This window comes from Salminus brasiliensis, chromosome 9 (genome assembly GCF_030463535.1).
Source record: "Salminus brasiliensis chromosome 9, fSalBra1.hap2, whole genome shotgun sequence".
Lineage (NCBI taxonomy): Eukaryota > Metazoa > Chordata > Actinopteri > Characiformes > Bryconidae > Salminus > Salminus brasiliensis.
Window position 1 is genome coordinate 40,338,813 of NC_132886.1, and position 71,586 is coordinate 40,410,398.

General features: G+C 45.2%; 2 protein-coding genes across 6 annotated transcripts in view; one reads left to right on the forward strand and one right to left on the reverse strand.

Annotated features, from left to right (window-relative positions):
* The first annotated feature begins 2,677 nt into the window (after positions 1-2,677).
* Positions 2,678-56,137, forward strand: arhgap21b (Rho GTPase activating protein 21b). 4 transcript variants are annotated; one of them, XM_072688446.1, is made up of 26 exons: positions 2,678-2,861; positions 5,837-6,017; positions 19,393-19,566; positions 20,903-20,924; positions 27,347-27,439; positions 27,539-27,617; positions 28,793-28,847; positions 34,287-35,895; positions 42,303-42,449; positions 42,707-42,806; positions 42,891-42,927; positions 43,375-43,500; positions 43,619-43,918; positions 45,055-45,116; positions 45,425-45,564; positions 45,683-45,825; positions 46,084-46,242; positions 46,537-46,615; positions 46,827-46,900; positions 47,003-47,092; positions 47,188-47,313; positions 47,675-47,716; positions 48,281-48,386; positions 49,573-49,596; positions 52,223-52,254; positions 52,943-53,000. In XM_072688446.1, exons 2-24 carry the CDS (start codon positions 5,943-5,945, stop codon positions 49,590-49,592), a joined length of 3,858 nt encoding a protein of 1,285 aa, XP_072544547.1. In that variant the 5' UTR covers positions 2,678-2,861; positions 5,837-5,942; the 3' UTR covers positions 49,593-49,596; positions 52,223-52,254; positions 52,943-53,000. The 4 variants fall into 4 exon arrangements, with proteins under 4 accessions (XP_072544547.1, XP_072544544.1, XP_072544546.1 ...); XM_072688443.1 differs by lacking the exon at positions 49,573-49,596 and having other exon boundaries at positions 52,943-56,137; XM_072688445.1 differs by lacking the exons at positions 2,678-2,861; positions 5,837-6,017; positions 19,393-19,566; ... (3 more) ...; positions 28,793-28,847; positions 49,573-49,596 and adding an exon at positions 32,255-32,860 and having other exon boundaries at positions 52,943-56,137.
* Positions 56,138-62,098: 5,961 nt separating this feature from the next.
* dpp6b (dipeptidyl-peptidase 6b) overlaps positions 62,099-71,586 on the reverse strand; it is a 148,252-nt gene continuing 138,764 nt past the window's right edge. For both annotated transcript variants that reach the window (XM_072688447.1, XM_072688448.1), the window contains exon 26: positions 62,099-63,570. In XM_072688447.1, coding sequence (XP_072544548.1) covers positions 63,421-63,570 — 150 coding nt within the window. In that variant the 3' untranslated portion in view covers positions 62,099-63,420. The remainder of the gene's footprint in view (positions 63,571-71,586) is intronic.

A 71,586-nucleotide genomic window follows, 5' to 3' on the forward strand; every position in this document is an offset into this window, starting at 1 on the left:
GGAGGTGGAGTGTTTTCCTCTGGAGAACCTGATTCTAGTCTTCTAGATGTGCTACAGTGTCCTCACCTCATTAGTACGCTCCACATTAGGGTTCTTCATGGGTTCTTTAGTAAAGCCAGAGTTCTTTGGAGAACCTTGAACGCAAATATCGATGCGGGTGTTCAGACGGTTCTTAGGCTGGTTCTGTGCTTTCTTGTAACCTCGTTCTTTACTGAATTTTTTTATTATGGCTCCAAAAATGGCTTCCCATATTGTTCTCAGTCAAAGAACCCTACATAGAACCCTTTTTGAGAACTTTAGGAAGGTGTACAGAACAAAATGAGAAATTGTAGAAGTGTCAATTATGGAATTATCAACAGATTCAGACAGTCTTACAAAGGGTTCTCCAATAGTTCTTTAGTAACATCAATAGTTCTATGTATGGTAGAACCTTACAAACAAAGAACCCCTCTTGTAAAAGTGGGTGTAGATAGGGGTTCTGTATAGCACCAGAAAGAAAAAATGTTAAAACCTGCTATTTTAAAGAGTGGAGTTGTATATTTGAAAAGTGTTCTTTGACTTATATGAACAGTGCAATAGTGGAACCTTTTTAGTGCTACATAGAACCTCTTTGCAGAAGGTTCTTTAATGAAACCATTTACTTAAACAAGACTTTTTTTCTTTCTATTCGTAGAGCGATTTAATCAGGCTAAGAATTATTCATATGGTTTTTATGCAGGACCAAACAGGGGTTCCTTTATTGTTTTGTAGTACCATATAGAACCCTTTTTTGCTAGGAATGTCAAAGACTACAAAATGACTGAGTACACTGAGTACACTCTTAGGAAAAGCGGTTCTACATGGTTACAAAAAGTGTTATTATACAATTGTAACATCAATAATAATAACAATAATAATAATTAACAATAAGAAAACATTTATTAAATATTCTTTTCTTATAAACATACAATTGTGCACATTTGTATACTGAAAAAAATTATAAATTATATTAAAATTTAATCATATAAATCAAGCTAAATTATTTTCAATATTAGTTCATATTAAAATATACAAAATATAATAAAATATATAAAGATAAATATATATTGTTTTATTATACAATGTTTAAAAACATGAATTCACATTGCTTATTAAGGAACATGAACTAAATTAAATGAAATAAAATAGAAGCAATATATTTTAGTTGTTACATGCAAATAATATGACATGCATGTATATTCAATTCAAAAAGTAATTAATTTAATATTTTAACATTAAATAAATAGATAAATAAATAAAATAGGGTCAAGGTTCAGTCAACCCCAATGAAAGGAAAAACATTTAAATCAAGAGAAATAATGTCTGTCTGGGAGACACCTTCTGATTGGCTAAAATTCAAACCGCAAGCATGAAGCGAAATCTTATTGGATGAAGACGAGAGGGCGGGGCGATTCCAGGCATTCCGAAAGTCCCGCCCCCTCCCTCCCTCGAGCACGTTTGTAGCAATGGGAAGTTCGTGTATCTTGTTCCAATGAGTCGATTCTTTCGAACAGAAGGTTTCCACTACTAGAAGATCCGGTTCAAAGAGTCATATTCGTCCTCAGTTCTTATGTTCAACAAGTGAACTGAAGTGAACTGAAGCTTTTCTCTGAAAGTTGTGTTTCATTATTTTAGGGGATTAAACTGTAAGAGGCTTCTGATTCATTTGTACTTCTATAAAAGAAGCTCAGCACGTAACTGTGTGATGAAATGACAGGTTTAAATAAAATGAAATTTTAATGAAAAATGTGTTCAGATTTAATAGTGAAGTCTATGGGTGAAACGTGGACAGAAACCATGTGACAAAGTAAAAAAATGATCCGAAAAAAATAATAAATACATTTTAGTCATTTTAGTTTCATACATAATTTCATAATTTTATTTTTGGGATCTGTCACCTGCAACTCAGACACGACATTAAGTAGATATTGCAACAACAAAAAAATATTTCTTTTTTGATATTTAGTTGTTTTCTTTTGGTTATACTACATACTACAATTAGTAGAACATAGATATAATAGATAGAAACGATTGATTTGTGAGGTTTAATAAACATGCAAGAAGTTTGTTTCATATATATTTTTTACTGTGATATAAACATTGAAGAGATGTTGCAACAATTATAAAATTCTGAGTTTGTTTTTATTTGTGCTTGTGAGACGCAATTATTGTAGATGGAAATAAAATATAATATAATCTAAGTAATGTTGCAAGAAAATAAATAATGACTCAGATAATTCAGTACAGACTAAGGTTAGGTAAATCATTTGATATATTACGATAAGAAACATTGTGTAGATGTTACCACAGTAAAAAATACATAGCTAACAAATAACTAATATATATATGCATGGATATAAACATCTAGTAAATATTGCATAAAAGATTCATGATTCACTTCAGAAAGTTCGTTATGTTATATTTTTCAATCACTAGAACGAAGATTATACTGTTATTTGTGTTTATTTGTTAGTTTATAAGTGACATAAACAAAACAACTAGCCACAACTCCGCTAGACTCAGGTGAATCGGTTTTCTACCGATTCACTGAAAAGAGCCGAACTCTGAGACATGATTCGTTCAGAGCTCGGACAACTCCAGCACAATTCCAGCATTGTTAAGCGCGAGCGTGTGATTCGACTCCCTGCGCGAGAGGGCAAAACCGACCAGGCGAAAACTTTCGGACCGCTTCTCCTAAAGTTGCTAAACCGCAGGGAAACGGAGACATGGCGCCGCCGCGGCTCGGAAAACGGACTTTTCTATCCCCTCCGGTCCAGTCGGGAAGGTTTATTTAATTCCCAATGGGCGTTCACGACGTTCCCTCGGCGCTGCGCTGCCAACAGGTAAAAGCTCAACTCACAACACAATAGCGGCTAGCGACTATGCTAAGCTAACGGCTAGCCGCGGGTTTTATTGCCCTCTTTTCATTCAGATTGATCGCGGAGCTGCGTAAAGTGTGTGGCGGCGTGCTTTTACACCCCGTGTACGCCCGACAGACCGCTTTAGGTGCTTTGTGTGTGGGGAAGAGTCAGGATAAGCGGGCTGGAGGCAGTCCTGGAAAGTTTTCCGAGGCTCGGGAGCTAGCTGAGTGTTAGCTCGCTGTGTGTGAGGTGGATTTGGGCTCGAGACGAAAACACCACAAATGCAGCAGCAGCAGCAGCAGCAGCAGCAGCAGCAGCAGCAGCAGCAGCAGCAGCCCGGCGCTGCAGCCTTCCCACCAACTCCCAGCCTTTACTGAGCCGCTCGTTACCTTTAGCCCCTCTGAGGGGAGGTTAAACTCAGGCTCCCTTTACTGAAGCTGCAGGGTTTTAGTATTTCGGACACTCTGAGCCGGACCCCCCAGCTGTGAGAACCTCCTGGTGCAGAGCCTGGTTCTTCATGGTGGACAACACCACAGTCGCCACACTCGGGGTTTCTCTCTGGACTAAACCAGCATGTGTTTATAAACGCTTGTGTGTGTAAATGCATGTGGGGCAACTTTGTTTATGGTGGTAATTGCTGGAGCAGCAGCACCCCCCCCCCCTAAAAAAAACAGCAGGGGGTCCCACTACCTAAAGCCATGTGGCACAGACTCCAGGATTCTGCTGTTATAAGCGATTTGCATTGGGGCTGATCTGGGACTCCACGGGTGTCCACCTTACACAGCACTATGTCATTTATTAATTATGTGTAATTAATCTGTAGTGTAAAACGAGACATTGCTTATAGTCTTCTATTGAAAGTTGAGGCTTTTTCTTCTGAAAGGATAGATAGATATATATATATATATATATATATATATATATATATATATATATATACACATATATACATATATAAAATGTGTGTGTATATGTATGTATCTATGTGTGTATATATATATATATATATATATATATATATATATATATATATATATATATATCTCTCTCTCTTGTATCGCGATAAATTCTATTGTGGGGCACAGTATCGCCAGTGCTTAATAAATATTGATCAGGTGTTAGTACAAACATTGTAATTAGACTGGTGTAATTAGAGGACGTTCAGCAGATATTAAATAAGATTAAATAAAAATCATGCTTTTTAAGAATGTCACTACTGATGGATGTAGTCTAATTACATGCATCAAATAAATATTGTGCATCACGAATAATTTAGTAATTTTCACCATATTGCCCAGACTTTATATAATTCCATTATTATTGTTGTTGTATGAGTATATATTGTGTGTGTGTGTGTGTGTATATATGTGTGTGTATATATATATATATATATATATATATATATATATATATATATATATATATATACATACATACATACATAAAAAATGAGACGTTGAAGTCTTCTATAGAACGATAACTTTTTTTTTTTCTCCTGTGAAGTTGCAGTTTTGCATTTACTTATATTATATATAATAAAAAAAGTGTGTGAATATGAAAATGTATGTATTGGTGTATCCAAAATAGTACTTTTACAGGAGAAGAGAAGATAAAAACCTTAACTTTCAGTGGAAGTCAGTGTTGAAGGATACTACGTTTCGTTGCTTTGTACGTGTACATGTGTAATGACAGTATAGTTATAATTTAATCTAATATGCATTATATACTGTTATATTACACACTATGTTTTTCTTAGTGTATCGTGGAGATCACCAGAGCTTAAAGAAAACTCACCAACATTTCAATACAGGGAGAGTAATCAGTGCTGTTTAATTAGATGAAGTGCCGCAGATATCTCACTGAATATTAATCACTGTGTTTGAGTATCAGTGTTGAAGAATCTGTCGCCACCAATGCATGTTGTGGTATAATATTTAGCTGTGTGCTGTATCGCCCAGCCCTAATTAAGAAGTCATTTTGAGATGTTTCTGTTGGTCCATTCATCATGAAATTGGGAAAATGTTGGTGTTGAGCGTATCTTTAGAGCAATTAAAAAAAATATATAGATATAAGGTCTCCATTCGTTGCCAAAATGGTATTAACATTTGTTTATGGTTATATTTAACATGACGTTGCTGCCGTGCAAATACCTAGTATCTATTTTTTTATTTTTGATACAGTTGTTATTTATATTGTCAATGATGTTTGGTCATGTGTCACGTTTATGATGAATGAGCCAATAGAAATGCTCCAACATGATTTGGAATAAACTGCGCCACATCAGCTTCACTTATACATCTAAACGTCTGTCAGATGTCAATAGTTTTTAACCATTGTTGTCTGACAGATATGGACAAAAGTATTGGGACATTTATTGTTTCTTCTGAAATCAAAGATATTTAAAAAGAGTTGAACCTGCTTCTGTTGGAGTAACTGTCCCTACTGTCCAGGAAAGATGGCTTTCTACTAGATTCTGGAGAAGGTTTGCTGTGTGGATTTGATTGCATTCAGTGACGAGAGCGTTAGTGAGGTCAGGATGTTGGATGATGATCACCACCCCACCTCATCCCAATAGTACTGGATAGAGCTCCACCACCATCATTCCAGAGGACACAGTTCTTCCACTGCTCCACAGCTTCTCAATGCTGGGGGGCGCTATACCCCTCTAGCCCACACTTGGCTTTAGGCAGCATGGTGCCAATAGGTTAATGTGTATCTGCTCTAGAGAGTCCTATTCTTTTGGCAGTACTTCTCTACAGGGACTGGACAGGCTTTTTGCATCTGTGTCAGCAGTGGGTGCATCTTAAATTAGAAGCGGTGTCCAGAAACATGTGGACATGTAACGAATCTTATCCTTCATATGTAGAGTTTGTGTATATATCTGTTCTGGGGCCGCTGCATGTGGTCTAGGGCTGTTCTGAGCATTAATTCGGCATGTCTCCCGTCTTCTTTCCCAGACCTTTTCCGCAGGACGGATGTTTACTTCGTAACCATGGTTTGGATTACCTGGACGTTCACCTAGATGTCGGCTGCAGTGGGTGATCGCTTTGTACGTGCAGCGAAATGATGGCGACGACTAGGAGGAACCTGGACGACGAGGATGAGGCGAATTATTCCTCTAAAGCTCTTCTTGGCGAGGTGAGGCGACCTTTCCTCTCTATGCCTTGCCCTGTTCTGTTAGCCCAAACTGTGACCCAGTAGCAGCTGATAAGGAAGGGTTGGGGTAGAAGTTTCAACACAGCTTTCAGAGCAGAAGAGGGGAATGTTTGACCGGCGGGCAGCGGAGAGGCCAGCCTAGAGGCTACAGTGTACATATTGATCCATATCGGGAAAGTAAACTTTTGGTTTGTGTTTGGAGCTTTAGAGTTTATTCAAGCGGGGCGTGGGGAAGGTTTGTCATTCTGTGGAGAAGCAGTCGAATATGGGGTTAGACACCACATACAAGTCTGTGTATATAGTGAATTCCTATCTTCATGTCAGTTTGGCAGACGTTCTAGTGTAAAAAGCAGTTTCTCAGCTCGGGTAAAGTCGCGCCTGTGCAGTTTTTGGTGAAACTGGCATTTTGATGGCTTCAGATGACGTTCAGGGGATCTTTCTTTTCTTTCTCCAGAGCGAGCAAGTGTGTGGTGTCATTTTATGAAACCATCCGTCAGTAGAACTGTCTACATATGCAGAGTTGAGCTGGTTTTCAGCTGCTGCCTTTAGCTGTACACCTGAAGTCTCCAGAACGAGCTTGTTAGGTTCTGTGGCTGTTTTACACCTCCTCACACAGCACTGACTCAAACTGCCTCTCAAAAACACTGCAGCGTCTCAGGCCCTCCAGGCAGTGGTGACCAGGCCGTGATGCTTTAATTGGATAATCATTTGGATGATCAAATAGAACCACCTGCAGAACGTATTCCATCAGTCTTTTTAGCCCCAAAATCGGCTCCACCATCGGTATCCAGCAGAGACCCCTTTTTTTCAGTACTGCAGAGTCCTTTTTGCTTACCATTTGAATAACCATTTGAATGCCTGAGTGTTTCTGTGTCTGTACAAATGGTTCTTCAAAAACAAAGAAAATTTCTTGCAGGTGGTTTTAAGTAGAAACTTTAAGAAAAAGGTTTTAATGTAGCACCAAAAAGGTTCCACTGGGGGTTTAGAGTGGGTTAATGGTCTAATGCGCTTCCATTATGGCCGCGAGTTCGGATTTTCTCACCAATTTGAATGGCCGATTACCCAACATATATATGTATATGGCATCTCCTCTCCCAGGAGAACAGTTAGTGATTTCACAGCCTAGAGTTCATGGGTTTCTCATCCTTTGTTGAGGGAAGCCGAAGCAAAACGAAATCAAATTCTTTGTCCGCAGCAAAAGAAATGAAATTCTTTGGAAGCTCTTGAAGGAAATTCCCTGGCACGCTCGCTTGTGGACTTTTGGCACGCAGCACCGCCGGCTCGTGTTCTCGCCACCACAGTGAGACCAGCCACAACAGCCTTAATATAGACGAGGTCGGAAATGACATTTAGTTTTATGGTCGATTCTACCCCAAATAGTGTCTCTCAGAAATTATTTTATGAATGAAGAGACTTTGCACTTCCGTGGACTTTTTTGTCTTCTCACTTTGGCACACTTATTTGTCTCAGCTAGTCAGCAGCCCTCAGGCCCTGAGCCTGTTTTCTCTCTCACCTTTGTATAATAAGGATTAGACTGCATTTTGCTGACTGTGCTCGAATAGCTCCTCCAGGCTTTGTTGGTGTTTTGGTAATTGGTTTAGTCGGAGTCTGATTTTTGGTAGTGATGGAGGTTTTCGGTGCTTGGTGAAAAGGGTGAGCAGAATTCAAACATCACAACAAGTAGTAAGTAATATGACAATTTATTACACTACTAATAAAACTTTGTTCGCATGGTAAACTTTTAGCTATCATCAGTGCTTTAAGAGTACATCTGTCCTGTCCGGCCAGTAGGAGGCTTTTTTCTGCTTTCGACATCACCCTCGCGACCAGTGGACGCATCCTAATTCATAAGTTGCAAAAAAGGGAAAAACTGTCTTCCAACATCGATTCAGGTGGAGTTACGGATGCATTTTTCATCCACTTAGGGGCGTACTAGTCAGGTTTGGTAGAGCAAAAGTGTCGTTTATTATTATTTGTGGTCATTTCTGTTTAATGAGCGAGTTTAGTAAGCACATTGATGTTAATGGTGGTAAGGAGATCATCAGTGTTGGTCTTTCTTTTTCAGTCAGGGCTTCTAGAGCGGAGCGTCCCTGTTCTCCACGCAGCTCCTGACTGGCAGTGTGAATACAGACCTTTGTGCAGACCCCTGCCTGTCTTCGTGATGGGTTGAAGGTCATCTATTTATAGTGTCTGCAGGTTTCTCCACACATCACTCCCTCGCCTTTAATCTAATATGCAGCTCTGCCTGTGTTTTTTTTCTTTTTTCTTTTTTTCTCTTTCGGGTGAGTTTGCCGTGCCACCAGCAGCTCTCTATCTCGATCGCCCTAGCTTTCAGATCGAGCGATTAAGAAAGGAAAGCGTGTTTCCGACACACTAGTTTAAACTGATCTGAAGATTTAACGGACGAACGGGAAGGAGATGGAAATCAGTGGGATTTGTAGCGGTTTGTTTCCAGATGGTTGTTTGTCTTGGTGTTTGTTTACTTCTTTACTGAGTTAGATGGTCCGTGACGGTGAGCGAACGGCAAATAAACAATCCCTGCACTGTTCGGCGGCTGGGTTGAATTGTTGCCATACCGGAGGTATAATCTGGACTTTCCCGACCAGACCTTATACTGTGGTGTGATCCAGGGCTGTCACTGTTGATTACTTTAGTAGATTTGTAATTGACTGGTTATTTTAACTGATCGTTTTGGTTGTGGAGTATTAGACTGCAATTGAGTTTGACCGTGTTGTCAAGTTGCTCAGCGGTCAGATGTGCCAATGCCTTGCTTTCTTCTCTGGAAAAGAGACTGGAGTAGTACTAAAATGTGGAGTCTTCCGCTTAATGATAGACAGAATCTCTAAGCTGCATTTTTACCTTTTCTTGACTAGGTTAGTCCTCTAATTCATGAACAACGTCTCACTGCTCATTATTTCTTAGTAAGAACTAGAGATTGGCAATATGCCGATATTTTATCGTATCGTGATATATAAACACTGATCAGCTGCAGGTTTCATTACAAACAGTGTAATTAGACTGGTTTAAAAATATATAAAAATCTCTTTATTTAGTACGGGAGAGTATCCGAATACTAGTTTATAAGAACGTGTTTAGTCTGTGATCACATGTATTGTGATGGATATCAGATATCGCGTCTTGAAATATCGTGATATAGCATGTTTACCATATCGCCTAGCCCTAGTATGAACCCTTAGAAGCCCCATCTGTGTGGGGGCAGGCCTGTAGACTCCAGTTTGCTGTTGGTTATTGACGGTTGTGGACGATGCAGCTTTGAATGACTCGGTCAATCTCAAGACAGTTAAGCTATTGTTCAGAAATTCTAGTTAAAACTGGGATGACCCACACAGGTTCCTTCCTGATGTTTCTTTTTTCATTTGGCATGTTCTAAACAGCAGTCCTGTGCTATCAGTGTATACATGTGCTATATGTCCATAAATATTATAGATAGACTTTCAGACACTGAAAAATGTGGGATATTGGATCAGGTGACTCCCGTGTGGGATCAGGGTTCTGAAACCCCTGTTACAGACGATGCTCCTGACAATCAGTACGTCAGTGCGGCCAATACCAGAATACCGGTATTGACGACACGTCGCCCAGTGCTGGGCCACTGTGTCATGGGGCTAGTATTGAGTCTCAGTCCGTGCCGTCGTGTCCTCATTGACCCAGTGAAATGTTTAGGATGCCTGAGCAGCTCGTTGTTCAGAGAGCATGATGGAAACATTGTTCTGGACACTCCTGTTACAGCGTGACCCTGCAGATATTTACCATTTACTGTTTGTGAGGCTTCTTTCTTTCTTTCTTTCTTTCTTTCTGTTTTGCAAGATTTTCCCCCCATGTCTACAACATATGGCTGCCGTATGATTTGGGCCTTCAGCTTCCCGTGGATTCCTAAAGTCTTATAAAATCTTAACCACGGTCAGTGATCAGAACTGGGCCTCTGGGTGTTTCCTGTCTGTCTTCATATTGTTTTTGTAGATCAGATGCTCTGTTTTATTAGGGTGCTGTTTTAGACAGTGACATGATGCATCATAGTCTTTTTGTTTTTAAATAAAATTAAGGGTTTGGAGCGGAATAATTAGGGGATCAATTTTTTTAATCGTATTGAATGTTCTGCTCATAGTTGTGGATCATGACACTTCTAACAGTCTTGGTTTAGCTGCTGTAACACTGCATATCGTAGCTGATGTTTTCTTCCAAGTTGCTCTTCCCTCAATCGTGTTACGGCTCCAGCATTCCCGACTCTCAGCTCCTGGTCCTCATTACGAGACTTCTCCGCTCACATTTCTGTGTGCCTTGTTACCAGTCGTCATATGATTAACTCCTTTGTCTGGAAGGAAAAATGCATCCTCAATTCAATAGAGGGAACCAAATGGGCTCTAGTGAGGCCAGATGCCGAAGGCCGGCGGGCAGATGGGAGTTTCAAGGGAAATTTGCGTTATTTAAAAACAAAAAATGAACAGGTTCATGTATGTGATTGTATGCAAATACTAGCTTGAACACACAATCTTTATTCATATCGCTGCTGTCCAATGAAAAACATGTATCTTTTTTTTGTTTGTTTTGTTTTCTCCATGGTTTGAACCCTGTAGCTGCTTCTGTGCACTGCGTGAATAGTTTTGGATGAATAAACCCACCAAAATGCTGTAAATTATGTGGTATAAACTGTAAAATCACCATTTTGAAAATGCATGTTCTTAATTAGACAGCAACGATATACAGTTCACAGCTTGGAATAACATGCAGTATGGACATGCAGTGTTTCCTCTTTAACTTTTTGATAACGTCCCTCACTGCTGCAGGCTGGGAATAATGTCCGTTACTGACACCTAGAGGACACCAGTCTGTGCTCTTCTAGAACACAGCGGTAAAAACAAAGGATTGTAGCTGGATCTGGCTTATAATGGCTGCTACCCTTTTTGTTTTGAAATAAAATTAGTATTTTGAGCCAAAATAAATCATTATGAATCATTAGAGGATTAAATTGAATGTTCTTTAGTTGATCCTGAAAGCTATGCATTGTTACGGCCCTAACCGTTTCGTAGCTGATGGTTTCCTTCAAAGTTGCTCTTCGCTCAATCTGGAGGATAAGCGACTCAAACACTTCCTTGGTTATCCTGAGCTCAGACGTGACGGCGATTTATTTATTAATTACGCTAAATGAGGAAAAACGCCACTTTGCATGCTCTCCTCGGGCGCAGTTGGTTATGTCACTTGGAGCTAGGGTTTCCAGTGCTGGGGTCCTGCTTATAGTCAAGCCTGTTTTTTGGGCACCAGCTTATGCAACTCGCTAGCTCAAAGCAGTGGTGATGAGGCGCACCGTTACGTAAGATTTCAGCGGGAGCGGCGTGGGGAGCTCTCAATCTCCTTAACCCTCATCAAAATTCCTTCCTCCGAGGCATACGGAGGGCCTAGAGGACACGAAGGAGCTCATCTTCTGCTCTTGGCCGTGTCTCATGGAAACCTTCCAGGGGATTGGTGTAAACCCTCCCGACGTCCAGATGCGTCAGGGCTGCTTTAATGAATTATTAATAGGCTAGCAGTGTAGCCTTAACGCTTGGGTTTGGGATGGGCGGTATGTTGTTTATATGGGAGGACTGGTGTTGGTGTTGCACAACTGTAGTGATTTTTAGTTGTAGCCATATTTAACATGCTGGGATATTACTGGATAATTATTGTGAGTGGTTTTATTATGGCGATTATAGTCATGATTATTTAAAACGATGACTGATCCACTTTAGATAAGGGATGCATTTATTAATCTTTTAAATGGTGAATTTTTTTTTTATCTTAATTATAATTAACCTAAGAACAAGGAATGTAACTGTTAAAAAAAATCCACAATAATAAAATGAATAGAGTTAATAATAGGAAGGTGCAGAAGCACACCGCTGTGAAGGAGCGAGGCCCTCTGGATTTATAACACAAGCCAAGTGTGTGTATGTATATATGTATGTATGTAATTTGTTTTTTTAATGCATGATTGTTCCATCACTTTTTTCCATTTTTAGACTTTGCCGTTTACTTAAGTTACTGAAAATATTGAAGTATAAATGATGACACTCAAAATTATAAGCATTTTAAAATACACATACATGCAAATGGATGTCTAGGAAGAGCTTTAATGTTTCAATGTTTTTAGGGAAATATTTTTTGCAGTCGTTCCTCTTATGGTGTATTTAATCTTTTCCAATTTTAAAAAGTGTCTGAATATTCTTAATAATGAAATGTTCAGAGGCGTATGGGAACATTTTTATGCTATTTTATTATCAATATGTCAGTGGCATGACACAGAATGGTCTTAGAATTATTTATAAACAATATATTGTCCAACAAAAGTTGACTGGCCTAATTCTGTCTGTTATTAATTTGGATTTATTATATTTATTATATTATACTTATTATATCATGCTTATTACTGTGTGTTTGAGACAACTAAGCTTTGATTTGAAATTAGCTTGAGAAGCACTGTCTGGCTCAAAGGATCAGATCAGCAGTTAATCTGCTGAGCTTATCTGTTATTGTCATTTTTAGTTCCTTAAAATTAATATTTGGTTGTGAGACTGTGTTCACTTCCCTTTGGTGTAGTTTAACGAGAAGCACAACAAAACAGTCCAGTCTGATCAAAGCCAGCTAGATCAGGTAAGTAAGATGTTCTTTCAGCACTGGTGTGTGAATTTGTGTGAGCGTGAGTTCATTCACCTTATTAGCACTAAGTAAAATACCTGACTTTAGGGGAACTAGCGGTGATGAAATGTGATCTATTGAGATGTAGAAGTTTGGCGGTACTGCCTGGCACCAGTTCGAAGCTCCTTGCCTGGATGAAGGGGGGTCTGGTATGCTGAGTGGGGCCTCGCAGGTACTTGCCGAATGCCAGCTGAATTGTCTCAGGCCTGTGCAGAATGTGACGCTGGCTGTAGAGCAGCTGGAAGCGGCTCATGACGCACCTCGCTTCATATGGAGTCGCAAAAGGATGGGTTCCAAAGTTTCAAGAGGTTTTACCTCAAGTTCAGATTTAGTTGGTGAGACTGCTGTCCGTGTCCTACTGTTTTCTTGTGTTTGTAAAATTGTAGAACAGCAACGCTCCAACCTGCACGTTCATCCGAAACACACACACACACACACACACACACACACTGTGTCTTTCCAGATTGAATTGGTTGATGAAATAGAGAATAAACTTTCAACATTACTGTAAAACCTGCTGGAGGACAAACGGTAGAGCCCAGGAAGGAGGAAACACAGGAAGTTTACATGTTTAACTGTGGAGAACCGTCAAAGGGAGAACAGAACCGAAATGTTTTTACCTGTTTACCTGTAAGGAATGGAGTTGCAAAGGGGTGAATTTTTCAGGTATTTTCAGTAAATTACCAGTTAGCTTGGGAACTTGGTACTTGAATATTCAAAAATGTAAACTTTCCATAGAAGTTTTGGGAACTTTGGGAATTTATTGGAATTAATAAGCAATATTGGATCATTTAAGGGAGCTAAAGGTTTCTAGAAATCATCTGGACATATGCTGTTCATGTGATGATGGAATGAACAGTGAATGCAGGGGGTGTGGTCTCAATAGCCCTTCAGTGTGTAATGGGCGTGGGGTTGAGGAGCAGCTTCGTTATTCTATGACTGTTTTGGTATCATATCTCATTATTTTAGCCAAGATTATGCTTCAGTATATTTTTACCAACTCTATGCAAGATTTTCACCTTTAGCTTTGAATATTCCCAGTTTTTTTCCCCTTAATTACTCATAAATTCCCATGATAAATTTCCAAAGCAACCTTAGTAATGAAGAACACTAGCAAAGGAAACGAGCAGAGATTCACACTGGATGCTTTTTCTTCTCAGTGTGTTTGAATTGTCCTGTTTGAGAGCGCTCTTGTCTTTTGAGTGCAATCACATCCTCACAGCAGTGCAAACCCAAAATCTGCTAGGAACAATAAATGCGCAGCTGTCCCAATACTTATGTCCATATAGTGCATGTACTTTGAAAGCAGTCCAAGTTGTCAAACTCTCTTGCTTTACAGCCCTGTTAAACTTTACAGGGAGTTTAGAGGAGTCAGTGATGTGTAATGAGGTTTGATTGACCATCGGGGTTCTTGTGCTCTTGTATCCGGACAAGGAACAGGTCAGGGAATGTTTTGGGGGAAAAGTGTGGCTGTTCTTTGTATGGATGCCAGGTCTCTAAATATGCTTCAGCTTGGACGAAAATGCCAGTCTTTGGTTTCTTCTCCTCGTCTGCCTTTCTTGTTTTCCCTTCATGTGGAATACGTCCTGACCTTTACCCTTCTCAAGGAGCTCATACACAGTGTGTGAGGCTTGAAAACAGTGCTGATCCGTGTTGGTAGATTATGTAAGATCAGTGTGTTTGCTGATATGTAGGTTGGTCTGACCTTTTTTTTTGTTGTTGTTGTTGTTTTTTTTACACTCCTGCTGAAAACACTGCTTCTCCTGTGAGTTGGCGTATGAACGAATGTTTGGGAAAGTATTTGCATTTCTTAGGAATTTTCCCGGAAGTTTGTGGTGTTTTTTGAATGATGTGATCCATGCAGTGTTGAGCTGTTACTTGGTTGCTCTTTTGTCCTCAGTTATAATTTAATCTGGGTCAGAAATAACCAGGGTTAAAGTGAACTCTAGTGAAACTCTTAACGCCTTAAAGGCAACATGTTGCATTTTCAAAGGCTGTGAGTTTAAAGTTGCTGTGTTGCTGATCTTTGCTAGATGCTGACCGCTCTAGCTGATAATGTTGACTAGACGTTGACAATCTGACTGATTGTTAGCTAGATGTTAGCCACTCTAGCTGATTGTGGCTAGATGGTCACTGCTCTAGCCGACCAAGTTGGATAGATGATGTTGGCTCCTCTTGCTGGTCGTTAGCTAAATGCCAGCCGCTCTAGGTGATGTTGGCTAGATGGTGACCGCTCTGGCCGCTAATGCTGACTATGCGTTAACCCATCTGGCTGATTGCTAGCTAGATGTTAGCCACTCTAGCTGATGGTGGCTAGATGGTCACTGCTCTAGCTGACAATGTTGAATAAAGGGTCACTGCTCTAGCTGACCGTGTTGGATAGACGCATTTGGCTCCTTTTGCTGGTCGTTAGCTAAATGCCAGCCACTCTAGGTGATGTTGGCTAGATGGTGACCGCTCTAGCTGCTAATGCTGACTATGCGTTAACCCATCTGGCTGATTGCTAGCTAGATGGTAACCACTCTAGCCTACAGTGCTAGCTAGATGGTAATCACTCTGGCTGACCATGTTGGCTAGATGGGGACTGCTCTAGCTGACCATGTTGGCTAGATGCCGACCTCCATAGCTAATGTTGGCTCCTCTTGCTGATGGTTAGCTGGATGTTAGCCACTGCTCTAGCTGACAACGTTGGCTTGATGCTAAACGCTATAGCTGACCGTGTTGGCCAGACGATGTTGGCTTCTCTAGCTGATGTTGGCTAGATGTCATCCGCTCGAGCTGGCGTTGACGGCTACGTGATGAGCATCAGAACAAGACAGACTCAGCCTTTATAGCAGCTTGTTGGAATAAGACTTTGTAAATGTTTATGTAGATTAAAAGGTAGGATTTCCTACCCAGTTTAATGTCAATCTGGATTAGAAGCTACAGCGAGAGCTTCGCCGGACTGCTGCCTGAACCCTGTTCAGAATCATGGAATCTATTAGTGTGGATAAGTGTGTAATACGGAAACCACACATTCCTTGCCATTTCAGTGTTGCTGAGCGTACCTGTTTGTTTTGTGTGTGTGTGTGTGTGTGTGTGTGTGTGTGTGTGTGTGTGTGTGTGTGTGTGTGTGTGTGTTGTAGGGGGCAGGGGACTGTCTGCTTTGCATGAGGGCTGTGTTGTCGTTTGTTGTGTAAACAGGGTGACGTGTAGGAGCACTCACAGAGGAAGCAAATCACACACAAACACACCTACACAAACAGAGCCGCTGGAATTCCTGCCGCCAGCTGATTGCTTGTCTTGCACTTCCACTGCGGCCTTTCTTGGGAACTTTTGACTGACTTTACTGATCTGAGAATTTCTGAGGTTTCACAACAGATGTCAATCTCCTGGCTGTCTGCAGATAATTGCTGTAAAAATTGATTTTTTAGATCAGACAGATGTTTATAGGGATGCACTGATGATGTGTGGACGTTTGGCCGTTGGATTTCCAGTGCAAAAACATGCTGGATATTTCAGGTGTTAAATGCTCTAGCTGATAGTTTGCCAAGTTTTAACCACTCTAGAGGATGTTGGCCAAATGCTATTCACTCTAGCTGATGATGTTGGCTAGATGTTAACCACCCTACCTGATGATGTTGGCCAAATGTTATTCACTATAGCTAATGGCATTGGCTAGCGTTAACTGCTCTAGCTGATTTTGACCAGGCGTTAAATGACCTGGCTGATGATGTTGGCTAGAAGTTAACCGCTCTAGCTGATGATGTTGGCTAGACGTTACCCGCTCTAGCTGATGATGTTGGCTAGACGTTACCCGCTCTAGCTGATATTTAAACCGCTCTACTCCATGAATCAGTCTGACTCCAGTAGTTTTAAGCAGTTTTTAACTGTGATCTGATGAACAAATGTGAACTGGGATCATATTCAGTGTTGAAGGTGCTGTGAGGAGGATAAGGTTTTCTGTAGGAAGGCTGTTCATTCAACCCTGCCTGTGTGAATGTTGTATGTATATCAGTCAAATGAAACCATAAACATTCGATCCTGGTTTAAAATGTGGGCCGACTGCATTCAAAGCCTGTCCTTCCAGTTTAATTTGTGGAGCACCTTTAGTAGCTACCTCCTAAGTGAGCCACTTCTAATGATTTATTGATCATGACGTGAGTGTGAAAGGCCGGTTAGACGACACAAACCTGCGAAATGACCTCTCGCAGCCTTTCAGCTCCGTACAGCACAAGCGTAACCTGTATTAAAGGCCCAAAACCTTATCATTACCTTTTCACAAGCGTGGTCTAACCCCTCTTTACCTGGTGCTGCGAGGGGAAACCTGTGTGTTGGGTTAAACAGTCTGAGTGAAGTTTATGCTTCATAGCACGTAACAGCAGATAGAGCCTGGGGTGCGCTTTTCCTGCCAATAGTGACCTCATCAATAAGTCATGAAAGGGCTTGCAGCCTTCCTTCGCCAACTTTCATGACAGATGCTCCGCCTCAGTGCAGGGATACAGTTGAACTCTTAGTGCTGGGTTGGAAATTAATGTTGAGGCCAGGCAGGTGTTTTTTTTTTTTATGAGCGTTTTGGTGCACCTGGCCCATTTGAATTAACCCTGAAAAGTCTGATTGGCTTAAAGTGATGATACTAAGGTGATAGAAATGTACAGTTTCAAATAAAAATAAAAAGGAATTGCTTAAAGGCATAAGTTGGTGAATTGTCCTTGCAAAGCAGCCCCAAACCATGATCCTGCCACCCCAATGCTTAACAGTTGATTTGAATGCAGTACCTGGAAACTGAGTTTCAAATGGACCGCAATGTCCTCTTTGCTATCCTGCCATGCATACAATCCTTGATCACTATTTGCTTGGTGGTGGACTCATGAACCTTGCCGTTACTAATGCATTAGAGGCCTGTAGGTCTTTAGATGCTACTCTGAGGTCTTTCCTTTGTTCTTCCTGTAATATTTTTAACTGCAATTTCTGCTGGACGACCGTGTAACTGTGATTCTGAATCTCCTCCATTTTTAGATCATCTCCCTCACAGTGAATTGATGGAGGCCTCTTTAGACTCTTTAGGAATGCATTTCAGCCTGGTGAGCTCTGAGCGCTCTTTCTGAGGTCCTCAGGAATCCCCTTTGATGTAGGGTAAAAATACTGTATCACAATATTCAGACATTTTCATGATGCCCACTATTTATCTCGACACGTGTAAGCACAGACTAAATACATCAGTAGGGACAGATTCTTAAAAACTACTAATCAGAAACTCTCCTGTACCGAATACATTGATTTTTATTCAACATCTGCTGCTCTTCATCTAATCAAACCAGTCTTATTACACTATTTGTAGGGAAACTTGCTGCTGATCAGTGTTCTTTAAGCATATATCATATATAATAATATCCTCGATATGCTTAGAAAAGCATATTGTCTGTCACAATAAGAAAATTTATCACGATATCTGTATTACAATATGTAAATTAGCTAGAAGATCAAAGAGTTGCATACATTTTAAAGACTTTGATGCAGATCCAGTCACATTTCAGCTCGGATAAAGATAGGAGTTCACACACTTTCTAGCGGCATTGTACAGGACATTAGTATGGTCATCTCAATATTCAGATATAATTAACTTAAGTGTTAAACTAAGTGTAGTTCATTAAAGATGCAAAACTATACAAATAGGAAGTATCCATCAGGTCCTGTTTGTTAGTCTAATTTGTGTTCTCATGCAAATCACTAACCATTGGCGGTAAATTGATTTATTTTCAACCCCCCGTTTGCTCGCAGTGTTGTGACGGCCCTGCTATCAACAGATGAAAAAAGGAAGTTTGAGAGGTGGGGGGTGTTTCATGTGGAGATCAGCTCTGCTCTGAAGGGAGGGGTTCTCACAGGAGGGGTATGGTGGTGATCTGGCCGTAAAGGGAAGGGCGTGAATACTGTGGAGGTGTGAGGCTATAAATACTCTGTAAATAGAGCGGCGTGGCTGTAGCTGAATGACCGCTCCTGAGTCACCCTGGAAATTTGGTATCAGACGTCCAGTAAGAGGCTGAAGACTCGTGCTTCTGCATAAACCGGGTTAGTGTTGAGGTCATGTTGAGGTTGGGCAGTCCGGTGATGTTACTGTTTTATTGTGGTAAATTACATCATGATGGGTGAAGGATGAGTAAGGAAGGAAAAAGAAAGCGTTTCAGCTAATTATACTGGAAAGAACGAGGCAGGGCTATTTGTTAATATGACTAATTAAGCACTTATTTATTTAAACATACATGTATATAATTAGTGACATACCTTTATAAATTAGTGTATCCTTTATAGTAGATACAGAAATATTTTATAATGGATTTCAGACTCCTGTATGAACCATTGAATCGTATTGTGGACACAATCATTTGTAGTAGATACTGAATCACGTAGTAAAAAACAATCATTTATAGCAGCTGCTTAATGACTTGTGGTAGATACAGACTCCTTTATAATTGTTACTGAATCCTGAGCGGCAGTTACTGAGCCCTGATGGCAGCTACTGAATCCTGAGCGGTAGGTGGCAGCTACCGAGTCCCTGACGGCAGCTACCGGGTCCCTGGCGGCAGGTGGCAGCTACCGGGTCCCTGGCGGCAGGTGGCAGCTACCGGGTCCCTGGCGGCAGTCCGGCAGGTGGTAGTAGAAGGCTCAATAATGGTTTCTCTTCTTGTAGGACGTGGCGGAGCAGAACATATCTTCAGCTGCGCTGTTCCAGCTGGAGGATGAGCCTTTCTCCTGGCCTGGGCCGAAAACGCTGCGTCTGCGCAGGACCTCCATGGGGTTCGGTTTCACCCTGCGCCACTTCATCGTCTACCCTCCAGAGTCTGCAGTACATTCAACTATTAAGGTAGGTCTGCTCTAGATGCTGTGGCCTGAAAGTGCAAACTCCAAGCTTGATGCCAATACCAAACCCGGGACAGCCAGCAGAGGTTTATTTATATGTTTAAGAGCTTAGCACTCTTAGATGTTCCTAAAGAAAAACACACAACATGTTTACGATGTTTTTCCAACCCTGGTGCGGGACCTCCTGCCCAGCCAATCTTGGTGCAGGTTTCTTGCTCGATCACATCACCTTCAGCTCAGGAAGAGCTTGTTAAGGAGCCGATAAGCTGGTTCAGGGGTGTTGGGATCAGGGTAAACACAAAAACGTGCAGAGCAGAGGGACTTTTTAGTGCACTGTAACAATCCCTGTGGTGTATCGTAATATATAGTGTACAAACGATGTACCCTAACGGACATGAAATTCCCATAATCCATCACATTGTTTAATTTGAGAATTTCGGACGCAGCTTCTCTCAGGATTAGTTTCTTCTCTCAGGAGTTTGTGACTCCTTTTTATGCGTGCGTTGAGCCGCAATGAAAGGACACAATTTACACGTGCATTTCTGGACAAGCTGAGAAGTTCAGAAGCAGCATCTGAAGATGTAATCAGCCTCAAAAACACTGATCGGTCCTTCTCTATTTTTAATTATTTTGTAGTGTTTCATATTTATGATCTAATTTTAATTAAATGAATTGATTCCTAGTTATTTTAAATGCCGCAGTGCATAATGGAGTACAGCCCAAACCAGAGCTAATGTGAAAATTATTATTATTTTTATTATTTTTTATGATTATCAAGTTTTACCCTGATTTCTCCAATTAACCCACCCGTCCATAGCTCCCCCTAGCACTAGGAGCCGAACCACTTAACACACGTCTAAAACATGTGAAGCCAGGCAACCGCCGCAGATGTGGCAGCACCCGGCAGCCGCCACGCTAACAGGCGGCTGTACCTGCCAACATTAGCTCTCAGACTCCGGCTACTGTCAGCATGGCTCTGATTCGAACTCTCGACCCGTGGGCCATAGTGGCAGCACAGTAGACCGCTGAAGCACACAGTTTACACCCACTCATGATGGCGCTCTCAGTTGAGAAGACGAGGTTCCTCCATTGGAAAATGTCGTAACCTGTTGCGTTCTTCCTCAGGAACGTCGAAGAAGCGTCTAGACTGTAGTGTGGCATGACTAATCCGCTACAGCATAGCCAGCTTAACCGTGTGTCATTTTTACAGCTGATCTGAAGAGCTTTGCTGCGTCTCAACAGTCTCATAGTATTTAGACGTCATAAAGTTTCGGGAATGGGTTACAGTCCGAATCGATGGGCGGTGATTAACGAATTCTTTTTTTTTCTTCTCGTTCTAGGATGAAGACCATGATCACAGAGGTAAGCTTTTAACTTTCAGTTTCTGTATCTTAAATGAGTATTTTAGACCAGAAAAGGCACTGGATGCTGGAGAGAGATGGGAAACATTTGGTGCTCTGAATCATTCTTATCTCTCCAACTGTCAGACCTGCTCAGGTCAATATAATAGTAATAATAGTGGTGGGTCAACTGGTGAAATCCTTATGTTGGTGCTGGGCAAACTGGTGAAATCCTTGTATTATATTTATTGTGATGTGTTGACATATTTTATTTGTCTCGCTCGGCCCCCTCCACTTCTCCTCCTGTCTCGCTCTCACGCTCGTCTTTGGAAGTGATTTGTTTGTCCAGGGCTTCACACATGACGCTACAGTGCCCTCTACTGGTCAGTGTGAACTGTAACTCAGGTGCTTTGTTGCTCACTCAGACGTGGACTAATACCTGATTCAGGAAGCTGGACCTCCTTTTGATGTGGATTCTATCTGAATCCCCAGGATTATCTAAAACCAGCTAAACACACCCAAACCCTGCACCACCTGCTTCTGGACACAAGAGGGCGCACCCGGCCACTGTAGGAGTGCTGATTTTCTACCTCTGCTTGTTGGGTCTTGGACGGAGAACACCTTTTGTGTGTTGTTTTATGTAAACAAGCTTTTGCTTAATCCTGTAATTAGCCCTAATGGCTTTGTCTGTTTGCTCGGCTTGTGTTCCCGTGTTTAGACACCGCCTATGTTTTTGTTCTGGTTCCTCTCCACTTTGACGTGATTAATGCTCCAGGATCTGGGCTTTTTGACCCACATCCTACGAAAGCACAGTTGCTCGTTCTTAAACTGGATTCTGAATATTATAGGGCGAGATGTATATGATGTGTATGTTGTATGTATTGTGGAGTGGGCTGATGTGACCGTACGATGAGGGGAAAATGTAATCACAGTGCTAAAATCAATAACGTTGGGTAAGTTGGAACCGACAGACTGATTAGTAGTAGTGCTACGTTTTAAAAATGCTTTTTTCAAAAACCTGTGCACTTATTTTAGTTTTCCGTTCAGCCATTTTTGCCAATTTTGAAAATGAACACATCAATTAGCACTTAAATAAAACTGAGAAAATTCTGAATAGTCTCAATGCCCTTAAAGTAATTTCTCCTTTTTTATAATAAATTTTTATTTATTTATTTATTGCAAAATTTGCGAATGCACACAGACTGAATGAAAAACATAAATTTGATCAAACTTCTGCAAAATCTCTGCAAATGTTTTACCCAAATTTACCATCTATTATTATTATTATTATAATATATACTTTTTTGGTAAATTAAAAAATTTTGCTTAAATAAAACCAAATTCAAAAATGTGTACTTTTGAAGAAGTATGTCTCTAATCTCTTAATGTTGCTAATTATTGGCGTAATTCAGCTGCTATTGTTTATTTTTTTTTTTTATCCCAAAAATTGTCCAAAAGTAGGGCTGCAACAAATGACGTGTCATAGTAATCTATCGATTATTGAAACCAATAAGGGATAACTGGATTATTTGGATTACGAATCATGACTCTTATGTAGCGATTAGCTTTAGCTCGAGGTTGTTTTATGCATTTGCTAACAATGAAGACAAAAGAGATCAAATTCTTGGTTGAAAATTCACTGTTTTAAAGAACTTTAAACTTTAAAAAACTTTGTTTAGTGTTTAATGAGCCGTGTAGTGACCTCACCACCTAATCGACTGTTAAATTAGTTTTAGTCGACTAAGTCGATTAGTTAACATCAAATATCATGTCCAGGGACGCTGGAGCCCTGCCTGACGGACCTGTCTGTATACTGTATTTTAGTGCAGTGTTCCCAAATCAGTATAATTGCTGGGAGAGGCAGCTTTCCAGGCCTGCTATTTTATTATGTTAGGATCACAGACAGTCTGTCCGTCTGCTGAAGCAGTGGAGCTAACCAGTTTCTACTGTTTGAGCACTTTTTTGAGGTGTACCATCTCTCTGCGGAGAGTGAGACGTTTGTCTTCTGCCCCCTCTCACTGTACGACGTGTGTTGTGCTGCTGCTAGGAGATGGGAGGCAGGAACTGAATCAGCAAACAGGTTTATTATTGTCAGGCTTCTCTTTCTTCTCTGTAGAAACTCCTGCCTCTCGGGCTCTTTCTGCCTCGTCCCAGGCCCAATTAATTATACTGCAGCCTTGCTGTAGTTACGTCACACTTAGCTGTTAGGAGTGGGAATCACTCCAGGCTTCAGGGCACACTGCTTTGTTGCTATTTAAAAAAACTCACTAATCAATGTCTCTCAGCTGTAAGAGTTTTTTTTTTTTACTGTAGAAGCTCCAGATCCAATGAGAACAAATGCAGGTGAACATAAATCCAGTAAAACCTTGACCCAAGACCTAACCCAGCCTCGTCCTGACCCTAATCCTGACCTTAACCTCCACCCAAAACCTAACCCAGCCTCGTCCTGACCATAATCCTGACCTTAACCTCGACCCAAAACTTAACCCAGCCTCGTCCTGACCCTAATCCTGACCTTAACCTTCACCCAAGACCTAACCCAGCCTCGTCCTGACCATAATCCTGACCTTAACCTCGACCCAAAACTTAACCCAGCCTCATCCTGACCGTAATCCTGACCTTAACCTCCACCCAAGACCTAACCCAGCCTCGTCCTGACCCTAATCCTGACCTTAACCTCCACCCAAAACCTAACCCAGCCTCGTCCTGACCCTAATCCTGACCTTAACCTCGACCCAAAACTTAACCCAGCCTCGTCCTGACCCTAATCCTGACCTTAACCTTCACCCAAGACCTAACCCAGCCTCGTCCTGACCCTAATACTGACCTTAACCTCGACCCAAAACTTAACCCAGCCTCATCCTGACCGTAATCCTGACCTTAACCTCGACCCAAAACTTAACCCAGCCTCATCCTGACCTTAACCTTCACCTAAGACCTAACCCAGCCTCGCCCCGACCCTAATCCTGACCTTAACCTCCACCCAAAACCTAACCCAGCCTCGTCCTGACCCTAATCCTGACCTTAACCTTCACCCAAGACCTAACCCAGCCTTGTCCTGACCATAATCCTGACCTTAACCTTCACCCAAGACCTAACCCAGCCTCGTCCTGACCCTAATCCTGACCTTAACCTCCACCCAAAACCTAACCCAGCCTCGTCCTGACCATAATCCTGACCTTAACCTCCACCCAAAACTTAACCCAGCCTCGTCCTGACCCTAATCCTGACCTTAACCTTCACCCAAGACCTAACCCAGCCTCGTCCTGACCATAATCCTGACCTTAACCTCGACCCAAAACTTAACCCAGCCTCGTCCTGACCCTAATCCTGACCTTAACCTTCACCCAAGACCTAACCCAGCCTCGTCCTGACCATAATCCTGACCTTAACCTCGACCCAAAACTTAACCCAGCCTCATCCTGACCGTAATCCTGACCTTAACCTCCACCCAAGACCTAACCCAGCCTCGTCCTGACCCTAATCCTGACCTTAACCTCCACCCAAAACCTAACCCAGCCTCGTCCTGACCCTAATCCTGACCTTAACCTCGACCCAAAACTTAACCCAGCCTCGTCCTGACCCTAATCCTGACCTTAACCTTCACCCAAGACCTAACCCAGCCTCGTCCTGACCCTAATACTGACCTTAACCTCGACCCAAAACTTAACCCAGCCTCATCCTGACCGTAATCCTGACCTTAACCTCGACCCAAAACTTAACCCAGCCTCATCCTGACCGTAATCCTGACCTTAACCTTCACCTAAGACCTAACCCAGCCTTGCCCCGACCCTAATCCTGACCTTAACCTCCACCCAAAACCTAACCCAGCCTCGTCCTGACCCTAATCCTGACCTTAACCTTCACCCAAGACCTAACCCAGCCTTGTCCTGACCATAATCCTGACCTTAACCTTCACCCAAGACCTAACCCAGCCTCGTCCTGACCCTAATCCTGACCTTAACCTCCACCCAAAACCTAACCCAGCCTCGTCCTGACCATAATCCTGACCTTAACCTCCACCCAAAACCTAACCCAGCCTCGTCCTGACCATAATCCTGACCTTAACCTCCACCCAAAACTTAACCCAGCCTCGTCCTGACCCTAATCCTGACCTTAACCTTCACCCAAGACCTAACCCAGCCTCGTCCTGACCATAATCCTGACCTTAACCTCGACCCAAAACTTAACCCAGCCTCATCCTGACCGTAATCCTGACCTTAACCTCCACCCAAGACCTAACCCAGCCTCGTCCTGACCCTAATCCTGACCTTAACCTCCACCCAAAACCTAACCCAGCCTCGTCCTGACCATAATCCTGACCTTAACCTCGACCCAAAACTTAACCCAGCCTCGTCCTGACCCTAATCCTGACCTTAACCTTCACCCAAGACCTAACCCAGCCTCGTCCTGACCATAATCCTGACCTTAACCTCGACCCAAAACTTAACCCAGCCTCGTCCTGACCGTAATCCTGACCTTAACCTCGACCCAAAACTTAACCCAGCCTCATCCTGACCGTAATCCTGACCTTAACCTTCACCTAAGACCTAACCCAGCCTCGCCCCGACCCTAATCCTGACCTTAACCTCCACCCAAAACCTAACCCAGCCTCGTCCTGACCCTAATCCTGACCTTAACCTTCACCCAAGACCTAACCCAGCCTTGTCCTGACCATAATCCTGACCTTAACCTTCACCCAAGACCTAACCCAGCCTCGTCCTGACCCTAATCCTGACCTTAACCTCCACCCAAGACCTAACCCAGCCTCGCCCCGACCCTAATCCTGACCTTAACCTCCACCCAAAACCTAACCCAGCCTCGTCCTGACCCTAATCCTGACCTTAACCTTCACCCAAGACCTAACCCAGCCTTGTCCTGACCATAATCCTGACCTTAACCTTCACCCAAGACCTAACCCAGCCTCGTCCTGACCCTAATCCTGACCTTAACCTCCACCCAAGACCTAACCCAGCCTCGCCCCGACCCTAATCCTGACCTTAACCTCCATCCAAGACCTAACCCAGCCTCGCCCCGACCCTAATCCTGACCTTAACCTCCACCCAAGACCTAACCCAGCCTCGCCCCGACCCTAATCCTGACCTTAACCTCCACCCAAGACCTAACCCAGCCTCGCCCCGACCCTAATCCTAATCTGCTAAAATGTGCAGGGCAGGGTAGCTTCAGGGCCAGGGTTGGGAAACACTATGTTAAGGTGTTCAGCATCAGAAAGAAGAAGCTCCATCTGGTGGACTGAAAAACCCATTCAGCACGATTAGAATGGGCTTACGTTATGAATTATTAAAGAAATATTAAGTAACTGTCCTTACTGGGTCTCTGTATACTGAAACCATGTTACATCGATTTGTTTTTGCTTTTTAAGATCAAGCAAGCTGTTCTGTTTGTTTTCACTGTAAACGATCTCCCCCATGAGCTCGGTCTTCCCTCCCCAGGGTCCGTAAAAAAAAAAAACAGTGGCAGGACCTAAATGGCCTCTCTTGTCTCGGCGCTGCCTCCAATTCTGCTCACGTTTAAGCACTTGGAGGGTACGAGGTGTTAAGTGGTGGAGGTGTCTGAATGTGTTGCTGTTAGTCAGTGTAAAGAGCAGCAGGGCTGCGGTGGTGTTGGAGCGGCAGGCAGACGTTCCACTGTTGGTGCGGCTGGACGTCTGATAAACACGCGATCAATCCAGGGCTCCATAAATCACTACAGCCTAGACAAATCCACTGTGCATTTGGCTCAGTGCCCTCACGCCGCTGGTCTTTCTGTCTGATCTGCAGTCTCGGAGCTGGATAATTGATTTGACTGACGGGGAGGGTGAATTTCCCCGGTGAGGAGAGGAAGCTAAAGCTGCTAATCTGACGTTGAATTAGACCTGTATGTAGTTTCGGTCTGTATTCATATCGGTCTACCAATCATTCAGTGCCAAATGTGTTTCTAGCAGCTGCTGTTTGGGAGCAGTCCAGTACGAAGCGGTACAGCTGTAACTGTAGCAGACTGAAGAGGGCGCTGTAGCTTAACAGTCACTAAACGGTCTGGTAGCTCCATACGAGCACTGTTAATTCAGTACAGTTCCACACTGTTTGAAGCAGACCAGCCTTTTAACCTATACACAGCTGAATGGCTGCGTCCAAATACTTATGACCAGTGAAGAGACTGCTGTCAAACACAGTGCATTTATTTGGATATACTATTTATAGTGCGCTCCAGATCCATCGACACGTCCACACTATGCTCCTGACCCACCATCGCATCCACAAAACGCTCCTGTACCAAATGAAAGACCCCAAACACAACTCGGCTGATCATGGTTGGGTTAAGGGTTGGAGCGTTGTCCAAGTCGGACCATTTAGGTCAGTGCTGTGTGTGCGCGCTGCCCTTCTTTCACAGCTGAGGTAATTGAGATCCAGGCTGTTGGTGACACTTCACTTTTTTTGTTGCCAGGGCGACCGCGAAACAGGCTGGAGCCCATGGACACGATCTTTGTGAAGCAGGTGAAGGAGGGAGGTCCTGCCCATGGAGCTGGACTCTGCACAGGTGACCGGTTTACTTTAACCACAAGACCTGCAAGACACGAGGTCTACTGACACTCTGAAAATACCTGAAACCTTTCATGTCCCTCTGGTCCGTTTGCAGGTGACCGTATAGTGAAGGTGAACGGGGAGAGCATCATTGGGAAGACCTATTCCCAGGTCATAGCTCTGATCCAGAACAGGTGAGGAATGAAGGATAAACCCTGGGTGAAGAGTATGTGTAGCGATGTGAGTCTCTAGGCTCTTCGCTGTTCATTTGTTTATCATCACAAGTAGAAGATTCACTCTGGTGGATCTGAATGAGGTGTATCCTCTAAATGTGGTAAATTGAAAGCAGGGGGGGCAGCAAGCCTGGTCCTGGTGATCTACCACCCTGGAGAGTTCAGATCCAACACATCAGGTGTGTTACGTTGGGGTTGGCCCTCAACTCAGCAGGGTGGTGGATCACCAGGCTTGCTTTTAGACAGTAACAGTAAAATAGGAGGTTATAAACAGAAAGTTTCTGTAGCCCCCCCTCCCCCAATCCAGTGCTAGGGTTTGGAGTTGTGTTTATATATTATATGGCAGATATTAGTATTGATTACTAGAATTGATAGCCTCTTAAAACCAGTATTGGCCACAAAGAGTCTTTTTTTTTTACTAATCAGGTTTAAGCTTAAAAAAACTACCAACTAAACTACATTTGTAGTTGGTTGTGGTGTTTATTGGGTGCTGTATCCCGAGCGTTGGTGGTTTTGAATGTATCCTCTAAACGCCACACTTGGTCAGTCGATAGCAGGGATGCCCAATCCACCTTGAAGTGACTGTATGCTCAGGTGCTCCCGAAGGCCTTAATTCATTAGCTAGATCAGGACTATTACAGTCGCACTATTTTGTACTATTGAAGTATACAAACCAAAACTTAATTTATAGGCTACTGCTGCTGCTGTCAGTTTTATTATTTATTATTATTTGTTTTATTGGTTATCAGAATTTCTGCCCACAAAAATCAGAATTGACCACGGAATATTCATATTGTTCTGCTCCTCTACAGGCTCCTCTACAGGCCAGAGTGATGGTCTTACCATCTTATTAGGTTTAAACTAAATAAACTACAAATTTGTACCATTTTGTATTTTGATTGTTGCTCTTTACAAGTCTTTTTTGTTATAATCTTACTGCTTATTGTTCTTAAGAAATATAGGGTACTTTTGATTGACAGCTGGCACACTGACGCCTGACTATGATGACTATGACTATGATTAATGCGGGATGTCCTGTCAGAGTGTTGTGATGCATTTGAAAAATATGGTTCTTCCCAAAACACAACATGAGCAAATTTGGTTGGTCATTTGATTCCTTTGTGTTTTTCTTCTAGTGAAACCTTTCTGGAGCTGTGTGTGATGCCAAAAGACGAGGATATCCTTCAGCTGGTAAGTTTAATACGTCCCCACCTTCCTGAACAAAGATACAAACAAAAATGTTTGGTTTAAACAGTTGCAGAAGTGTCTGTAACTCTTGGAAGTTAAAGTGACCAACATAAACATAATAGTGCGTGCTGTGCTAATACCTACGTATTAACTAATGTTTTTCCATGCAGTCAAACCAATGTATTCCAACATTCGTTCATTTGATGGATGACCAGGGGTGGGGAGTAACACACATGACTCAGATTTACTTGGCTGTGTTGTGCCTCCATATCGAAGCAGGAATTCGGTTCAGATTGCTAAACGATCATGAAAGAAGTGCACAACTTGAATTGAGTTTAGCAGTCAGTCTAGAGAGATAAGCTGGTTAGCTTAGCTTAGTTAGCTAACTAGATAACATGGTAACAGTCTGTTTACCACAGAACACGCTCAGGTCTGGCAAAACCCCAATTCTTAACGCCCAGATGTTAATAAATCAAAAAATCTGACCAGTTAGACCGAGGAAATTAAAGGATTTCCCTTGCTGTTGGACCTGTAGCCACTTCGCTAAGCTATCATTAGCTTTGCTAGTTTGGCTCGGGATTTACTAGGGAGTACCGTAGAATGCTTTGATGATGATGATGATGATTATTATTATTATTATTATTATTATTATTATTAATGAGATGTTTATTAAACAAAAGCAGGAGAATGAGCAGGTGTCCCATTACTTTTGTCTATTAATGTACTTAATGATGATTCAAGGTTAAAGTGGTGTTAGCCCAAGTATGTGGTGGTATAGGCCTGCTTTTTGTCGTTTAGTTAATTCAGACAGTAGTAAAGAGCTGTAGTAAAGACTTCCCAGTGCAGTAAGGCTGCATATACCAGAATATCATTTTTAAAAATACAGTGAATAAATAAATAAGCATCCTACAGATATCGACCTGCTGTCTGATGGAGAAATACACACACTGCCAACCAAAGGCCTGTCCGGTTTGTGCTCCCTGGTAACGGAGAAGCTGACCTCCTTCAGAAAGGGAGTTATGTGCTCTTCCCTCCCTCGCCTCGCTTCTCTATTTGGGGCTGCTAACCAGGCCACTGCAGCCTGTTCTGCTGCTGGAGCTCCCAACTGCTGCGCCATCGCAGCTGCCCTGAATAGCTCTGAGAACCGCCTTCTTTTCCTTACTCGTTCACTTTTATTGCGACCAAAAGTTTGGGAACAGTAGAGCTAAGGCTTCTTAGCTAAAGAGCGTCTATTTCAGATGTTGCTGCTGGGCTTCATGCCCTTAAAGCCTCTCAATCAGATTTGGAGTCTGTGCTGTGTTTTTAGGTCTATTTTGGCCGTTGCTCACAGTGCTCTCGATGCGTTTGACATCAAACTTTGAGATGTATTGGCACCCCCTACTTGGCCGGCATGCTCATGTTCTCATTTAGGGTCGTTTTTGCGTTCGCATGTGGCCGGACAGGTTGTCCAGTGTTTGTGGTCAATGGTTTAGAAATTGCATCCTCTTAGAACAGCGCACTCTACCGTGATCTCTCACTGGCGATAGAGGATCTATCCCTGATGCTAGCCTGAAGGGCCGTGACGCCCCCCTGAAACCCTGAAAGTAGGACTTTGCTGTTCTAATTAACTCAGCCTGTCTTCATTAGCAAAGGCTACGCTGAAGCATCGGCCGGCTAGAGCAGCGTAACCTCTCAGATCAGTGCTCTGGAACCCGTAACCCCATAGTCGATCTGCTGGCTTTGGGTTAGGCTCTATCCTTTCTATATTCTCTCTGTATCAGTTAGTTTTATAAGGTGTTCGACCCCTTTATTGCTTTCGACCCCTTTATTAACCTTTTTTTTATTATTATTTATTTATTTATTTATTTTTTATAGTTTTCTAGATATGCTGACAAACAGCGTCCTTGTTTGAACTATTCTAAGTTTACCATCGGTACCTTGTGCACAGCTTGGGCACCAACCATTAACTTTTAATGCATGCCATCTACTAGTGAAGCACTTTATCACTCTGCAGCTTCTGCACTGCTACTACTGTTCACTTGGTTTGTGTGCATGAACTCAGACTTCTTTCTATTCATGCTTAGGAGTCTCTCCTCTGTCCATAAAGCCCATATATAGATACTAAATGTGCCAAAATGTGCCTGTTTTGAGTGGGTTTGAGTCAATTTAATAATTTACATTTCATCTGATATAAACTAATGTGTGTGCATGCGTGCATATTTATGCACAACATGTTATATTCATTTTATTTATAAATATATATATACAAATCCATTTTAATTAAATGCCTTGTAGCACTCGCCGGAGTCGTTGTTCCCCTCTGGCTCTAGAATATCCCATAACGTTAGCTGTTTCCAAGATGTTACCACCCTTCGCCTAGTACCCTATTATCATGCCTTTTTGGACATCAGTCAGGCCACGTCCTTTGCCTGTGACGATGGTTTTGCACTCTGCTACGACTGACTGGTGTGCTCGCTTATTTATACGAGCAGCAAAACCTGTTACTCTTGGCTATACATAAGATATATTTGTTATTGCCTTATAAATGGTTTCTGTCTTATCAGAAACACTCAATGTATGTATAGCTGTATCGCTGCAGTCCAATGAAAAACATGTATCTCCATGGTTTGAACCCTGTAGCTGTTCTGTACCCTGTGTAAATAATTTTCTACTAAACTATATATAAATATTTTCCATACTTCCATTTAAAGCTTAGCATTTATTTTTACCTTCTCATGTAAAGTCACTATTTTGGAGATGCATGTTTTTCACATGATGCTACCAGGCTGAAAACTAGCACAATCTGCCTCTCAGACTCAAACTGCTGCTACGCAACACTACAGGAACTCTGCATGCTTGGACGGGAACGCTAACCGCTAACTGTTAATTCTGTTCATTCTAAAGGCTACCATCACCTACACTCAGCGAAGGAAGGGGGGGGGGAGAGGGAGGGCCATCCAATTATGATCTCTTGGACGCCTGGTTGTGAATGACTATGGCTGACTATCACTGGGGGCTTAGAAGCTTTAAAGCTTGGGGGGGATGGGGATGATGATGGTGGAGGGTGGCATTTGGCCATGTAATAATAAGGCAATGATGTGGCTTGTCCAGGCAGGGTTGTCAGCTGTGCAGGAGGATTAAACCGGTGAGCCTCTTGAGGGTGATATTAGAGGGGTAGAGTCGAAAACCCAGTCATACACAAACGCCGTAGGAGGGAGGAAAGCGATGGCTCTCAGCTGGGCGGGAGGGGGTGGGAGGCACACGGAAGAATAGAGCGGATCAGCTGATCAGCTCTCGTGTTGTGGACAGGTTTGTATTTGTGTGTGACTGAGGCAGGCAGGCAGCAGCGGGCGAGAGTAAGAGAGAGCGTGCACGAGAGAGAGAGAGAGAGGGGGGGGGGGGAGGCTGGATGGGAGGGGGGAGCTGGGCCATCTCAACAGAATGTATAATCAAGCAGCTGCCTCCGTCATGTGAATGGTTGCAGCTCCAGAGAGGGGGAACGAGTGAGCGGGAGCAGAAGAGACAGGCTGCTGTGGGTGTGGGTGGGTGTGTGTGTGTGTGTGAGTGTGTGCGCGCGCGTGTGTGCTGGTAATAATCTGGCTGCAGATGGAGAGTGATGGGGAGGAAACCGTTAGCGCTGCTGCTGCTGCCGCTGCCGCCGCCGCCACCGCTGGAGGCTGGCTGCGGCCACCTCTGGCCCTCTCTGGAAAAGAAACGACGGACACAAGCAGGTGGCATCGCTGAAGTGACGGCGACAGTCTTCCCACAGCTTCACCTCCGCCTTCCCACGGTCCTTCCTCACGCACGGCGGTGCCGCCGCTCCCGCTGCCGGCGCTCGGGTGTATTTTTAGCGCCTCGCTCAGAATTATTCAATGAGAGAGACTGGCTCCACTCGGACTAACTCCTTCTGGGCTTAGATGTCTTTTAATGTGTGTCTTCTTCTCCTTCCTTCCTTCTCTCTCTCTTCTCTCTCGTTTTCCCTCCAATGCCACTCTGTGATGTAATGGCTGCAGTTTTCACGGGAGATCACTGCTGTGGTAAGCAGATCAACTACGTGTTGTCGTTGTCTTGTTCGCGGATGTCATGCATGTCTCCATGTTCAGCTCGGCTGTCAGCAGAGGTTTCGCATCCCTGGCTGTTCCGAGCGAGCTGTCATTTGCTTTGATGGCTTGTTGTCGCCGATAGCCCTCTCACACCCCATAGGCGCGAATCCTCTGGCAACGCCTCGTCCGCGGTGTAGCACAGCCCCGTGATACCTGTTTGATTTAGGCTGGGGAGCGGAGCTCCGCTGACTCCGGCAAGGAATGTTTGCAGTGCCTCGCCCTTTTTATTCAGTCGTCAGCGATGAAGAACTTTGACCTGTGGAACTTCACACGCCATCTGTGGCATCTCGTAAAGGGAGGGGCAAAGTCCTCCACCAATGAGATCCCCTTCCAGTTCATTCAGGTGTATGTCAGAAGTGTAACCTGACTCAGGTTATACTGCAGGTATGTTCGGTGAAAGTCCACCGCACTTGCCTGGCGACAGACAGACAGACAGACACAGACAGACAGACGGTAATGCCGTCATGTTTTGGAAGCCCACCGAGCTTGACGCAAGAAGATTAAATGGACCCTGCAAGTTGGCCGTGGCCTTCTGCATCCTGTACGCTGTAACAGGGAGCTTGTAGTGGCTTTCAAAGCTCTCATGGCTTTTAAACAATGATCACTGAGGTTAGATTCCGTGCAGTGGCTAACAGGGGCAGCCGCTCGTCCATGGTGTCTGTGAGCCTGCGGACGCGGGTGGTGACCCAACCGGTGGGTAGCAAACCGTCCTCGTTTAGAACTCTCTCCATTCTGATTAATTGAGATTAGTTAGGGCTTGGCATGCTGCCTTGCGCTTCTGAGCACATCTGTTGCCGCTTTAAGCATGTGAAATGGAGGCTGATCATCTGACTGCGCTGATGACATTTAGAGGGAAGTGCCTACCTGTTTGAATGTCCACGCTGGGATTAGTGTACAGTGTAGTGGCGTATTAAATCAGTGCCTGGCTGCCTTTTGTTTGATCTTTTCTCAGTGTCTTCACGCTGTAAAACCCCACAGGTTGATGGCACTTCTCGCTGTCCGGTCTGCGTAAACGCTAGGAAGTCCGAGGTGCTTGATTTAACATTTAGCAGTCACGCAAGATCCTAGAGCTTGCGCTGAATTTTCCACAGCAGATAGCGCAGAATTCCTCAGCTCGGCGCAAAGGAGCACTGCTCACACTTATGACCTGTCAGACTCCCACACACAAGCTGCAGCACGAATCTCCCACGCACGATAGAGCGCTTGCAGTGAACTGTTGGTCATGGTTAATATCAAAGTAGCTCAGTGTATTGTACAAGCACAGCTCCTGCTATGTGTGTGAACTATTTCTGACGTGCATCTCCTTCCACTCCTCTCTCTCGCCCTCACCCCTCTCTCTCTCTATCTCTCTATCCCGCAGGCCTATTCCCAGGATGCCTACCTAAAAGGTCATGACGCCTACAGTGGTAACGCTCGTCACATTCCAGAGCCACCTCCCATATGTTACCCACGAGTAGACTGTAAACCCCTTGGGATGACGGAGGCCTCAGAGACCACGCCTGCCCCAGGCGGGCCTCCTTCTGATCTGGGATACAGAGTGGAAATACCCGTGCCCCCGTCCCCTCCGCCACGGGTCCAAAAGCAGCAGTCGGCCATCTGCGTGTGCAACGATGGTGTGCGGACAGTGGTGGTGACGCCCGACATCCACATGGGTCACGTAGGTGCCCCTGTGAGGGGAGAGTACATGGGTCACATGGGTCCGGAAGCATTGCTGATGAGGGCCAGACCTGGGACCGTGTCGGGAGGCCGTCCGCCGTACCTTCATGCTCGCAAAGCTGACGTTTACCCTCCGGGTTACCATGGAGATCCTTACGCCATTCCGCCTACTCACTACTCTCCCTCTTCCGCCGCCGCCGCCTCTTCCTCCTCCATCTCTCCGGCCTCCCACCAGAAAATTGACTGGCGGACTTATCAGACTTACAGAGAGTATATCGACAACAAAGGCCTTCACGCTTACAGCCGGACTATTCAGGAGCGGCTGGACAGCCTTCGAGCGGCTTCCCAAAGCTCGCACGGCGCCGCTCATTTCGCAGCAGTGCCCGCATGGGGCAACAAGATCAGACGCCGGAGCACATCTCACGACCGGTCCTACCAGGGTCCCCCTGTGCTTCCACCCCGCAGTGCCTCCCAGGACAGGATGAGAGGGGCTGAAAGAGCGGCCCGGGCAAGAGACTGGCCTCCCCGTAGCGTATCCTCAGACGGGCTCCTCCGTCAACCTCGTATCGTTTCCTCGGACTACGTCGAACACGGCGACGTTGTTCCCGGCATGCCCTGGCCTGCAGAATGGAGGGGCTACGGCAGAGCAGATCAGGGGGGTCGTCCCAGCCGGCAGGCTCTTCCCCAGAGAGCCGTGCTCTATTCGCACCCAGCAGGGTATGGGAACAGTGTCCGAGGTAGATCTGCTCCTCATCAGCTGAACTCTAGGACAGACATTCCTCCCCCCGTCGCTTCCTCCGAGAGACTGTCACGCGTTAGCAAAAACCAGGCCAAAGAGCCCCCACAGTCCAAAGACCAAAGAGCCGCCTCTGCGGCCAGCAATCACGTTCCCATCCCCGCACCCCTGTGCCAGCAGTCCAGGGCTCGAGCGGAGACGATGCAGAGCCCGGAAACGGGCACGGAAACCTCAGTGGGTCAGCGGTCAGCATCTTGCTCTGCCGTGCCCTCTGCCCAGAGAGAGAGACCACACCCACGCGACGTCAGGGGTCTACCTGTGAACGGGCGCAGCCCGATAGAAGGCGTGGTGCTGCGTGAGAAGCCACCCGCCGGGAAGAACGCATCCCAGCCACTGCGCCACCCGTCCTACATCCTGGCCGTCAACGAAACGGACGGGGCGGAGCCAGCAGGGGGAGTCGTGTGCTGGCTGCCCAACGATGCGCGCCGAGAAATGCACATGAGACGACTGGGCGAGCAGCAGGATTCCTTCTGCTCCAGCAACCTGGACGAATCTCTCGACTCCATCCCCTTCATTGGTAAGTGCAGCCCTGTGTCGCCATGGCAACGGTGCCCGGCAACAAGCTTTAGCAAAGCAGTAGAGTGGTGTGTGTGTGTGAGTGCAGGAGCTGTGATTTGCACAGGTTGGTGGTAGAATAATTGTGAGGATGAAGTCGGTGATGGGAGGGAGGTCTTATGCGGTTCGTTAGCGATTAACACCAGCAGGCTGACTTGGTAGTGTACAGTGATAGAGATATGGGAGTGGGTTAAGGGTGGGTTTCCCAGCCAAATCCAGAAGTCAGACTTTTATTTTTTTGTGGTAGCTGGCCGTTATAAGGGCAGATTATGTATCATGGAAAAAGCTGACATGAGCTTTTGTCCGTCGTGCCAGTTCGCTGTGCCTCTGGCTGAACTGAGGGAGAGTGGTCAGTGTGTCATGGTGAGTCGGAGAGCTCTTACATCCTCAGAAATGCCTGTGGTCAAGTTGGACGCATTGTACGATGCATGTTTTCTAATTCGGTCGGTTGCTTTGTCAGTAGGCTACTTTTAGACGGGTTGGGAGTTGTAAATGAAGTGGTTTAATTCGAGCGGATCTACGTTCTGCAGCCGGGACCTCCGTAGTTTCTGGTCTGCTTAGATCGATAACCACTTAGCCGTCTGATGGCTCTCATGGGGGTTTATTGTGTTGTGTTGTCTTCATGAATTGTTTTTGAAACACTATTCTGTGGCAGGGATAGTAAAACACCAGAGGGCCACTTCAGCACTTCACACATTCCTTTCCTCGCTCTGACGTAGGCGTGAGCGAACACGGCCTCATTAGAAAGTGAATTTCTTTTATTTTCTCAGTCATGAGGTCAGCGTTCACATGATCTTACTGCTTCCAGTCAGGATGAAGCAACAGTGAAGCAATGTCATATAGGGTCAACCTTTAATGTTAGTGTTGTGTAAAGGTTCACTATATGTCCAAAAGTGTGTAGGCACTAATGAATGAATTCAGCTGCTTATACATGTTTTAGACTCTCTGAATTGATTTTTCTCTGATTTTGAGCAGCTTGATCCTCTCAGATCTGAGGTGTGCTGCGTGAGCGCATCTAGACTCTTTTCAGTGTGATTATATGAAGAGACTTTTTAGATAAGTTACCTGAAATGGCTTTTTTTCCCCATATTAAATTGTTACAATATCCTTTTCTGAGCATAATTATTATGTTATATATATTGTATATATTATAAATAATATTTTTTAAGTGGCTTTTTAACAATTTAGAGAGAATTCATCCAAAATACAGGCATTGTAAAAGTACACATCTAAAGTACAGATGTCACTAATGCTAGTCACTGCTGGCCTGGCAGCAGGTGTACACAATAGTCCTCCAGACTCAGATCCAGCAGCGCCACCCATTACCCAGCAGCCCCAGAACAGAACCCCGATTGATTTCAGCAGATCACCATCAATGGCTTGTTTCAGAGGACGACAGGCTCTTGTCCCGTCATGTCATTACACTCCATGGACAATTGTTGCGCCATTTATCATCGCTGCTGGCGGGCCGACGCTGTCCTGTACCGTGCGACTGCTGGTCTCGAGGATTTCTGGATTTGCCAGCTTGTCTGAGAAACACGGGTGATGGATTCATCATGGAACCGTTTGTCGTTCGTGAATTTTCATTGACCGTGTGAATTACAAACAGCAGTAGAAGTGGACTTTGGGGAGTTTAAACCCACCAGATGGCCCAGTGGACCAGATCGTTATGGAGTGGTCGGTCCTGGTGGATGTGCTGGTTTCTCCTGTCCGATGCTTAAACCTCAGAAGGATGCTGGTGCTGGAGAGACTCTGGCTTTCCTACTGGGCCAGAGAGGACGAGTCAAGCTGGTGTGTGTCCTGTGAAGATTGTCAAGGGTTCTACTTTCAACTGGGGGAACCGGACGGTCAGTTTGGACATAAGGGGGGGGGGTGTTACTGATGTATTTGGGATTTTTGTGCCACAGTGGCTGTGTCTCAAACCTAACCGAGACTGCCTGCTCAGGCAGGGTACTCAGGAAGGCACCCAGTCATAGTGCAGTATCGTAACCACCTTTAAGAATGTATTATGTAGTGGTTGGTGTGGCGCAACAGGTAACACCACTACCTTCCAGTGAGCTACCACACCACGTGGGAGACTGGGGTTCGATTCCTGGTCTGGGTGACTATCCTGCGCTACACTAATAAGAGTCCTTGGGCAAGACTCCTAACCCTACATTGGCCCGGTTCTGTAATGCGAGTCACCTTGTAATGCCATAAATGTAAATGTGTTATATTATATAGAGGCTAACACTACTTTATGCTAACTGTTGGTCTTCAAGTTCTGAGCTGTAGAGCTAAATCATGGTTAGTATGTTAGCTTGGAGCTGTAGGGCATTAGAATCATGGTTAGTGTGTTAGTTTGCAGTTAGCATGAGGATGTAGGGCCTTGAAATCATGGTTGGTGTGTTGGGCCTCAGAATCATGATTAGTGAGTATGTTTGCAGTTAGCTTGGGGCTATAGGGCCTTAGAATCATACTTGGCGTGTTGGTTAACCTTAAATTTGGGGCCGTTTGTCCTTAGATCATGGTTAGTGTGTTATTTTGCGGTTTGCTTGGGTCTATTGGGCCACAGAATTATGGTTAGTGTGCAGTTAGCTTGTGGCTATAGGGCCTTAGAATCATGGTTGGTGTGTTAGTTAGCAGTACGCTTGGGGCCGTTGGACCTTAGATTATGGATAGGGTGTTATTTTGCTTTTAGCTTGTGGCTATAGGGCCTTAGAATCATACATGGCGTGTTGGTTAACAGTAAATATGGGGCCGTTGGACCTTAGATTATGGATAGGGTGTTATTTTGCAGTTAGTTTAAGACTGTGGGCCGCAGAATCCTGGTTAGCGAGTCAGTTATCAGTTAGTTTGGGGTTGTTGGACCTGGATAAAAAGGGCGGGGGGGGGGGGGGGGGGGGGGTTAAAAGGGGAGTTATTTTGTTATGGGATCATAACTCAACCGTATGAATGTAAACATACAATATTACAGACTTTGGGCGGCATAGTGGAGGATTAGCAATGTTTACATTTACATTTATGGCATTTAGCTGACACTCTTATCCAGAGCGACTTACAAGGTTACTCGTATTACAGAGGTGGGCCAGTGTAGTGTTAGGAGTCTGGCCCAAGGACTCTTATTGGTGTAGCGCAGCATAGTCACCCCGACTGGGAATCGAACCCCAGTCTCCCACATCTTGTGGTAGCTCAGTGGCAGGTAGTGGTGTTATCTGTTGCGCCACACCAACCACTGTTAAATGCGTGAATACGTTAAATACTATATTTATATGATGACTCTGAAGTTTTAACCTTACTACCATCAGTGCGGCGCTTGTTTTAGAAGAGGTTTGACACTGACAGTAATGCGTTGGGGGAGGAGAGGCGATCCCATTTACAGTGCATTGTTTAAATGCCATTGTGCAAGAATGCTTCTATTTGTGACTTCTCACGGCAAGCCTGTCAGCTGTCTAGGCCAAGCTGTCAAAATGTCAGTCTTATGAATATAAGGCTGCAGACTACTGTATGACTGCTGCTCCTCCATTGTGGCCCAGCCTGTCAGGAGGACATGTGGAAGGTTGTAATGTCAGTGTTTTAATCCTACTAAAGTCTTGGAGCACCGTAACGTACAGTCCCGTAATCGTCCCTGTAATCAGTCCTGTAATTCGTAATTTGTGGTCATTGCACCAGTTCTGCCCTAACAGCTGTGTAAGCTAGCCTTGGTTTAGTGCAGCAAAGATATATATAAAAAAAAAAACCTCATAAAAACACCATCGGCCTCCTTAGTTGAGGTTGATGAGTCCGTAGGTGGCGCTGTAGAGCCCTGTGGTGTGCTAGGCCCTCAGGGCCGCTTACACACCTTCCCCTTGGCCCTCTTTGGGAGTTGGGCTGAGGCTGGAACTAGGGCATTGGCTTTAATTTTAGCTGCTGAAACCCCACGGCAGCACAGAACAGCTTTGTACTCTGGGCTTTTTTAGACTGAGGACTGCAGAGGACCTCGAAAGTTTTTAGCTCTCTCTCTCTCTCTCTCAAAAACAGGACATGTTTAAAGAGGAAGAGGAAAAAAAAAAGAGAAAAAATGATGACAGAGAACTGTCCTCATTCCTCGAAAAGTTTCAGTGTGTACACTCTGTTCAGCAGCGCAGCAGTCCTGTAAACCATGGTGGTAATTTTGCAGCCTTCCAGAGTTACATCAGCCTGATCCCTAACGTATCGGATAGTGGATGATGCAAAGGGACAATTTAGGAACCAATTTTAACTTGACTTTTGCTTACTCACCTGCAGCACTGCCACGATTAATCAGTTATTTTACAATCAAATACAATCAAATACAGTGGTTGGTGTGGTGCAACAGAGAACGCCACTACCTGCCAGTGAGCTACCACACCATGTGGGAGACTGGGGTTCGATCACCCGGTCTGGGTGACTATGCTGCACTACACCAATAACAGTCCTTGGGCAAGACTCCTAACACTACATTGGCAAAACTCTGTAATATGAGTAACCCTGGAAGTCGCTCTGGATAAGAGCGTCAGCTAAATGCTATAAATGTAAATGTAAATGAGTAAAATGCACATTTATGATTAATCTACATGAGAATGCATATATTCAGGCCCTCTGCTCTTTTGCAGTAAGAAGCCGAACCTGGTTTTCTGCATTTTCCCACATACTTTGTCTTATAAATGGCCTTGTAGATTGTTTCCCAGTATTTTCTGATCTTTAAAAAGCTCTGCGTTTGCTCTGGGTTGTTGGTAAGTGAAGCTTGTGCTCATTGTTGGCTTTGTGTTGGTGGGATTTTTCTGAGAGGAGAAAGAAGAAAGTAAACACTCTGAAGACTCTGAAGCTCTACATTTCACCTTGACTGTGTTTCAGAGCTCTGCTGCAGCTGTTTGAGTTGTTATTCAGCCTGTTAATGAGCTGATAAGCTGGCTCAGGTGTTGGGAACTGAGAAAACACTGCAGTGTGTCAGGATCAGGACTGGGAAACACTACCTGCTTGTGTTTGTTTGTTTGTTTGTTTGTTTGTTTATTTGTTAGTTTTTTTGGTCAGTAATTGCAGATGTTTGCTGCATCCTACAACTCCTGGTTATTCACCCCAGCCTAAATGGAGATATCTAGGATCCAGTTAAACAAGCATTGAAACATTGGGGTTGAATCCAGCATTTTTTAATGGAACTCAGATCTTTACGTTTTCTGTTGCAGAATGCTGCTATGCCGTTGGGCATCCTCTAGGCGCCATTAATGGACATGATCCTCAACCTGCTGCAGACTAGCTTCTCGTTTTTGAGAAATTACCCTAGACCCCTAGTTCTATTACCCTAGACCCGAGTTCACCTGTGAGCCTATTTCAGTGATTAAAACCAAGCAGAGCTTTATTTGAACTGATAAGAGCGCTGATGTTACCAGTTAGCAGCCAAAACATAAGCTAAAGTTGGATCTGATGCTATCTCTTCATTCCACCTTAAATAGTTTGAGAGTTAGTGTGTACGTTTCAGCAGCAGAGAGTAACTGCTGCATTATTTAAGGTGGAACAGAAAGTTTGGGGAAGAGCATAGGGGGATGGATAGGGAGAGTCTTTCTGTTTGCTGTGATGTGTGTATGATGTCTGTAGGTTCCTCTGATCCTAGGTTATGAAGCCTAGCCGTGAGAATTGGGTTCCGTGAATGGATCGGGCCATTGGGTCAGAATAATTATCTGATACTTGATCCAGCTAATTTTGTTAATATTTGGACTGATTTTCGATCCTAGTGTCAGATCGGTGGGTCCCTAGTTGTGGACCTATCATTACACACAAATGATGATGATATAGGCCCACAACTAGGGATGCACCGATCTGATACTAGGATCAAATATCGGGCCCCAATACTGACCAAAAATAGATCGATAAATATTCATACAATTTGGAAAAAGATCCAAAGATCGGATCTGTCTATAGTCAGCATCAAGAGACACGTATTTGGATCTAGTAGGGATGAAACAGTATATTGAAGTTTAAACCTGAGTTCGTAGTGTGTTTAAATGAGCACATTCCCTTATTATGGTATAAAGGACTGTTCACTATTAAGGGCTGTGTGCTTTCAGTACTCTCAGTACTTTAGCAGCGTTCCTGCCCCATTAAACACAGAGAACAGTTCAGGTTCATTGGCACTCCTCAAATGTTCTCTCCTGCAAATAACAGGAGTGTTTGTGATTTACACACTGTCCAGTCTCAGACGTTCACAGTGTGACTAAGCCTGAGAATTCTGGAGGCGTCTTGACACATCTATTGTCTGTCCACTCTCAGAACAGTTTTACAAACAGTTTTACAGCGTGCACAAACGCACATTCCCGAATCTCAGCGTTTCAGTCGTTTTTTGGGTCTACTTTTTTAACCAGCTGTTTTAACCTTGTGACTCTTGTGTGGTTACAGACGAGCCTGCCAGCCCCAGCGTTGATCATGACGGCAGCCACATTCCTGCTTCGGCTGTGATCTCAACAGTCCCGGCTGGAGCTACGGACACGTCGAGTCCAAAGACTCCGAGTCCACACATGCGCCGGCAGCTTTCCCATGACCAAGGTAAAGAGCCACAGAGACACTTAATGAGGTCATTAAGTGGTCAACGTGTGAGTAATGCTACCTTCATGCTGCAAGCTGACCAACACTCCTATAGTAGTAGCTGCAGTATGAGCCATTTCCAGAACTTTGATTATTCCCATTGGTATATATTGCGTCTGGATGCAGATTAATTGATTGATCGATCGATTGATTGATTTTCTGGCTTGTGTTCTAGTACATCATATTCAGTCTCTGCTTGTGTTTGTGTGCGCACACAGAATCACTCAGAAACGCCATCCTGGAACAAAGTGGTGCCAAAACCGAGCGCTCCAAATCTTACGACGAGGGTTTAGACAATTACAGGGAGGAGGGGCGAGGGTAAGTCTACTGTGAAGATGTTCAGCTCATATAGGCCTGCGGTGGCGGTTTTGAGAGGCTAATTCGGTCCTCTTGTCTTTTCAGACGTTCCAGTAAGCCAAGCCTGAGTGTCTTCAGGAAGGTGAGTCATTCTCTGGAAGTGTTCATGGTACAGCAGGGTTATAACAACTGTGTTCTTTGCTTTCTTTGGTTTGTTGAATTTTTACGAGTTTTCTGTGGAAGCCACTTCTTCTCTGAAGTCACTTAAGGGTTGGGTTATTTTGGGGGGTTTCTTATGTTAAAATGTCGCAGGGTTGTGTGTTATCATACATGTCTTAAATTACTGATATATGAAAAATGTGAATATTACTGCGTTACAAATATTTGGGGGGCGGGTGAGCTTCTTTGGCCATGTTCTAGATGGACTAGCAATTTCATGCATGAGACTCTCAGAGTTCTGAAAAACCGTCCTCATTTTGAGGTACCATCAACGCCTACTGTAGAAAGCCTTAGGTTTGTGTTTTCTGATGGAAGATGTGAAGAGTTGGTCTCGGTATCTTTAGACAAGTGTGTTTCTGTGTGTTTGTAGGCCTTGGATGGTCATAAATCCTCTGATGACTCCAGCTCGAGAAGAGACTCCTCATCAGACATCTTCAGCGATTCCTCCAAGGAGGGCTGGCTGCACTTCAGACAGCTCAACACGGAAAAGAGCAAAGTATTGAGAACGCTCTTCCTCTTTTTACTGATTTTAACTTTTGAAGTCTTTTCTGCTTTACTTTGTCTGTTGACTGAAGCGAGCCCCATGCAACTCTGCATCTCTCTCAATCTTGCAGCGCGTGGGTGGAGGCATGCGCCCCTGGAAACAGATGTACTCTGTGCTGCGTGGCCACTCCCTTTACCTGTATAAGGATAAGAAGGAGGGTCTGGCTCACGCCAACTCACAGCTTGAGGATGATCCCCAGCCGGTCAGCATCAAGGCCTGCTTGATCGACATCTCGTACAGCGACACCAAGCGAAAGAACGTCCTGCGCCTGACCACGTCGGACTGCGAGTACCTGTTCCAGGCGGAGGGCCGGGACGACATGCTGTCCTGGATCCGAGTCATTCAGGAGAACAGCAACCTGGACGAAGAGGTGTGCTCCAGTCTATCCAGTCTATTGATTGGTTGTAATTGGTTCTAATACAGCGGTCACCAACCCTCTTCTTGGGTGTTAGAACATAGCTAGGAGAAGATGTTGATTGCAGTCAGCCTCACAAGGGCTTTACTCGAGGTCAGGTACTGATGTTGAGGGGTTGAAATCATCTCAGCAGTATCGGGTGGAGGTAAGGGGCTACTACTATGACCCGAGAATTGCTGGTTCAAATCCCGAATCAATTTACTATCCTTCTCTCTGGAAGGATAGATGTGGGTCTCTCTCTGTTTTTCTCTCCTGAGTAGAGCTCCATCACTTCCGAAACCCAATAGCCCAATTCTGAGGGGCTTTACACCCCTCTAGCTCACACTTTGCATTGGGTAACCTTAGGCTCATGTACTTCTGGCTGTATGTGCTTTTTTTTCACCCCAAATTTGATTGGGGGCTGGTAGTCTAAACCATTGGTCTCCTGCAGAGTTCAGTGTTTACCTTAGTGGAACACACCCAAATCAGAACGGCTCAAGATAGGCTTGGTAATCAGCTGAGGGCTGAATACCACAGCCTTCTAGGAACTTTTTATTTGCTGAACCTGATTTGTATGCGGTCTATAAAGGTAATTGATGAAATCTCTAAATATTTGGTTGTTGATGGCAGTGTAGAAATTGAGACTAAATCCACCTAAATCGGCGATATAGAGACACACAATTGGACAGCTTTTAGTAGAGTTACAAATAAGGAAGAAAGAATAAAATGCAGGTGTTTTCAGGAGCTTCACACTGGGCCTGTAAACTAAAGAATTATTTAAATTTAAACTAATAAACTAATTAAATTTAGAATTATGAATGAACAGATGTTAATGTGTAGATTTTAAAAGACCAATTCCATTAGTCCAACTGCTGAACATTTAAATATCCATTAGTTAGATCTGTAGGGAATGAGCGAACAACGAACAGCTGATCTTTCATAATCTGGGTAAAGGTTGAGAAGGACTTTGTTTGCCGAAGGTGTCAGCAAACACCTTTAAGCCTTTTGTTGTGTTTGCCTGCAGGACAGGTTGGTGGTTGTTGTCCTCAGCTATAGCATTACTGACAACATATTCACATCACTGTTTCTCTTTTTCTCTTTGGTTTGTGCAGAATGCGACTGTGACGAGCACGGACTTGATCAACAGGAAGATCAAAGAATACATCTCCATGAGGTGAGATTATGGCTGCAGTAGCCCTGAGACTAGTCTGCCTTTTATTTTTGCCACATACGCAGGAGTGCTTCCTGTAGCCGGTCTGATTATTTGCCAGATTAGTGAGTCATTAGTGAGCTGTGCAATACTTTAAAAAAAATAAATTATACTGTTCGTATGTGCAGTAATTATAGTAGTGTAATTCAGTTTAATGTGTGCAATAATTCTCCATATTTATTATCACAGTTATTACCAGTATTTCCTGAACACATTCAGTGTTTATTACATACAGCTTGTTTATCTGTTGGTTGTTTGTGTGTTTGTGACAGTGCTCCCCCCAGCAAGACGGAGCCTTCCCCCAAAGCTGCACGACAGTCTCTGAGCATCAGGCACACACTGCTGGGGGTCACGGGCAACAAAGGCCAGAGTCCACACTCCCCTAGGAATGAGCAGGAAAGAAGCAGCAAAGGTAATTCTTGTGGTCTTTATTTGCCGGCCCTATAGTTAGTAAAAACACAGAACACACACAAAGCAGATCTTGTTTTTATCATTTTTCATGCTGATGTAAGTGGTATTCTGTCTCCCAGATGACTCCAGTCCACCACGGGACAAGGCTGCATGGAAGAGAGGCATACCAGGGCTAAAGAAGAAGCCTCATGAGAAGAAGCCTGCAGCAGGGGTCACTTTTGGAGTGCGGCTGGACAGCTGTCCTCCAGCGCAAAACTACAGAGTAAGTTCTACACACACACACACACACACACACACACAGGACTTTTTACAACATTTACAATAATTCAGAATAATTATTAATAAGTACTTACTAAGTAATTCTGGATGTGTTTTGATGAGCACAGGGCCTCACACTTAGCAAATTCTTGACAATTCTATCTAACAAAGCATCTTTGGTCATTTGTGTGTGTGTGTGTGTCTGTGTGTGTGTGTGTCTGTGTGTGTGTGTGTCTGTGTGTGTGTGTGTGTGTCTGTCTAGTTTGTGCCTTTGATCGTGGAGGTGTGTTGCAAGCTAGTAGAAGAGCGAGGGCTGGAGTACACTGGCATCTACCGAGTGCCGGGAAACAATGCTGCCATCTCCAGCATGCAGGAGGAACTGGACACCAAGGGCATGACCGACATCGACATAGAAGATGATGTGTGTGAACCGCCGCTGGTCGGCTAGATGACTATAATGACCGTTGACTTTTAATCAGATATACTGGATCAGTGTTTACATTCAGACTGACCATATTAAAGAGATTTACATAGTCAGTGGTCAGTGAGAGTGTCTACCTGTAATTAACTATATAACATTAGAATAAACCCCAATAAATGATGGATATTGTCATCACATGATCACCATAAATAGCCAGTACAGGTAATTTTATGCTGAATAAGCTCTACGTACAGTCCTTTTAACATCATCTGTTTCTTTCCCATCCTCCAACAGAAATGGCGAGATCTTAACGTGATCAGCAGCTTGCTCAAGTCGTTCTTCAGAAAGCTTCCAGAGCCGCTGTTTACCAACGGTACGACACAGGACCATAAATATTTGCCCATGCATTGTTAATGTGCTTTGATTTAGCACTGGTTCACCCTCCCATTTTATCTTCCTCATACCCACTGCTGTAATGCGGAGTGAGGGCTCCTCCTAGAGGCAGCAGCCGGTATTGTGCATGTAGTTAAAGCTGGGTTGTTGTGTTTTAAGCAGCTCATGTTTGATCTGTGCTCTGCTTCCAGAAAAGTATTCAGACTTCATTGAAGCCAATCGAACAGTAGACGGCGTCGAGCGGCTAAAGGCACTGAAACGACTGGTGAGCAGAACGCATTGACTGTGGATTTAGCAGACACCCGGGTTTGAGACTGCCGAGCAGAGACTTTATCCACTGTACTCTTTTTTTTTTTTTCCTCTGTAGATCCACGAGCTGCCTGACCATCACTACGAAACCTTGAAGTTCCTCTCTGGACATCTCAAAACCGTCTCCGAACACTGTGAGAAGAATAAGGTACGGTCTAGCTGAATGTCTGGGTGGAGCTTCGCAGTGTTTTCAGTTTTGTAGAAATTGACTGTAGTAAATTTCCGTTTGCTCCGTTTCCACAGATGGAGCCACGTAACCTGGCTATAGTATTCGGACCAACGCTGGTCAGGACCTCTGAAGACAACATGACCCACATGGTCACGCACATGCCTGATCAGTACAAGATTGTGGAGACTCTCATTCAGCAAGTAAGTCCCTAGCCATTCATCTGTGAATGTGTGCTTAATGCACCGCTGTGTAGCAGAAGTCTCAGGCAGTGTGGGTGTTTTGGTTGATTGACGCTGGCATCGGATTTGAGAGTCCTCTAGATAAAAGCCAGTACTCCCAATTCCCGTCAGATACCTAGTTAATCTAATCAGTTCTTCAGTAAAGTAAATCTCCTCTAACCAACATCTCAATAAATTTCCTGACCAATGATCAGCACTTTCTGACCACAGACTTTCTTATAAACCGTTTACACTGCCTAGAACTTCTGCGCAGCGCTATCTTTACTGGATGTGAAACGGCATTGTGGTTCCTGAACACTCATCACTGTCTTTTTTCCTGCAGTATGACTGGTTCTTCTCAGAAGATGGAGATGTGGAGCCCATAGTGAGTATTCCTATAAAAGGCGTCTCCTTTGAGGACAATGTGTGAAGTGTTTTAACTCCCATTACTGTCATGGCTTCGGAAGCGAGAGCCAGCACTCGCTTCAGCCTCCCGCCCTCACTTATTATCACTTATTAATGTCAGTTAAGTGAATCATCATGTTTTTATAGTTGGAGTGTCTATGGCAAGTAAAAACTAACCGGGTTTACGCGGCTCTCCTCCTCACCCTCAGTGTCGTCGCTCAGCCAGTACATGTTTGTTGTATGAACTGTACTTTTATAGTTTAATACTCAGCTGCTTTAATTGGTTTAGATGTATTGTCTCCTTTTTATTATATTGTCTGGAAGCTTCAACGTACTGTAAGTAGTTGTTCTGCAGCGGGTCCATAGTCCATGCTGAAGCACTGTACCTATACCTTCAGAGGAAATGAGTGGGGCTGGACTGCTGAATAGATCCGTCCCGTTAAGTGATCCAAATTAATTAAATAAATAAATGGAAAAGACTGTCTCTTCACATCTCCCTCTTCCCTTCATCTTCTTCTGTCCGTCTGCTTTCTACATTCATCAGGCCCCTGTGGAGCAGGAGAGCACAGTCCAGTCTCAGCCTGTTCCCAACATCGACCACCTGCTGTTAAACATCGGCCGCACGGCTCAGTCCCCTGGCGACGTCTCAGGTAACCCGGTCTTGCAATTCTGCCGGAGAGCTGCAGCTTGGTTCTGGGCACTGAGGAGGAAGCTTAGACGCGTAGACGTAGGAAGGATTACCTGATTGCGCAGATGTTTCTCTGTTTGTTTGTTTGTTTGTTGGTTGGTTTGTTTGTTTATTTAATGAAAAGTAGATTGGCAGCTACACACTGCTTTCCATTGAATGTGCGAGTGTTTAGGCTTAAGTAGGCTTAGCAAGCTGATGAGAATGTCTGCATTATGTGAAAGTGAACTATTTTAGCAATTTTGCACTGGTTAAGTTACGTAGCAGTCCTTTTTGAAAAATTGGGTAAAATAGTTCCTGTATGTGACGCTTCTGAACTCTTATTATTATTTTCATTATTATTATTATTATTATAATTATTATTATTTTACCTCTGATTTAATTTTAGTTTTTAAAATCCTGGTTTCGCTGAGTCGTTTGTCTTTTGATGAAATGACGTTATTTCTCCAGACCTCTCCTCTTTACGTTTGCTTTGGTTTGGTTTGTATTACTTTCCCCTTTGCTCATACCATTCCTCCCTAATGCTTTAGCCTCCGTTACGACTCCACTCCTCCTTTTCGTTCAGTTCTTTTTCCTTCTTCCTCCTCCCCTCCCTCCCCTTTCTTGCACTAACCCGGCATGTTCTTTCCCAAAAGATTTCAAAGAAAGCAAGCAAATGAACGCAAGCAATTGAAATGAAAAACCAAATGTGGCTCACCCGTCTGACCCGTCTTGTCTCTAGTGTTTTCTTTCTCCCTTGTCCCCGTCCAGCCCTGCTCACACATTACCCAATCTTGACACAGGCCAAGTGGGCGGCGTCTATCACTCGGTGATGTCACTGATGGACTCTGTAATGTCTGTGATGGACAGCTGGGACTGTAGGAAGAAGGAGGAGTGTTGTCCCCAGTGTAGCTGCCTAGTCTGCAGAAACCCCCGGTTCTTGTAAAATTGAACCCGAATCCGACAGGAAAAAAAAACAAAAAGAACAAAAACACAAGAAAGAGAAATTAAAAAAACCCCGAGTGAATGTCAGAGAAGTCGATATTTTTTTGTCATCGTGGTGTTGCACGTTTTTCATATCTTATAAGACTATTATTAACAGAGAGGATACAGAGCGGTGATGGTGTCATGTGTCTGAAAAGCCTCTTTGCTGTCTCTCGTTGTCTCTGAAGCTGACCGCAAGGAGTTCTAGCATGGTATGGTCTCCAGGTTTTCCTCCGCTCATGTGGCATCACTGTCATGGTGTCTGAACGAAAAAAAAAAAACAAAAAAACAAAAAGAAGGGTGTGGTGGGGGGCTGAGCTGGCTTGAGCACACAAACCAAATATCAGATAAATCCAGAGAGATGTTCTACACTCCATTCTGCAGCTAATGTGGGTGGAGAGTGAGCAAAGGGGCTTTTTTTGGGGGTTCTGGAGAAACCCAGTGTAAAGGACACAGTTCCTCCCCTGCAGTTGCTCTCCCTCATAGCCTTTGCCTTATTAGCCCCTTTCTGCCCTCCTGTCATATCTGCCCCTTGTTGTTGTTGTTGTTGTTGTTGTTTCCTACCCTCCTCCACCCCCCCATGATCTCCTAGTGCTTCAATCCATCCTGCGCTGCCTCAGTCGTGCTGAACGTCGGCAACAGACCGGGTTCACATCTGTCTGTCACGACGACTTCAGTCCCTTTACATTTCACTGAAGCTAAACTGAGCAAGCCACATCAACCCCCTCCCCCAGCGGCCGTGCCAAACTCGATTTCTTCCAGGCCGCAGCTCTGCAGAGCGATTTCCCTAATCAAAAGCCAATTCTAGCCCACGTGTGACCTGCACAGCGAGCCTGAACTGCTCTGTAAAAACTCAACACGACTCCTGCGTACCAGTTTCTGGCCAGAAAAAAGGAAACAACCTGCTTAACTATCAATGAAAATCAGTGTAAAAAGATTTTTTGCTATTGGCTCATTCATGTTTTGACATAATGTAAAGAATAACTGCCAGAATCTCATTAGACCAGCAGACTCCATCCCGAGAACCATCCAGAGTTTGTACACAGCTTCTCACGCTTAATCTACAGCTGTTTACATCTTTTTATTGCACAGTATTTCAAGGATACTGAATTTTAAACTGTTTCTGGTTGCAGAACGTTACACATGACCTGTAATCCGCACTGCTGTGGCCACGAGGAGTGGGGTCACATGACATGTGATGTAGTGTAGAGCGTTAAACACTGCTTATACACATTATACTCTCTGAGCAGAGCCATCGAAGACCCACTTTTAAGAAAATCATTTATTCTTTATTAGTCCCACAGTGCTTATGATGGAGAGGTGTGAGTGTGAAGAACCTGTTAACGATTCAGTCCAGGTTTTCAAATCTCTTCCTCGAATCCAGTTTGCAGTCCTGGATTTTGTTCTCATTGGAAGTTAAAAGAGCAGCTAATGTAATTGATTAGCCATTTAGAGTGACACCTTGCTGGATTACAGAGTCTGGAAACTGGATTCAAGGATTCTGATTGAAGAACGCTGGTCTTTACACTCTCTATTACAAACATGGTTCTTTACCAAAATCAATGTGAACCAAAAGTGGTTCTTCTGCATTGATCAAAACCATTTGAGACAGCTCAAATTGATGAGAAATAAATATGAAATAAAATAAAGAAATAAATAGTCTCTCAGCAATTGGATACATTTAACAGTAGAAGCTCCAGATCTGATCAGAACAGATAAAGCAGCTGAACATTAATCCAGTAAAAAGGAGAAACAAGAGCTTCTCATTCTGAAGAAAGAAAGTAGTGAGATCTTGTCGGTGAGCTAGTCTGAAGAACGGAGATTGGTTCCTCCAGGTTTCTCCTGGACGCCCCCCAGTCCAGCCAGCACAGCGTGGAGGATGTGTTCAACTCCATCAGCAGCAGCAGCAGCAGCAGCAGCAGCAGCTCACCTGATTTACCATCATTAAGCCCTGTTTTACCACCAAACCAGGTGTTGATCTGAGGAGAACTCTAAATAATACTAGACTCCATGAGAGAGGAGAACTTTGGAGATGTTCTAATGAAGAACACAGTGATGGAGAAACACCACCACTTTCTGGAGGAGTGTTATTATTAGTGTTTATTCTGATATCAGAGTTTTACTGAGGAGCAGATAAGCAGATTTACACTCTAATGCTCACAGGGGACTGAAACCTTTGCTCAGTACTGTGCATTCGCCCCGCCCCCCACTAATCGTTGCAGCTATGGTTGTGTTTTCTACAGTTCAGTTCAGTCACTGTTCAGGTCTCTCTGTGTATATGATGAGCATCTCTCTCTCTTATCCACATTCAGAACACACACTGAGACGCTGCAGCACCCGACAGTAAAACACTAGCAGTATCTGACTGCAGCTCCCACCCGCTTACTCTCTAGCTGTGCAGATGTTTATCCTTGCCTTGGTGGTGTCTCTTGAGTTGGGAAAGAATGCCTTTTCAAACGTCTGTGTCTGAATATGTGTGTGAGTGTGTGTGTGATATCTGAATGACCTTTGACATGCTGTCTGTGAGAATGTATGCATGAGCTGCTTCCTGTCTTGGTGCAGCTGCCGGGTTCATCCTCCTGTCGTCTCTCGTTCAACCCGTCCCCCCGAGCCTCCTCCATCTCTCTGTTTCTCTCTCTGTGTGCTGGCTTTACCGCATCGCCCACATCTCTCTAATCTCTTCATCCGTTTGTGCAGTTCTGCTGTTCTTGTCGTAGAAGGTTTTTGTGGTGTATCTCTCTCCGCTGTCGTTTCTCAGACGTTCTGACCCTCTGTTGCACTTGCGTTGAGCTCGTTACTGATACCCCTTCTCTCTTTCTCTCTCTGCTTCTCTACCAGATTCAACCACCAGTGACTCTGCCAAATCAAAGGTAAGTACCTGTTAGCAAAGGCATCCGTTTCTGTAGATTCACTTCATGGCCAAATGTTTGTGGACACCCCTTCTAATGAAGGCATTCGGCTGTCTTAAGTTTCACCCATTGCTGACACAGATGTGCAAATGTGTGCACGCACACAGCATCTCTAGTCGCTGTAGAGGATGAACATGAATTATAACACAGGGGGTATAAAGCCCCCCCAGCATTGAGCTGTGGAGCACTTCAGCTGTGTTCTCTGGAATGATTGTGGTGGAGCTCCATCCAGTACTTTTGGCATGAGTTGGGGAGTCGGGGATGATGAGGTGTGGTGGTGATGATAATCATCCAACATTCTCTTGTCACTAAATGCAATCCAATCCTCACAGCAATGCTCCTCCTCCAAAATCTAGTACAAATCTTCTTCCCTGGACATTAGAGAAAGTCACTGCAACAGAAGCAGGATCGGCCCTTTAAATACCATTGGGTTAGGAACAAACCGTGAATGAGCAGGTGTCCCAATACTTTTGTCCACTTAGTGTAAATGTAGATGTAATTGCATTTTTGTCATTGTGGAGAAGCTCTGGGTTCACACGCTCCCACTGTGCTGCCATAATGTGATCCCATGCTTTACAGTTCCATATTCAATCAAGAAAGATGTCCAAAGCTGGCTGTTTTACCTTACATCTCTTCTTTGGTTCTCCAGCAGGGCTCCTGGGGGTCTGGTAAGGACCAGTATAGCAAAGAGCTGCTGCGCTCCTCCATCTTTGCCAGCCGCAAGCGCAAAAAACCCAAGGACAAAGCTCATCTGAGCAGCTCTGATGACGACCTAGATGCTGTGTTCTCCAAGAAGGAGCTCCAGGAGGAGAGTGACCCAAACTGGCCCACTGACGACCAAACAGAGGAAGCTGAGAGCGAGGTCGGGGTCGGTGACCAACTTGAAAGACCTGAAGATCTAGAACATGGCAAAGGACAGAGCACTGTAGCAGTTTCCAGCAACCAGCAGCTTCCATCAGTGCTTCTACCCCTGCAGGACACACAGTCCATCCAGAAGCCCAATGATTTCCCCAGTCTAAACTACCGCACTCAGATGGCTCGTCAGAACTCCCTCTCTGATCCCCCGTCCAACTATGACGAAGGGTGCATCTCAGACTTGGGAACGCTAAACAGCACCAGTTCCCAGGCCTCAGGTCCCAGGACCAGGAAGGGCAGGATCCCGGGCAGCTGGGCGGAGAACACTGGAGCGGCGGAGGTTTGCTCCATCACCTCGGATTACTCCACTACTTCCTCAATGACGTACCTGACTGGAGTGGAGTCCAGTGCCTTGAGCCCGGAGGTTCGCTCGGTGGCCGAGAGCCGAGGGGACGATGCGGATGACGAGAGGAGCGAACTGATTAGCGAAGGAAGGCACATGGAGACGGACAGCGAGAGCGACCTTTCGGTGTTCGCAGCCGGCAGAGATTGCATTCCGGCCGAGGAGATCTACCTAGCAGAAGGCAGAGCCACACCTATGCAAGATCCACCGAGCCTCATAGCATCCCATCGCATCATAGCATGCGATACCCTTTCTCGTAAGAGAGGGAGCCGTCAGAAAACGGACAGCGAGTCTTCGACCGACGGGGGCCGCAGCGAGATCGAGTCTGGCAGGATGTCCAGGATGCTGGAGCCAGTCAAAAGCAAGCCGAGCGGCAGCCCGATTCTGTCTCGTAGCGAGTCCGAAAGAGAGCGCTTGGAACCGGTTTGGCGCCTCAGGATCACGGACAGGCTCAAGTGCCGGCTGCGGTCGTCTGCGGACGACATGTTTGGGGTGGGATCCCAGCGCACCAGGTCACCCGAGACCCGCAGCAAGAGGAAGACCAACATCCGGCGGCGGCACACCATGGGCGGCCAGAGAGACTTTGCAGAACTATCGGTCATTGGCGGCTGGCAAGGCAACGATGCTGCCGAGCTCTCGGCTATGGATCGCTTGAAGCCTAAATGCAGCTCCCAGGACTTTTCCATCACGGACTGGATTGTGCGAGAGCGCCATCGCGCCAGCAACCCGGAGGTGAGCCTGGACACTCTGGACTTACACTCTGCCCGAACCCTGGACTCTTTCTGCGCTGGGCCCTCGCGCTCTTCCTCCAACCCGCTGCAAATGCTGAACGGAGATGCGGCGACATCCCAGAGCAAAAGCCTCGACGCCCACCCCCACAAACTCTCCGGCACCCAAGTGGTTCGGTCCCGTTTCTATCAGTACTTGTGACGGAGTGGTCCGCGAGGGTGAACGTTTGTGGGAAGGTGTTTTATATGCGTATCAGTGGAAGAGCAGATCAAAGCCTTCATTAGAAATCGCCTGATGAGTTTAGTGCTTGTAAGGTACTCGAGCGTCGGCGGGAAGGTGCACTGGTATGATCGGAATCTCGAAGAGAGTGAAAGTGCTCTTTTATATATATATATATATTTGTGGAAAAAAACAAAGATAAACGACGGTACTGACGCACTTCTCCGACAGGAAGGCGGAGTCAAGTTCCCCGCTCGCTCCTGCTGACTCCCAGAGTCTGCTTGTGGTGTTTCCTCCCTAATGAATTTACACATTGACCGAGGGTCCCACAGTGAAGAGCACCTTCTCTCGCTGTAGACCTGGTGAACCCCCAGTATTGCTGGAAGACTGCATGGGCTACAGTTCCACTGGAATCAGGGTGGCGAGTGTAGTGTAGAGTCGTGGTGGGAACGCAGCGGCGGCGAGTCGAAGGGTTCTCGGAAGTAGGTCATAGTAGGGTTGAGTAGGATGTTGGAAAGGCAGGTTTTAGTGTCTTTAAGTATTGCTAGACTTTTGTTGCAAGTGTAAAAGAAGGTCTGGTCTTCTCAGTTGTGAGTGATTGATTGATTGATTGGTCCTTCCGTAACCAAAATGAAGAATGTATCTTATCTGCTTGCTGTAAGACTTATAAAAGTGTGCTCTTTCTTTTTAAGTGTACATAGAGCCCCTCAGTCCTCCCTCGCCGTACCTGAAATGGTTTCCACCCTCCTGCTTTTCTTTCCTTTCCTTTTCCAGGCCTGTTTTCCGGACTGCTTCATGTGCCGTGTCGTGGGATAGTGTTTATTTTTTAAACCAGTGCATGGTTGGAGCCAGACGCTTTGCTGAAGACGGCAAGAATTTATCAGTTTCTGCAGAAAACTACAAAAACAACAACAAAAAACACCCAAAAAAGAGGAGGGAGTGAACTAGAGAGGGTTTGGGGTAAAGTGGGATTATTGGACCCCGTGTTTTCAGTAATGAAGGTGCCTCATGTGGAACAGTACGGTCCCAAGTCTGCGAGTGTGCCATAACTAACTTTCTGTTGAACGCTGTAAGATGTACTGTGAAGATCCCTTGCTCACCTCAAGCCGTTCTTCAGGCCTGACTAACAAAAAAAGAATGGGGGGGCAAACACAACAAAACACAACATCAAAACCTACAATCTCACAAGAAGCTTCCTTTCCTTCGGCATTCCACTTTGGTCTTAACGCGTTTTATACCGTTTCATTTTGGTTTTTGCAGTTTTATTTTAACCAGACTTGAATTTTAAATATTCCTGTAAAATAATAAGTTAAGTGTACAGATCTATTCCGTGTTTTAGCTTCGCGTTTCTCTCATCATGTTCCTCTTCAGTTTCTTTCTGTAAGTATTGTACGATACAGGAGTGTAGATAGGAGACCGCTTGGTTGGTTGGTTGGTAGGTTGGTTGGTTCGCTGGTAGGAGGGTGGGAGGGATGTTTGGGGAGAGAACTGGACCATGCTAATCATCATCTCTGGGGGACCTCTGCCCCTGCGTGTGGGGAGGGGGGGGGTGCTTCCTGACTGTTTGTATCATGCTGTGTCCGCTCTGAATGTGGAGGGACATTCAAAACACTGGAAAATAAAATGCTTTATGTCTGACTGAGAACTGGAGCGTGGGATTTCCTTCAACTGCAGAGATGAACGGATCCGGGGCGTCAGTGTTCGGCTCTGTACTGCGTTCTACTCCACAAAGGAAAGGAGCCGGCATCGGAGGAACCCAGCTCCTCCCTGTTCTTTTATTATCAGTGGTTTTTATTGAACTCAGGCTGAGATTTTAATTCAATTAATTTTATTTTATTTACTGAAGCTTTTCACAACAAATGTCGTCACAAAGCAGCTTTACAGAGATCTGGGTTCGAGTCTCTTTTGAGCAGCTTGTGGCAAAAGCGCCATGGAAAAACTCCCTCGCGTCGAGAGGAAGCAACAGTGAGAGGAACCAAGACTCAAAAGAGGAACACGGCCTCCACGGGTCGACACCGGATCAGAATCAAAACAGGAATAAAAACAACAAAACTAAACTGAATTAAGAGAAATAAAAAGGTAAACGTGACGTCAAGCCAAACAAGATGTAATTGTGAGGGAGATGATGATGATGATGATGATGATGATGATGATGAAGTCCTTCAGATGAACAGTCAGTCTTGCAGTGAGGTGAGGATGAGTCAATGCGAGGCCCCAGCGCAGGACAGGGGGCAGGAGAGTAGTGGAGAGCCGGGTCAGTCAGAACCAGCATCTCAGTGCATGAGAGAGAGAGACAGAGAGAGGGACAGAGATAAAAACACAAGGGGTCAGGAGGAGCGCAGGAGAATGTCATGGGGTGGGTAATCCAGCATGATGGGATCCAGTAAATGGATGTGTATCAGCAGCAGGCAGACTGATGATGATGATGTTGATGATGTGTTTAGGAGTTTGAGTAGACTGATGTACGGCCTGTACAGGAAGTAGATTAGAGAGACTGCAGTACTGATCAGGACCCTGTGAACAGAGAGCAAGACAGTCCAGACCTGCACGGAGCACGGAGAACAGGACCGTGGATTGGTGGATTATCCGAAAGCTGGAGCAAAAAGGTAGGTTTTAACACAGTGTGTCTGAGTCCCGAACATCAGCAGGACGTTTATTCCAGAGCTGGGAGCTTTATAAGAGAAAGCTTTCCTTCAGCAGAGTTTCTCCTACAGCGAGGAACTGACAGAAGTGAAGGCGAGGGGTTGTAGGGTTCAAGAAGTTCCCCAAGATGCTGTGGGGCCAAACTGCTTAGTGACTTATACTTCAGAAGGAGGATTTGATCAGGAATGAAATATGTAGTGGGTCAGAAGTCCAGAGTGTTACAGTTACACACATACGTACATACACATATATTTATACACACACGTGTGTATATATGTATAGACATCCATATATACATACAAACATGCACACACATACACACCCACGTGTATGTTTGTATGTATATATGGATGTCTATATATATATATATATATATATATATAATCATATTTTTTGTGCTGTTACGATAAACACACATGATTAATTGGCACATTTTAATGAGTTTTATGAGTTTATTTCCCCTAATTTATCACAGAATATAGTAAATGGCTGTGATGAACGCTGTTAAACATTTTAATAGATTAACATTCATATTTTAATAATTTCAGTATTAAACTCAAACTTTAATCATTAATAGAATATTGTATCAAAAATGATCAACTTTTTTTTATTATTATTATTATATTAGTGGTGTCAACATGAACGCTCGCGATTAATCTGCTAAATTTCCCAGGTTAAACTTTATTTTTTATGTAAATGAATCATCTCCCCCAGTTTGGCCTCGAGCTCCTCCTGCAGCTCTCTGTCATTTCTCTGTTAAACCTTCCTCCTGTTCCAGACTGAAGATCTCTGAACTGACCTGAGATCAGATGCCTCACACTCCTCTGGACAGTTTATTAGGCACAGTTATGGTATAGCTGTGATTAAAGCCGTTAATGTTTTTATTAATATTAATATTAAACCATTTAACTTTCATCATTAATCCAGTATCTTATGAAAATAATAAATGTGGGAAACCTCTTACTTGTTTGGTAAGAAGGGAAAAGTCGGGGGTGATCGATTATCCCCACCTGCTCCTTCACGCGCAGCTGCGAGCTGTGATTGCGAGCAGTGAGCGCGAGCTGGGGGAGCAGCCTCGCGCTGCGAGTGAGAGGAAACCCGAGTCTCCAGAAACACAAAGCGAGAAACCAGAGGCAGCAGAGAAGCTCAGAGTTCATCCAGCTTTCAGGAGGACAGGTGGGTGCAGTCTCAGAGTGGTGGAGGTTAGCCTGGTAGCCTGTTAGCCTGTTAGCTTAGCCCGGGGAAACAGGCTTTAGCAGCTGGTTAAACTGCGTTTAGCTGCAGAGATCAAAGGAGGCTGAAAGAGGAGTGAAGGGTGTGAAGTTCAGCAGCTGTTCAGACTGAGTCTGTCTGTCTGTCTGTATTAGGACCGACAAGCAGCTTCAGGCTCTGCAGGCCTGTCTGCACCCAGCCCCATATCCCCTATACTCCCCATATCCCCTATACTCCCCATATCCCCCACCACCATATCCCCTATTCTCCCCATATCCCCCACCACCATATCCCCTATACTCCCCATATCCCCCACCACCATATCCCCTATACTCCCCATATCCCCCACCACCATATCCCCTATACTCCCCATATCCCCTATACTCCCCATATCCCCCACCACCATATCCCCTATTCTCCCCATATCCCCCACCACCATATCCCCTATACTCCCCATATCCCCCACCACCATATCCCCTATACTCCTCATATCCCCCACCACCATATCCCCTATACTCCCCATATCCCCCACCACCATATCCCCTATACTCCCCATATCCCCCACCACCATATCCCCTATACTCCCCATATCCCCTATACTCCCCATATCCCCACCACCATATCCCCTATACTCCTCATATCCCCCACCACCATATCCCCTATACTCCCCATATCTCCCACCACCATATCCCCCACCACCATATCCCCTATACTCCCCATATCCCCTATACTCCCCATATCCCCCACCACCATATCCCCTATGCTCCCCATATCCCCCACCACCATATCCCCTATACTCCCCATATCCCCACCACCATATCCCCTATACTCCCCATATCCCCACCACCATATCCCCTATACTCCCCATATCCCCTATAATCCCCACCACCATATCCCCTATACTCCCCATATCCCCTATAATCCCCACCACCATATCCCCTATACTCCCCATATCCCCCACCACCATATCCCCTATTCTCCCCATATCCCCCACCACCATATCCCCTATACTCCTCATATCCCCCACCACCATATCCCCTATACTCCCCATATCCCCTATACTCCTCATATCCCCTATACTCCTCATATCCCCACAGCCCCATACTCCCCACAACCCATATCCCTAACATCCCAATATTATTATTATTATTATTAATAATAATAACAACAATAATAAATACTACTACTAATAATAGTTAATTATTTTAAATATAAGAAGTGAAACACTGTAATTACTGCTCTATAAACTGCTGCAGAACACAACCGCAGACCACTAGTGTTGCGCGCTATACCAACACTACTACACTTGAAAAGTACTGCGATACTTCATCGTTAAAAGCGGTACCATGTCCCGTTTCTTCAGTCCCGGACTGACTGACTGACTCACTGACTCACTGACTGACTGACTGACTCACTGACTGACTGACTGACTCACTGATTGACTGACTGACTGACTCGCTGACTCACTGACTGACTCACTCACTGACTGACTGACTGACTCACTGACTGACTGACTGACTCACTGATTGACTGACTGACTGACTCGCTGACTCACTGACTGACTCACTCACTGACTGACTGACTCACTGACTCACTGACTGACTCACTGACTGACTCACTGATTGACTGACTGACTGACTCGCTGACTCACTGACTGACTGACTCACTGACTGACTGACTGACTCACTCACTGACTGACTGACTCACTGACTGACTGAAATAAGAGCGGTATTTCCACCGACTGCCACAGGGGGGCAGTGCGCAGCCTCCTCTCTGCAGTGCAGGCGGAGAGTCAGAAGGGGGCGCAGCAGGTTCTGCAGAGCGGCGTCAGCGTGTGGAGGAAAAGCTCGTTATCGAAGCGGAAACGGGATTATCCTTCCTAGACAGTCAGAGCCAGTTACACCCGCCCGTAGACCCGAACAGACCACAAGAGCAGAACACCCCAGACCCCCCAGACCCCCCAAAACACGCAGAGCTAAAGTAGAGCGGGTTAGCGAGTCAAGATAAACTACACACCGAGCTCCAGTCAGAGGCAGGTGTGTGTGTGTGTGTGTGTGTGTGTGTGTGTGTGTGTGTGTGTGTGTGTGTGTGTGTGTGTGTGTGTGTGTGTGGGGGGGGGGGGGGGTTAAGTTAACTGGCTTTTCTTTATTGATAAGTCTAATCGAAGTATCCACCGATCTGCCGAACTGGTCACCTTATGGTCACCTGAACCTCCGTGCTGCTGAATATCAGACAGTAGAGCAGCAGCAGTTCATGAATGTTTAGGTCTGTGCTGGATGAGGGTGGTGTTGGTGGTGTTTTGCTGGATGAGGGTGGTGTTGGTGGTGTTGGTGGTGTTGGTGGTGTTTTGCTGGATGAGGGTGGTGTTGGTGGTGTTTTGCTGGATGAGGGTGGTGTTGGTGGTGTTGGTGGTGTTTTGCTGTATCAGGTCAGTGTCGGTATTCAGAGATTTATCGTATCTTTTGATAAAACTGCAGATCAATTTACAGCTGCTGTTCAGCATTAGCGTGGTGTGCTGTTTAATAACTGACCACAGCTGTGTGTGTGTGTGTGTGTGTGTGTGTGTGTGTGTGTGTGTGTGTGTGTGTTGTTATAGGTCATGTTTTCAGCATAATGTTTTTTTGATGGGGCCACAAATCCTCCAGAGCCCTCCTACCTGCCTGTCTGCCCTGGGGTCAGTGTATTACTGGCCCGTGTCCGGATTCACAAAAGCTTTCATATGAAAAAACAGAAGAATCTTAAAATCATTTATATCACATTTATAACATTTTAAAAATGCAATTCTGTAAAAAAAAAAAAAAAAAAAGAATAATTATAAATATATATACACATATTGGTATGTCCTCAATACCCTATGTGTTTTCTTCTGTAGCTGATTGTAATAAAGCCTTATTAATGATTAATGAATAACGTTTAAAAAATCAAGGAAAAAAACTAAGAAATCTGATGATTTTTTTCTGATGTAAAAGGATCTAAGCTGGTCTTCTCGAGGTGTTTGTGGATTTGGCTGCAGGTGAGTTTATTGGCTGAGGAGTTTAGTGAATATTTAATTTCCTGATTTAGGATTTATTGGGTTTGGTTGGTATGTGAACAGTCAACTCTCCACAGTTCCTGCTGTTCTTGTTTGGGAACTGAGCTGATCCTTCTGTGACACTGAAGTGATGGGTTCCTCAGTCTGGACTGTTTGCTGAACCGGGTCAAAGTTAGATCAGGTATAAATAAATAATAAAAGAGAGGCTGGAAAGGGTCTGATCAAGTTAAAATGGGCATATTTGCTTCTTAAAGCCACAAACATTATATTGGTGTCATACAAAAACCTTGTATCTTCAAAACAGCAGCTTTACTGGAAAAGAAGAAAACCTAACTTTCAGTGGAAGTTGTGTTTGGAGCATTTTTATTGGTCCATTCATCAATAAATTTGGACAATGTAAAAAAAAAACCCAGTCAGATTCATATTACGTCAAAATGCGGGGGAAAAATAAAAGAATGGACATACAAGGTTTTTGAGTGACGGGGGGGGGGGGGGGGCTTGGTAATCTGGTACAAATCTTAAAATGATTGCTCACTTCAGCTCAGCAAGCTGATTTTGTTAAAACCGTTTTCCACCACTAGATGGCACAAGAGGACTGCTGGAGTTCCCCTGTAGGAGCACTGTTCTTTTGTTCTGTCTGAAAAGTGGTTCTTCTCCCTGTCTAGTAGAACCGGTTAAAAAACAAACAAACAAACAGCACAAATAGACAAAACGAAAGCTTTCAAAATGCTTTATGTACAACTTACACACAGGAGGGACCCGAACAATTGTAATTTACACATTTGTACATCTGCAGACAAGACAGGATTTCGCTCACGACGGTACATTTAAAGTGGAACCACAGAAGGACATTCAAGCGGTCAGAAATACAACACTTAAATAGATATTTAATTTTAATAACCAACAAAAAGGAGAATCAAATAAAGAGCAGTTCTTAATTCGCCAGCATGCCAAATCAGAAGGTAATAAAGGAAACGGGATCATCTGTACAAAATGTGCCTCGAGGACCTTTCAGACGAGTTCACAGGCGATCGATATGAAAGAAGGAAAGCGTTTACCTGACCACGGAAGCTGAATTTAAAATTCACTGTTTCTCTACAGCCAAAAAGACTGCGATTCTAGCAGGTCCAGATAAGACGCACTGGCAGGGTTCTCCCACACGGTTCTTCGTGTTCTGCTTTTCCACAATGTAAAAATTTCCCTATTTTTATTCATATATATTTTATGTTAAAGACTTGACGGACAGCCCATCTTGTACAGCTTTACTCCAGTAAGGCACAGTGACTAAAATGATGACCTCGGATTCTGCGGGTTCCTCAGCTGGATGAACTAATCAGAACGAGTTTAAAACCACATCGATTTCTAAGCCGACCCATTCACCACTGAACAGAATACTATGTTAAGGCCCTAATTCGGAAAAGCTGCTTTCGGGCCGTTTATTACTAAATATCAATTTAAAGCTACTGTACTGTAACAGATACTGGACCGAACAAGAAGTTCCACATGATTAGATCAGAAGGACAAATGAACAAACGCTCCGACTCCTTTACATCCCAACAAAAGGACCTTTTATGAGCTCTGTAACTGAACGCACACTGAAACGTATCACCGGGGGGGGGGGGAATGGTAGCTGATGGATTTCTTCAAATGGTATTTCCACTTCTTTGCCACTTCTGCCCTCAGTGTATAATCTATATATATATATCTATCTATTGTGCTATTACATCCCCTCTCAGTTCACACAAGGGCGCTCGACCAGGTGATTCATTGGCGGAAGGCGGGCGAAGAGGACTCGCTGGGTTCAGCTCCTCAGCTCACTCGGCAGAGGAAAGGTGAAGGGCTCAGGTCCATGCAGATGTTCAGGATGACCCATCTGAGACGGAGATGATGCAGACGATTATCATGAGGATGCAGGAGTTCTGGTTGGGGGGAGGGGGGACAGTTTGCATATTGGGCTATAAGCTGGCCTGCGCTTGGCTCTGAGGGAGTGTTGGTGGGTTGCTGTTTTTTTTTTTGTTGTTGCTGTTGATGGTGTTTAACCGTCATCCTCGTTCTCCTGCTCCAGCTCCTCTTCGCTCACGATCTCTGGCGGCCTGAAACACACCTCAAAGAAGTTGACGAGCGACTGGCTCAGGTGCTGCCGGGAGCCCTCCGAGTGGAGGAAGTGGCCCTCGTCTGGGTAGATCTGGAGAAGAAGAACAGGGAGAAAAATGAGCCTGGCTGTGTCCCAATCAGTGTGCCCTACATTGCACACTTGTTGTAGTGTCCTGAAGAACGGAGAACATCCTTACACACTAATCACAAAAAAACTGTTTCCCATTTCCTCCACAGTTGATTCGCCAGCCTGAACCTAGTCTACACTGGAACGTCTCCAGGTTTTGATTTTGGAGGAGTGTTGCAGTGTGTGTTTCTTTACAGCTGTTTGGGCAACTTAAAGGATATGAACACCCATGATAGAGGTCTGTGTGGGCCCTGAGCGGTTCAGTGGACTAAAGGTGCTGTCACTATGACCAGAGGTTTTGCTGGTTCAAATCCCAGTCATGCTGCTAGCTGGCGCCCTGAGAGAGCTTATGTTTTGCCCACATCACTCCAGTACAGTGTCACTGGTGTCTATAGAGCTTTAGTCCACCGTAACACCCAGCACCTGGAAAACAGCATGCCCTGAGGTTTGAACCAACAATCCTCACATCATAGTGACAGTGCCTTGTGCCACTGCGCCTCCACACAGGGCTCTGCTTATAGGTCACACTTGTATGTATTTGAACAGACTTTAAGAGAGTGCACAGCTGACTTAAAGCAGACTCTATGTCTTGGGATTTGAACCCACAATCCTCAGATCACAGTGTCTTATCCCACTGTACCACACAAGGACAAGGCTGCATTCCATACTTTAACAGACTTTAAGAGAGAGCACAGCTAGCTAAAATCAGACTCCAACTGCTGAAGGCATGTCATGGGATTTGAACCAACCATCCTCAGATCACAGGAGAAGCACCTTAGTCCACTGGATCACACAGGGGCACAGCAGCACTGGGTACTTGTATGTATTTTAACAGACTTTAAGAGAGAGCACAGCTGACTAAAATGCTCTGGGATTTGAACCCACAACCCACTTAACATAGCAACGGTACCTTAGCCCACCGGACTACATGGAGCCAAATTGGAGGTACAAACTTGAATGTATTTGAACAGACTTTGAGAGAGAGCACAGCTGACTAAAAGCAGACTCTATGTCAACCCACAATCCTCAGGAGTCCTGGGTGGTCCAGTGGAGAAAGCGAAACTGACTGGATCTGAAGCCTTTGGGTTCAAATCCCAGAGCATGTATCCTTCCTGGTCCAGCGGACTAAAGCATGGATATTGTGATCCAAAGGTTGTTGGTTCGATTCCAAGAGCATGCTGTTTGCTGCGGTCTGATTTTAGCTTGCTGTGCACTCTCTCTCTCTCAAAGTCTGTTCAAATGCATACAGGAATGCTGCCTTGCCAGAGGGCTGGGTGGTCCAGAGGAAAAAGGTGCTTGTTATGTGAGCCGGAGGTTGTAGGTTCAAACTTGAACAGCTGTCTTATGTTTTTAGCTAGCTGTTCTCTCTCGCTCGCTCTCTCTCTCAAAGGATGTTTAAATACATACAAGTATGTCATGCACTTGGAGCCCTCGGTGGCCTAGTGGGGTAAGGCCCGGCTGTTGTGATTTGAAGGTTGTAGGTTCAAATCCCTTGGTGTGCTTCAGCAGCCGGAGTGTGTTTTTAGCTAGCTCTTCTCTCTCGCTCGCTCTCTCTTTCTCAAAGGATGTTTAAATACATACAAGTATGCTAAGTGCTCTGAGCCCTATGTGGTCTAGTGGCATAAGTCACTTGTGCTGTGAGCTGAAGGTTGCAGGTACAAATTGCACATCATGAAGTCTGACTTTATTGTACTGTTTTCTCTCTCAAAGTATGTTTAAATACATACAAGTATGGCATGAGTTTTGAGTCTTGGGTGGCCTAGTGGGTTAAGGCCTGGTGTTGTGATCTGAGGGTTGTAGGTTCAAACCCCAGGGTGTGCTGCAGTGGTGGTGTGGTTTTTCTTAGCTTTGCTCTCTCAAAGTTAAATCTCAAAGTTCAAATACCCATACAAGTAGGTTGTGTGCTGTGAGTCCTGAATGGTCCAATGGGATAAAACACTTGTGTTGTGAGCTGAAGGTTGGAGGTTCAAATCACAGGGTGTGCTTTAGCACCTGTATTATGTTTTTAATTTGCTGTGCTCTCTCAAAGTCTGTTCAAATACCCATACAAGTATGTGGTGTGCTAAGAGTGCTGGGTGGTGCAGTGGGCTAAGGCACTAGTGCTGTTAGCAGAAGGTTGTGGGTTTGAATCCTGGTTAAGGTGGGTGGGGTGTTATTTTATTAAAATGTTTCTTAAAGTCTGTAAAGAATATGTATGTGACTGTTTAATTAACTTAGTAAGGTTAGACATGATTACACAGTTTCTCAAGGTCAGGTGTGTACCTTGGGGAGCTGTGTAATCATGTCTAACTTTGCTGTTGGTTGAACAGTCAGGTCACTTGTGTGTAGCTTACCTGGCATGTGATGCCCCTCCCCCTGTGGTGCCATCCCACCTCTGCCAGGGTTGCTCTGTAGCTGCTGCTACTGATGGCATGCAGTCTGACCCAGGCCTCCCATCCTGCCTCCTTTTGTGGGGAGCACAGCTGGATAAAACCAGACAGCAGCTGCCAAACAGCATGCCCTGGGGTTTGAACCCACAACTGTCACACCACAGCTACAGTGCCTTGTTCCACTGCACCACCCAGGGGCCCTTTTATATGTCACACTTGTATGTATTTGAACAGACTTTAAGAGAGAGCACAGCTGACTAAAATTCTACTCCAACTGCTGAAGGAAAGCTGCATGTCAAGAGATTTGAACCCACAATCTTCAGACCACAGCTGAAGTGCCTTAGTCCACTGGACCACAGAAGGACAGTGTTGCCTGGCGGACTTGTATGTATTTCAACAGGCTTTAAGAGAGCGCACAGCTGACTAAAATTCAACTCCAACTGCTGAAGAGAAGCAGCATGTGAAGGAATTTGAACCCACAACCTTCGGACGAAAGCAGATGGGCCTTAGCCCACTGCACCACACAGGGACACTGGTGAGTGGTGTATTCGTATGTATTTGAACAGACTTTAAGAGAGAGCACAGCTGACTAAAAGTCTACTCCAACTGCTGAAAGCAAGGTACTTTCCACAGGATTTGAACCCACGCTCTTCAGAACACAGCAGAAGCGCCTTAGCCCGCCGCACCACACAGGGACAGCGCTGCATGGCGTATTTGTATGTATTTTAACAGACTTTAAGAGAGAGCACAGCTGACTAAAATCAGACTCCAACTGCTAAAGGAAGCTGCACGCCACGGGACTCGAACCCTCAATCTTCAGACCAGCAGAAGTGTCTTAGTCCACTGCACCACAGAGGGACAGTAGCGCAAGGCGTATTGGTGTCAGAGGAGGGAGAGGCAGAGAGTGAGGGGAGGAAGAGGGAGCAGGGAGGGTCGGTAGGGGTGAGAGAAAGGGAGAGAGGGGTTAGAGAGGAAAGAGAGGAAGGGAGAGGGGGGGGGAGAAAGGGGGAAGAGAGAGAGTTGGGGGGAGGGGGAAGGGAGAGGGGGTGGTGGGGGGGTAGGGGGGAGAGTGGGGGAAGGAGGGAAAGAGAAGGGAGAGAGAGGGGATGAGGGGGAGAGGGGGGTGGTGGGGGAGGGGGAGAGAGGGGGGAGAAGGGGGAAGGAGAGCGAGGGGGAGAGGGGGGCGGTGGGGTAGGGGGAGAGTGGGGGGAAGGAGGGAAAGAGAGAGGAGAGAGAGAGGGGATGAGGGGGAGAGGGGGGTGGTGGGGTAGGGGGGAGAGGGGGGAGGAGGTGGAGAGAGGGGGGAGAAGGGGAGAGGGGGGGTGGTGGGGTAGGGGGGGAGAGGGGGGGAGGAGGTGGAGAGAGGGGGGAGAAGGGGAGGGGGGAGAGGGGGATGAGGGAGAGGGGTGGTGGGGTGGGGGGAGAGGGAGAGAGGGGGTGAGGGAGAGAGAGGGGGGTGCTAGCTCTGTGCTTTCTCTCAAAGTCTGTTCAAAAGTGCGAGCTGCACTCGGAAGCCTGGATGGTCTAGTGGAATAGTGCATGACAGCAGTGATCTGAACACTGTGGGTTCAAGTCCCGAAGAATGCTCTTTGTTGCAGTCTGATTTTAGCTACTGCTGCTCTCTCTCAAAGTATGTTCAAATACATAAGAAGTATGCGTTGTACTTGGAGTCCTGGGTGGTCCAGTGGAGTAAAACGTGACTGACTGGATCTGAAGCCTTGGGGTTCAAATCCCAGAGCGTGCTTTAAGCAGTAGTCTGATTTTAGCTAGCTGTTATCGCTCTGCATCTCTTAAAGTATGTTCAAATACATACAAGAATGACCAGTAGGAAGGGCTGTGGGTGGTCCAGAGGACTGAGGCACTGCTGCTGACATATAAAATTTGAGGGTTCAAATCCCAGGGCATGCTGTTTGGCAGCTGCAGCCTGACTTTTAGTGAGCTGTGCTCTCTCTCTTTCTCTCTCTCTCTCTCTCTCTCTCTCTCTCTCTCTCTCTCTCTCTCTGAAAGTCTGTTCAAATGTGGTAACATGCAACTTGTTATGTATCTTGGCTGGTCCAGTGGACTAAAGCATGGGTGTTGTAATCCGAAGGTCGTTGGTTCGATTCCAAGAGCATGCAGTTTGCTGCGGTCTGATTTTAGCTTGCTGTGCACTCTCTCTCTCTCAAAGTCTGTTCAAATGCATACAGGAATGCTGCCTTGCCAGAGGGCTGGGTGGTCCAGAAGAAAAAGGTGCTTGTTATGTGAGCCGGAGGTTGTAGGTTCAAACTTGAGCAGCTGTCTTATGTTTTTAGCTAGCTGTTCTCTCTCGCTCGCTCTCTCTCTCTCTCAAAGGATGTTTAAATACATACAAGTATGTCACGCACTTGGAGCCCTGGGTGGCCTAGTGGGTTAAGGCCCTGCTGTTGTGATTTGAAGATTGTAGGTTCAAATCCATTGGTGTGCTTCAGCAGCCAGAGTGTGTTTTTAGCTAGCTCTTCTCTCTCGCTCGCTCTCTCTTTCTCAAAGGATGTTTAAAAACATACAAGTATGCTAAGCGCTCTGAGCCCAATGTGGTCTAGTGGCATAAGTCGCTTGTGCTGTGAGCTGAAGGTTGCCGGTACAAATTGCACATCATGAAGTCTGACTTTATTGTGCTGTTTTCTCTCTCAAAGTATGTTTAAATACATACAAGTATGGTATGAGCTTTGAGTCTTGGGTGGCCTAGTGGGTTAAGGTCTGGTGTTGTGATCTGAGGGTTGTAGGTTCAAACCCCAGGGTGTGCTGCAGTGGTGGTGTGGTTTTTCTTAGCTTTGCTCTCTCAAAGTTAAATCTTAAAGTTCAAATACCCATACAAGTAGGTTGTGTGCTGTGAGTCCTGAATGGTCCAATGGGATAAAACACTTGTGCTGTGAGCTGAAGGTTGGAGGTTCAAATCACTGGGTGTGCTTTAGCACCTGTATTATGTTTTTAATTTGCTGTGCTCTCTCAAAGTCTGTTCAAATACCCATACAAGTATGTGGTGTGCTAAGAGTGCTGGGTGGTGCAGTGGGCTAAGGCACTAGTGCTGTTAGCAGAAGGTTGTGGGTTTGAATCCTGGTTAAGGGGGGGAGCTGTTATTTTATTAAAATGTTTCTTAAAGTCTGTAAAGAATATGTATGTGACTGTTTAATTAACTTAGTAAGGTTAGACATGATTACACAGTTTCTCAAGGTCAGGTGTGTACCTTGGGGAGTTGTGCAATCATGTCTAACTTTGCTGTTGGTTGAACAGTCAGGTCACTTATGTGTAGCTTACCTAGCATGTGATGCCCCTCCCCCTGTGGTGCCATCCCACCTCTCTGCCAGGGTTGCTCTCTAGCTGCTGCTACTGATGGCACGCAGTCTGACCCAGGCCTCCCATCCTGCCTCCTTTTGTGGGGAGCACAGCTGGATAAAACCAGACAGCAGCTGCCAAACAGCATGCCCTGGGGTTTGAACCCACAACTGTCACACCACAGCTACAGTGCCTTGTTCCACTGCACCACCCAGGGGCCCTTTTATATGTCACACTTGTATGTATTTGAACAGACTTTAAGAGAGAGCACAGCTGACTAAAATTCTACTCCAACTGCCGAAGGCAAGCTGCATGTCAAGAGATTTGAACCCACAATCTTCAGACCACAGCTGAAGCGCCTTAGTCCACTGGACCACAGAAGGACAGTGTTGCCTGGCGGACTTGTATGTATTTGAACAGGCTTTAAGAGAGAGCACAGCTGACTAAAATTCTACTCCAACTGCATGTTAAGAGATTTGAACCCACAATCTTCAGACCACAGCTGAAGCGCCTTAGTCCACTGGACCACAGAAGGACAACGTTGCTTGGCGTACTTGTATGTATTTCAACAGGCTTTAAGAGAGCGCACAGCTGACTAAAATTCTACTCCAACTGCTGAAGAGAAGCAGCATGTGAAGGAATTTGAACCCACAACCTTCGGACGAAAGCAGATGGGCCTTAGCCCACTGCACCACACAGGGACACTGGCGAGTGGTGTATTCGTATGTATTTGAACAGACTTTAAGAGAGAGCACAGCTGACTAAAAGTCTACTCCAACTGCTGAAAGCAAGGTACTTTCCACAGGATTTGAACCCACACTCTTCAGAACACAGCAGAAGTGCCTTAGCCCGCCGCACCACACAGGGACAGCGCTGCATGGCGTACTTGTATGTATTTGAACAGGCTTTAATAGAGCGCACAGCTGACTAAAATTCTATTCGAACTGCCGAAGGCAAGCTGCATGTCAAGAGATTTGAACCCACAACCTTCAGTCCACAGCTGTAGTGCCTTAGTCCACTGGACCACAGAAGGACAGTGTTGCTTGACGTACTTGTATGTATTTGAACAGACTTTAAGAGAGTGCACAGCTGACTAAAAGTCTACTCCAACTGCTGAAAATAAGGGGCTTTCCACAGGATTTGAACCCACACTCTTCAGAACACAGCAGAAGTGTCTTAGCCCGCCGCACCACACAGGGACAGCGCTGCATGGCGTACTTGTATGTATTTGAACAGGCTTTAATAGAGCGCACAGCTGACTAAAATTCTATTCGAACTGCCGAAGGCAAGCTGCATGTCAAGAGATTTGAACCCACAACCTTCAGTTCACAGCTGTAGTGCCTTAGTCCACTGGACCACCGAAGGACAGTGTCGCTTGACGTACTTGTATGTATTTGAACATACTTTAAGAGAGCGCACAGCTGACTAAAAGTCTACTCCAACTGCTGAAAGTAAGGTGCTTTCCACAGGATTTGAACCCACAATCTTCAGAACACAGCAGAAGTGCCTTAGCCCACTGCACCACACAGGGACAGCGCTGCATGGCGTATTTGTATGTATTTTAATAGACTTTAAGAGAGCACACAGCTGACTAAAATCAGACTCCAACTGCTGAGGGGAAGCAGCATGTGAAGAGATTTGAACCCACAACCTTTGGATCAAAGCAAGTGGGCCTTAGTCCACTGCCCCACCCAGGGACAGTAGTGTTTGGTGTATTTGTATGTATTTGAACAGACTTTAAGAGAGAGCACAGCTGACTAAAATCAGACTCCAACTGCTAAAGGAAGCTGCACGCCACGGGATTTGAACCCACAATCTTCAGACCACAGCAGAAGTGTCTTAGTCCACTGCACCACATAGGGACAGTAGCGCCAAGCGTATTGGTGTCAGAGGAGGGAGAGGCAGAGAGTGAGGGGAGGAAGAGGGAGCAGGGAGGGTCGGTAGGGGTGAGAGAAAGGGAGAGAGGGGTTAGAGAGGAAAGAGAGGAAGGGAGAGGGGGGAGGGGGAGAAAGGGGGAAGAGAGAGAGTTGGGGGGAGGGGGGAAGGGAGAGGGGGTGGTGGGGGGTAGGGGGAGGGGGGAGAGGGGGTGGTGGGGGTAGGGGGAGAGAGGGGGATGAGGGAGAGGGGTGGTGGGGTGGGGGGAGAGGGAGAGAGGGGGTGAGGGAGAGAGAGAGGGGGATGAGGGAGAGGGGGTGATGGGGTGGGGGGAGAAGGGGAGTGGGGTGGGGGAGAGGGGGTGAGGGAGACGGGGGTGATGGGGTGGGGGGGAGTGAGAGGGGGGTGAGGGAGAGGGGGTGATGGGGTGGGTGGGAGAGGGGGT

Bases quoted from the DNA above. Each gene is read 5' to 3' on its own strand.
- arhgap21b (XM_072688443.1), top strand. From the start codon at position 5,943: ATGATGGCGACGACTAGGAGGAACCTGGACGACGAGGATGAGGCGAAT. The intron at 27,440-27,538 runs GTGACCGGTTTA...GTCCGTTTGCAG, and splicing joins TGGAGCTGGACTCTGCACAG to GTGACCGTATAGTGAAGGTG. The intron at 45,565-45,682 runs GTAATTCTTGTG...TCTGTCTCCCAG, and splicing joins GCAGGAAAGAAGCAGCAAAG to ATGACTCCAGTCCACCACGG.